The sequence below is a fragment of the Rhizophagus irregularis genome, chromosome 6 (genome assembly GCF_026210795.1).
Source record: "Rhizophagus irregularis chromosome 6, complete sequence".
Classification (NCBI taxonomy): Eukaryota; Fungi; Glomeromycota; class Glomeromycetes; order Glomerales; family Glomeraceae; genus Rhizophagus; species Rhizophagus irregularis.
The window spans coordinates 2,404,868-2,476,956 of record NC_089434.1 but is presented as its reverse complement, the minus strand read 5'-3'; the positions used below and the strand labels follow the sequence as shown (position 1 = coordinate 2,476,956).

The following is a 72,089-nucleotide window of genomic DNA, read 5'->3' as shown; positions in this document are numbered from 1 at the left end:
TGATAAAATTCTTCTGTAATAGACAACATAGATTCCATGCCAGCTTTTGACGAGAAGACGAGAGTAGAGTCATCCATAAAAACTAAATTGTTGACACGAAGATCAGGGGAAAAACCTTGTGAAGCAATTAAAGAGGGTGCTGAAAGAACATAAGGGTCCATCATTTCATTCTTCAATACAGTAAGTAAAGGATCAATATAAATAACCCATAAAAGAGGAGAAATAACTTCGCCTTGGTCAATACCAATGCGAACCCTATAGGCAGGAGTAGATCCATAAGCAGTGAAAACGCTATTAGTGCGTTTCATAAAAAGTGAAAGAATAAACTTGACAGCAGAAGCTGGAAGGCGTATATGTTCGAGAGCGAAATGTAACATTGTTAGGTTGACAGTAAGGTTGCTTGCTGAAACCTAGAGGTTTAGGCAAAATGGCGTTTTGCCGAAAAGTGAAATTCTGCCGAAACTATATTAAAGTTATATTAAAAAACTGGCGAAACTTTGGAAAAAGGCGAAACTGCCAAAACTTATTATAAATGCCGAAACTGCCAAAACTCTGCCAAAACTATAATAAATCTATAGTAAAATTTTGATGAAACTAATCATAGGATTTTGAAGAGGTTTAGACAAGCAATCTTAGTTGACAGAGTCGAAAGTTTTGGATATGTCTTAAGAAAGTATCCAAAGTAGATTTTTGTTGACATCGGCATTATGGATAATGAATTCCAGAGTAATAATAGGGTCGCGGCATGAACCACCAGGGAGACCAGCGAAGTTACCACCTTTTAAGACATTGTACGATGCCAAAATAGTAGAAAGACGATTATAAAAAAGTTTGACGAGAGATTTTCTAATCACTTCAAGTAAGGTGATAGGACGAGTATTTTTTAATTGAAATTTCCATTCGTGAGGTTTGGGGATGGGAAAGACCATTGCTTGTCACCATAAGTCGGGAATATCAGCTTTGAAAAGGCAGGATTTGATTAAAATTAAAAGTAAATCCGAAGTACGAGGTCCAAAATGTTTGAGTATTTCATAAGTAATCATGGAAGGACCAGGGGCTTTGCCATTAGGAGTAGAAGATACGGTAGATAACCATTCATCAAGGGTAAGGGATTCATTAAAGAATCATAGATGGAGGAGAATACATCAGCCATGGGTTGATAGGCCGAAGACCATTTATCGGGTAATACATCGAGAGAGGTAAGAGGAGTGGATTTAATTGGCACAAAGTTTTGGAAATGGTTAACAACAGCATCATCTATGTCTTTAGGATTAGTAAGTAGCTGAGGACGAGTAGGATGGTCAAGAAAGACACGATTCAAAGTAATTCGATGACGAGTGCGAGAGAGTGCTGAATCAATAAAAGAAGAAAGGTCAGTTTCGAAATTATTATTTCTATCATCCAAACGAGCACAGATAGAGGAGTCTTGAAATTCTTTTTCTTGAAATAAATGATATCCCCGTAAGGATTTTAAAATATTGGATAATACATCAAGGAGTGATTTGAAATCATCTTGTCGACATGATAAAAGAGACAAAGGTAAAGTGGGAATGAAAGCAAACACTTTCTTGTATAATTGAAGAATATTTTGAAGTCTAATTAAATGAATAGACCACTTATGTTCATGAGCAGCAGAATAAGTCAAAGGATATTTACATAATAGACGTATTGAATGCATTAGGCGATTTAAAAACCGATAATGTTGAGTTAATGTTTCCAGTTCCTTAGGAATTTTAGGAGTATAATTGTTGCCAACTGTAGAAGAAGGTAGAGTTGTATTGGCAGCTTTGAGGATTCGTGATTGAAGATATTTGCACATTTGATTGATATGCCAGGACGAGAAGGTTGAAGGTAAGACGTCACATAGAACATCAGCATTGTCAGTGAATTCTGTCCATTGAGAATCGGTAACAGAATCAAATTTGAAGATGCGGCAAGTCTGGCGCTTAAGTTGTCGAGCGTGAGCCAATTTGGTGGAGGTGAAAAGTAAAGACATATCATAATATGTGATGACAGGGTTATGATCAGATGTGCAAATGTCTTGAGCATCAAAGATGTATGCAGTCAAAGCGAATCCTTTGAGAAGAGGGCAGGACCATACATAATTAACACGCGTAATTTGATCATTACGATGAAAGGTGCCTAGGGAACTGGAAGAATTAATAGGAGTATAGTCTTCATATCCATGAGAAAGGAGATGATAAAATAATCGGTGAATTTGTTGAGAAGCAATTTGGGGTTGATTAAAATAGATAGGATAATATTTATCTAAATGCATATTAAAATCACCACAAACAGCATGGTAAAAACCAGCTTGTTTAGTAAGAAGAAGTTGTTGAATGAGCAAATCAATAGTGTCAGAGCGCAAAACACTTTCAGCAGGAGGGGGATATAAATAACAAATACAGTCGCCACTGGATATAACGAACCAGCTGTTCCAAGAGATTTGGTTCAGTATATAACGAATTCGATATATAATATTTATGTTATATACCGAACTGTTCGGTATATAAATTTATCCAATAGTTTTAGCTGCACATGACCATTATATTTAAATTAAAGTTAATAAAATGCGCGATGTACTACAATATTATTTTATTAACGACTATAAGTATTAACCAGCTATTTAAACATTATTATTATATTGGAAGTAATGAAGATCAAGCTGTTTAAGATTATTTACAACTAAAAGTTTTACTTTTTTATGTAATTTTCTTAAAACCTTTAACTCTTCATTTACATCACCAAATTCTGGTCTCTGTTCATACAAAAATTTTATAGTTTTATTCATAGCCTTTTCTGCATCTGTTGGACTCACTTTTTCCGATATAGGTGTAAATTCGGTCTCATCCATCATATCTTCCTCTTCCTTATCTGCATTTCGTATAGTATCAACTATTTCAAAATCTGTAAGCCCACCTTTCGGCATCTCATCCTCAACATGAAGGTATTCATACGTATTAAGATCATTATTTGGAAGCTGGGAAATTAACGCTTCAAGTTCATCAATATCCATATCAAAACTAAGAAAAATAGAAGTTAATGTTAATTTTAAAAAAATTATATTATATAATTTTGCATACCTATCATCAGAAAATGCTGAATCATTATCAGGAAATTCTCCAGTTTTGTTAATACTTGGTGGAAGAATACCTGTTTTCTTCTAACAGTTTGAAATTGTTTGAGAAAATACTGTTGACCATGCTTCAGCCGCATTCTGTAAAGCATCATAAATGGTATAATCTGCAAGTTCTTCCACAATACCGTCCTGCACATCATCATATGTATCAATCCTATTCTGAATGAAAAGTCATTTGTAATGACACTTAAATGAATGAATGATCTCCGCATCACAAGGCTGAAGTTTAGTGGTAGTATTTGGTGGAAGAAATTTCACATCTATACTATCCAACTTTTCTCGAGTTTCATCTAAAATAAGATGTACTGGTGCATTATCAATTAAAAAATTATTTTTCGTCTTTTTTGTCTCATTATTTCATTGAGTTTAAGAAGAACTTCATTAAAAATGCTAACTTGCATCCATGCTTTTTTATTCCAAAAGTAATAAACTGGAAGGTTTTTATAATTAATGTTTTTCATAACACGAGAAGTTTTGTATTTGTGAATAAATGTTAGCGTCATTTTCTCACTGCTGGTTGCATTTGTTGCACAAAATATTGTAACACGGGATTTCTCTTTTTTATGCCCTGATAGAGAATTACGTGCCAAAACTCTAGAAGGTTCCATCTTCCAGAATAGGCCAGTTTCATCACCATTCCAAATATCTTCAGGGTTGTAAGGTGCAAGGAGCTGTTGTAAAGCAAAACGATTTCTTTCTATTGATTCAGCTGAAGGAGCACTTTCAGCTTCACCTTGCTTTTTAAATTGACGCAAACCATGCCATTTTTTAAAGCCACCTAACTAACCCTCTGAATGATAAAAATCTTCTATTGAAAACTGTTCAGCAAAATAGCTTGCCTTTACCTTTAAGATATTACCATCAATATCTTGTTTAGTATTAAGTGCGTTGTCAACCCATAAACCAAGTGCACCTTCCAGTTGTGGCCATTTTGGTCTGCGAAATTTTTTAGTATTCTCTTTGCTTTCTGTAATTGTAAGCCAACGGTCACTTTCTCTTAAAATGTTGGTAATTGTAGACTTCCCAACATTATATTTTTGCGCAAGTTCTACATTTTGGAGTGTTGGGTCTTTCTCTTTCATTTCACAGATTTCGCGCTTTTGTTTAGCAGAAAGACTAACTCTTTTTTTTTGGTCAGCATTATTGGAACTTTTGAAGAAATTTATCCGATTCAGACTAACGGAAATTGGAAAAAGTATTTACACGTAATGGTGACATGATTATCTTTTATATTAGCCATATAAGTCACGTGACAGTTCAGTATACTAAATATGCAGCTAATATATTTGGGCTAGCTATAATGAGTTCGGATGTGGTATATAGCAATTTATTATGTGATTTCGTTATATCCAATGTAATTTACTATAAAAAAATTGGTTCTGTAAAACTTAGTTCACTATAACAAGTTTTCGGTACAAACAGGTTTGTTATAACCAGTGGCGACTGTATACGTAATTTCACGTTGCCTTTAAAATATAAATCAACAGAGAGCAAACGCGAAGAATGGGATTTAAAATCTTGTACATGACAAGCAAGTGAATTATCAATAAAAAGAGAGACACCACCAGAAGAAAGAATTTGTTTAGAAGTATCCAAGTCTGAAGAAAAAACAGTATAATTAGAAATACGCTTGGATAAAAACTTCATTTGTTTGGGATGAAGATGAATATCAACAATACTACCAAAAGAAATATGTCTAAGGGAAAAGAAAGTGGAAAGTTGTTCTATTTTAGTTTGACCATGCATTTTAAGGCCATTAACATTAAAGGAGGAAATATTAAAAGAGTTAGGGATAGGAGAATTGTTACTGGAAGAAGAAAATAAAGATTCATGTAAAAAAAATTCAGTAACAAGATTCGGGTTGGAAGGGTTTCATACAAAGGTATCATAATTAAAGTCCGACATTAAAGCACAATGATAAAACAGTCAGAAAAATAAATCGAAAAGAAGAAAATTAAATAGAAGAAGCTGAATCAGCTTGTTCTAAGAAAGCACCACCAATGGAGCTAATGAATTGTTTGATATGGCCAGTAAGCTGGTCCAATTTACTTTCTATAACGACTCTACTATTTTTGAGATCGTTGATTTCATCTTGCGTGGAGGAGGTGGGAGTGAAAAGAGGAGCATTAGGGGAAAGAGAAGAGGAGTGCGGCGCAGTAGAAGCAATGGTAATTGAAGGTAGTTGAGACCGCGTTAAAATACTTTTAGGAGGTGAGGAGGATTTAGCTGAAGGCTGGATATTAAGTGGGACATGGGATATAGGAACATCCTCTTGCATTAGATCCAAATCTGGGTTGTCATTTGTAGGGAACGGGTCAAAACCAAGGTGAGATTCAATTCGAGTCATCCTTTGGTCAGCAAGTTCCAGGGCGGAGATGCGCTTATGGAAGTTAGCAACTTCACATTGTAATTCACGTAAAAGGTTCAAAATGTTATTAGCATCATCAGGAGATAATGCAGAATTAGGAGTTTATCGAGGTAATGGACGTGCTGTAGAATGGGAAGAAGAGGAGAATGAGACTGAGCGTTCTTTACTATTATGTCGAGCACGTTGGGAGTTATTGGGATTGGAATTAGCCTGACTATTAACATTATTTTTATTATTGTTCTGTGAAATGTTATTGCCACGTCTCGAAATAGAGGTTGATTGATCTCTGGATTTTGAGCGAGATCTGAAGTGAGAGCGCGTATTGGCATTAGAGCTAGAGTGACAAGGTTGGTTAATATTGAAGCGTTCCTTGAGTTTGATCACCAGATCACGAGTACAAGTGCGACCTCTGGATTGTTTGAGTGGGCAAAAATTGGGAGCGCAGTCTAACTTACCACATCTGTGGCAAAGTTTATTAGTATTGTCGGGGGAGGACCATGAAAGCACCTTGCCTTGAAAGCTGACAGTTTGTTCTATAGCAGCATCCATGGTTTCTTGGGAATTGAAGGTGATATAAACCCATCTTTTGGGTTTATAAGAGTTAAGGGAGAGCGGCACATTGACAGCTTTAGCGCCAAGATTTCGGGTAAGAGGAGCAAGGTTAATATCCTTAACATTAGGGGAAGTTAAGTGAGAGTGGCAACGTATTGATAACGCGCAGCTTTTTGCTCTATGATATAATGACATGGGGTAATGCGGAGGCAGATGAAAAAACAGTATACAGCCCATTGATCAGTAAACCGAGCAATTGAATCAGCATTGTTATATACAATGCGGGTTTGTTGAACTTTAGCATTGGGTTTAGAAAAGAGGCGGCAGGAGGTAATGTTTTCAAATTTCTTGAAGTAGGCCATCAAGTTGTTTTTTTTGATAAAGAACGGAATATCGGCCTTATAAAAAATATGTATATGGTTTTTACACTGTATATACGTATTTTTGATACAGTTTGCATTTTTACATACGGTATATTAGTATAATGTATACTGTTCGCAAAATGTGCTTAGTAAAAAATACAATAAAGTATACGGTAAACATACTGTGTGATACGGTATATTAAATTCATACATCTATAACGTATATCATTTCTACTGTATATCAGTATTTTGTATACGGTTTACAAAAATATTGTAAATAAAGGATACGGTATACATATTATTCTACAGTATATTAAAATTCATACGTTTATAACGTATTTTCTACAAATATACACAGGTCAAATAAATAAAAATCAGATTTTTGTCCTTTTTAATATGGCTGTCTGATTTTTTGGCAATTTTAATATAATATTTTCGATTTTAATAAATATTTCTGATTTTAATATAATATTTCTGATTTTTAACATGAAATTGCCAATTTTTGGTTATTTGTAATAGGATTTTTCAATTTTAATATATAACATGCGATTATATATTACGATTTAATATTTATTTATTAACTTAGATTTTTTTTTTTATTTCAGTTATAATTATTTTTTTGCCTCAAAAACTTTACTAAATTACTTTTTAAATACTTTATAAAATAGAATTAAAATATTTTTTTTCTTAAATATAAATACATTTAAATTAAATAACTCATAATTTAAAATATAAACAAATATTATATTTTTTTTTACATATATTTCAAAGTATGGTTTGAGCATTTTGGCTGAAGTAAATCTTATTCTTTTAATTAAAAGTAGTTTAGTAAGTTTAAAACTGTTAAGATCATAAAAGTACAGTTAATATTTTTGGAATTATTTACATTTTTTATATTATACAGTAGTATTAAGTTACAAATTTTTTTACCTTCAGAGCGTATTTTGAGATCTTTAGCCAAAGTAAATCAACTTCTTATATTAATTGTAAGTTGTTCGGCAGGTTAAAATCTACTTGGATATTAATTTTCACGAAGGTACAGTTAATACTTAATGAGTTATTTACAATTTTCACAACAGTACTCATTTACAAATTTTATTTTTTTCATTTTGTCACTTCAGAGCGTATTTTGAGCACTTTATCCAAAGTAAACCAACTTCTTATATTAATTGAAAGTTGTTTAGCATATCAAAATCTACTTGAATATTAATTTTCACGAAGGTACAGTTAATACTTGATGAGTTATTCACGATTTTCACAATAGTACTCATTTACGAATTTTATTTTTTTCCGTTTTGTCAATTCAGAGCGTATTTTGAGCACTTTAGTCAAAGTAAATCGACTTCTTTTATTAATTGAAAGTTGTTCAGCAGGTCAAAAGCTACTTGGATATTAATTTTTACGAAGGTACAGTTAATACTTGATTAGTTATTCACGATTTTCACAACGGTACTTATTTACGAATTTTATTTTTTCTATTTTGTTACTTCAGAGCGTATTTTGAGCACTTTAGCCAAAGTAAATCGACTTCTTTTATTAATTAAAAATTGTTCAGCAGCTTAGAATCTACTTGAATATTTATTTTAATGAAGGCACAGTTAATATTTGTGGAGTTATTAATTTTTTATAATTGTGCGTATTACATTGAATTACAAGTAAATTTATATTCTAATTATTTAAGATTAGTTTTTTATTTAATATTGCTTAATAAAATATTTTTTAAATTTTAATTCAATATTACAATATAATTTTTTATAAAAATATATATTTCATAATGTATATACAATTTTTTTGTATAGTGAAAAAACTGAAAAATGTGGTTAAGAATTGGTAATACGGCTGTAAAAAGTCACAAATCGGACAAATATAGCTAAAATCAGCCAATTTTTATTTATTTGACGTGTGATAGGGTAAGTTTTTCTACACTTTAAAGCATCAAACAATACTAGTATCTGCTAATATGTACTACCCAAAAACTCACTGATATAAAATCACAATTATTAAAAAATTCACAAGAATTTTTGTTAATACTGTTTAATTTTTAAGTTCAAAGTCCGATTGATAATACTAAATTTAAAACTCAATTATAAATCATTTTTATAAATTATAATTTAAAAATTAAGCAGTATTAAGGAAAATTCTCATGAATTTTTCTTAATACTACTTAATTCTAATTTAACTAATTTAGTATTAAGGTTTTAATTTAAAAATTAAGCAGTATCAAGAAAAATTCTTGCGAATTTTCCTTAATACTGCTTAATTCTAATTTAACTAATTTAGTATTAAGGCTTTAATTTAAAAATTAAGCAGTATCAAGGAAAATTCTTGCGAATTTTTCTTAATACTGCTTATATCTACCAATTCGTGAAATTAGCCAAACATAAAGATTTGCACATTTTAACAAGAATTATGTTTCACAAGCTTAAATTGTATGTGTTACATAATCAGATGATCTAAATCTATCAAAAAATAAAAAAAAAATTTTTTAACATTTATTCAAAAATAACAATGGCAACTACTTTTTTTTTCAATCACTTTTCAATTACTTTTCAATCAGATTTTTGTTAGGTGACTTAGAAAAGTTTATAGACATATATAGCAGGTTTTTTTTAATCAGTAAGTAAGAAAACAAATATTAATAATTAATAAAAATCTTTTTTCATTTATTTTTAACCTTATTTCCTTCTTTTTTTTAGTAAAAATATATACAAAATAAAAATGTGAGTTATGATTTAGAGTTTTTGAGATGTTTTTTTTTGTTTTTTACTATACTAATTTTATTCTACTTGTTAATTACTTTTTAAAATTGATTTTATTAATTTATTCAATTTAAAACAGAAATGGCAAATAAAAACTTGTTAAGTAAAGTAAAAAGAGCCTAATAATACCTGTAAAGATCATCTTTTGGTAAGAATTATAATTTTAAAAATTTTTGTGTCAGAGTTTTATTCAATTAACAAAATCGTTAATATCTCGGCGTACATATATGCTAAACACATATATTTATATTCATATGAAAGCCCAGAATCTACTCTACCTGAACGAAAAAAGATTATTCAAATCGAATTACTAGATGTGAAGATATTAACGATCAAAGTCAAAGGTTAAAAATAAATATATTGAACGTAATTATTCAGCAACTTGTGATCCAATTCATGTGATATTTGGTTTATTGATAGCTCTTGATTACCTCTTTCTAATGAATATAAATTCATTCATCTAGCACACATACACGTTAAGTTATTCAACATTTTGTCATGACAATTATATTTAAATTTTTTAATTTTAATGATATTATTAAAAAAAATCAAAAAATAATCAATTTTATTTATATCAGCGGTGTGAATTTATCATTTTCATGTAACTTGTATTTGCATTTTCTTAATCAAGTTAGTTTTTTGAATATAAAAACTTAATTCCATAAATCAGCCCATATATTAATTCTAATTTAACTAATTTAGTAGTATTAAGGCTTTAATTTAAAAATTAAGCAGTATTAAGAAAAATTCTTGTGAATTTTTCTTAATACTGCTTAATTCTAATTTAACTAATTTAATATTAAGGCTTTAATTTAAAAATTAAGCAGTATCAAAGAAAATTCTCACAAATTTTTCTTAATTCTAATTTAGCTAATTTAGTATTAAGGCTTTAATTTAAAAATTAAGCAGTATTAAGAAAAATTTTTACAAATTTTCTTATTAAAAAAAAGAACTTTTAAATTACTAATTAAACTTTAAAAACAATCTGTATGATTTAAATTTTAAAAAAAATACTTCTGCTTTTTAATTTTCACATTTCTATATTTAACCAATTAAAATTCAGCTGATTGCTGATTACATGCATTAATAACACGTTATTGTTTATTTTTTGTTTATTTTTTCAAAAATATTCTTTTCTCTTCTTTTTTTTTAGAAAAAAAAGACAATAAAAATGAATACCAAAATTATTTTAACATATAATAATAAAAATTAAATAAAAAACTTATTTTGATAATATATAATATATATATTTGTACCAAACTACTAATTATACAAAAAGTGATATGCACATATATCAATTAACAATTACTGACTTTCACTAATATCTCTCTGGAATTGTAATGGTGAATTTTAACAATATTAATTAAACAACTATATGTACACCGTTTTATGTTTTTATTTTTATATTAATATTATATGTTAACATATATTAATTATATTTTTTTTTTTACTTTTATGTATTTTATTTAAATTTTTTAATATATTACTAACATTACTACTATCGTTTTATTACTTTTATGTATTTTATTTAAATTTTTTAATATATTACTAACATTACTACTATCGTTTTATTACTTTTTTATATCTAACTAATATATTAATAATATTACCAACTTTTTATTATTTCTTTTTTATATTTAAAATAATGATAATATTACTAATTAAATTTCTTTTTTTTACTAACCTTTTATTATTCCTTTTTTATATTTAAAATAATGATAATATTACTAATTAAATTTCTTTTTTTTTGTTTATATTTTGCTAATATTATTTTTTTTACAAATAGTATATTATTTTATACTAGTTTTTTATTTATATTATTTATAAAAAATATTTGTATATTTAATATTATTTAATAAAAATTTTATTGATTATAAATGCATTTTAAATTCTGTTTGCAAATATAAAATATACGATTTAATTAAATAATATATACTATTTATCAGTACAAAATATGCAGTTTAAACTGGAAAAAAGTACTGTTTATCAGTATAAAATATACAGTTTATCCTGGAAAAGTATACTGTTCGCAATATAAATATAAAACAATATACTGTTTATTGGTATAAAACATACAGTTTTTCTACTGTTTACAAGTATAAAACATACGGGTAAAACTGGAAAAATATACTGTATGAAAACCGTATGTATATATGATACGATGTGCAGAATACCGAATATATACAGTATGTGAAAATACTGTAATTATACGGTAATAATACTATAAATATACTGTTCGCAAAATACGAAAATACAGTATACTAACTGTATATATATTTTTTATAGGGTGGTAACTTAGATAGCTTGGAGATCTTCATTAGATCGGAGTTGGCGAGGGTCATATGCATGGAATACCAAATCAGGGAACTCAAGATGGGTAGAACCAGCACATAAGTCACATGCTTCGGCAGTATGAAAATGAATAACGAGGCGTTGGCTTCGCCAGAACCAATTATACGTGCTTTGCCAGTGTATGAATCATAAGTTTCTAAAAAAAGATTGTTTACAGCTTCAATGAAAGCCTTATTAGTAGGGAATTTTTTAAGGGATTCAGGGGCAGCATTTGGCGCAGCTGCAGCCTGAAAATATTCTCTGATCATGGCGGGAATCACCACTGGATCTGGGTTATGATCACCAGAAGGAGCACCATTGATATCCAAATCGGGCGACGAGTTAGGGGGTTGTTGCTTGTCTTTGTTTGAAGGTGCATGCATAAACGCATCTACATTTCCAGAAGACGTGACGTGACTGGACGCAGTTGGCACAGCAGAATTTTTCAGGGAAAAGGTCAAAGTATTTTCGCCAGAGATATTTTGTTGAGGAGGAAAGGAAGGACCATCTACTCCAACGTCAGCCATCTGGTCATCAGCAACATAATCTTCTTCCATAGAGTTTTCAGTAAACGTACGAGTACGCTTTTGCTGGATAGTTATTTCACCATCGGAGCTTGAGTTATCAGAGTTATTATTATTTTTCTTTCGTGATGGGTAGTTTTCCTACTGTTAGAGTTATGACTACTACAGCCTCTCTTGGCATAGTTACCAGACATTTTAGAGGACTTTGAGTTGGGAATATAAAATTTTATTAGTATTTTGTATTATTTTTTAAAAATAATAAAAAATATTTTTCATCAGAATTTTCGTTTTTGAAAAATTCAGGAGAGAGTTACTACTGGTCAAAAACTAGGCAAACGTGGCATAGTAGCCTTTATCTTTATTAAATTTATTCAAACTTTACAATTTACAAAAAAATAAAAATAAAAATATAAAAATAAAACTAACTAAAAACAAAACTATATAGTCTCCTAAGAAAAAATAAAGTGAAAAATTAATCTAAAAAAGAAAAATCGCATTACACTAAATTTCTCCAGATCTTCCTCCTTGATATATTCCAACCAAAGTAGAAGCAACTATGCTAACAAAATAACGAATAGCACGCCCACTATAAAAATTGACACTCTATCCTGCAAAAGCTGTTATTAAGTAGCATCGTTAGATGACCCATAAAACCTGAAAAGTGATTGAACCAAGGCAAACCAAATTTCATCGAGTTTTTCAACCAATTGGTTTCAGAGTTACGTGAATCATGTAGGGTCATAGATGGTAAAGAGGAGTAAAATGTGTACGTTAGCAATGGCAAATTAGATGGCTTTGAAGTAGTTTTCAACTTATAAGTAATATTCATCACGTTTTCCTATCTACTTTTCTCATAAGAACGCGGATTCCAAATTCGTCTTCTGAATTTCTGAACAAAATTGTTATAGATAGCAGCGACAACCTTTATCGCAGAATTCCTTGGAATAGACAAATTGACAAATAAGTCAATGAAGAGTTTAGGCAAACAGCCACAGACAAGGGCGTAGGAGGACCAATTTGTAGAAGAAAAGGACCAGCATGAAAGAGAAATAAGTTTAGTAATAAACGGAGTTGGATCGATATCAGCCAATTTACCGGCTTCTTGGATTTTAGAAATCAAATGGTTTTGATAAGATTGAAAAATTTGTTGCATATGTAAACGTCATTTTTTGCACATAAAAAAATGCATCAAGTCTTCCATGCGGTCAATACAGGAACAGCAAGTTAATTCATTCATGTATAAGTCTGGACAAGTTCTCTTAAGCTTTTCCAGCGTAGGTAAATCATCCAAGAAAAGTTTAAATTTAAAGGTATGGTGCCGTGAAGCATGATCAAAGGTAAAAAATGCATCATGAGAGGGTCGAATTTCAAAGTAAACCAAGTAAGATCCCAGTCAACAACATAATCTATATTAGATAATAATAAAGAAGTAAAGTAAAACGTGTCAACTGTAAAAAGTCACGCATTAATTGCGTTTGATAATATTGTTTGAGAAGGTGTCTAGGATTGGACTTGCAGACAACATCATTATCATAAGTTAAAACAAAATCATGAGCAGATGCAAGATCCAGTCCAGAAATCAAAATACTGGACGATGCAGTATGAGCAGTATTGGCCAAGGAGTCAGCAAAATCGTTTAAATAATTGCCAGAGTGAGCTTTAACTTTAGCGGGAAGCACAGTCAAATTCTTGAAAAGGATGGTATGTTCGATAATAGCCCAGAGTTCAAAGTTTGTAGTTTTGTAATAAAGTCAGCTATTCGAATAAATAGAGGTAGAACAACCTCGAAGGCCATCAATAGCAGTTTGCGAGTCAGTATAAATAGTAACTTCTGAGTTGCAAGGAGAAATGGTTAAAACTGCGTAAATAGTGGCAGCTTCAGCACGGGAAGAGGAAGGATTATCCTGAATAATACCATGCGCATGAGTAGCAATGGAGTTAGGAAAGCCAGCATCCGGTACAATTTGTATCCAAGACCAGCCCATAGAGACGTCAGGAGTTCCTAAGTTAATAAGAGACCCGTCAGTGAAAAAGATATAGCGTGAATCTATAGAAGGAATTAAAGGAGAGTTGGCAAAAACAGCGGCAGCTGAGAATTCAATAGTGGTGGAAGTAACAGGAGCTTCTATGGCATCTATAGAAGAAAAATCAGGAGCAATATCCCATCTATTATAATGTAAACAAACACCATCTTCTATATTGGCCCAAGTATAAAGTGAGACCACTTCAGAGGTATTGCATCTAATCTGCTCATTAGTAGTAGGCAAAATCAACGAATGTTGTAGAGAGACATTCTGTATAGTACAAAGAGTTAAGTCATCATTCTGTTTTTTGGAAGGAAGTAAAGGAGTATGAGCAGCACAGCCAGGACAGGGAGTGAGCTTGATGATATCGCCAGGCGAAGAATCACAATCAGAAGAAATCCAATGTACAATGGAGCAAGTATCACTTTTAGCCTGGACCAAAAGTTGTTTACCAAATAGGAGAGATCCCAAGCCATCCAATGTAACAATCCAGTTCATGGTGGTAGGAAGAGAGGAAAAGCAAGATTCCAATTCGTAACTTGAAAAATTGGTCGTAGATGAAGGAATAATATATTCATCGATCAACCGATTATTAGAATCAGGAATGGTAGAAGATAGTTGTATATCTTTATACGAATAGGGAATATAACCAGGGCCGTGTCGTCCAACCAAATTATCATAATAGGCCTTCCAAGAAATTAGATGCGTGCCTTGTGGAGTAACAAGTTGTAACAAATAAAACAATTGTCATTTACGCAGGATAGGCAAATAAGCTTTAAAGGCTTTCGGCGTTATGCATTCAAATAAAGGAACGCGTCCATCCAGCAGGGGTAAATTCAGAAGCTTCGAAAGTTAAGTATGAAGCAAATGAAAAGGGGTAGAGTTCAGGAGAGCAATAGTGCATGCGATATAATCCTTCTTAAAAGAAAAAAAAGAAAACCATATAGACCAGTCCTTAATTAAAAGGGGAGAAATAGGAATCAAAAAATTATATTGAAGTAAACGCAATCTATAAATAAAAAGAGATTGAATGAAAAAAGAAGAAGAATTAGCCATTAAAAATAAATTGGTAATATGACATTGTCGTTGATGAGCAAACAAATTAATCAAGCCCAACGCTTGAGATAAAAATAAAATAGGATTGGGCAAAGATCGGGAAAAATTAGCTTTGTGTTTCACCACAGAACGAATACTTCTCGTTATTAGGTAACAGTCCAGTTCAGACAAATGAGTCACTTGCATCTGATATTCAAGTTTTGGAATGAGGACAGCATTGTGTAAATACACAACTTGTTTGGCAGAAAGTTTCACAGGTCAGATGGTTACAGCAAAAGAATTGCATTCACGTTTAAGTTGTTTCTTGACAAAATCACGGGAGCTTTTAATGTTGAACCAAATACCTAAAAAATGAAAAGAAGTTGTCATAGAAATTGAAGTAATAGTGATAAAAGGAACACTATTTAAAGAGGATAATTCTAAATTAAAAGTAATAGGGGAAAGAGTAGAACTCGAAGTTAAAGGTAAAGAATTAGTAATTAACACATATTTGTTGTGATTGGCAGAGGTATTATTAATCTGATAAAATTCTTTTGTAATAGAAAGCATAGATTTCATGCCAGCTTATGATGAGGAGACAAGAGTAGAGTCATCCATAAATACTAAATTGTTGACACATAGATTAGGGGAAGAATTTTGAGAAGCAATCAAAAAAGGTATAGAAAGAACATAAGGGTCCATTATTTCATTCTTTAAGACAGTAAGTAAGGGATCGATATAAATAACTCATAAAAGAGGAGAGATATCTTCGCCTTGGTCAATACCAATGTGAACCCTATAGGCAGGAGTAGATCCATGAGCAGTGAAAATGCTACTAGTGCATTTCATAAAAAGTGAAAGAATAAACTTGACAGCAGGAGCTGAAAGGCATATACGTTCGAGAGCAAAAAGTAACATAGTTAGGTCAACCGAGTCGAAAGCTTTGGATATGTCTTGAAAAAGAATCCAAAGTGGATTTTTGTTGACATCAGCATCATGAATAATTGATTCTAGAGTTAGGCCGCTCAAATCCAAACCTTTGTTTAACATAACCCCTTCTCCCATTGGACAAATAAAGGACAGTTGAACAACACATATTTTATCAATTTGATTGGTTAAAATTAATCACGTGATTTACAATCAGATCATTAAAATTGACCATTAGATCAGCCGTATTTTACCAATAGATCGGCCGTGACTTTTTATTAACATATAAATATACTTTTTCAATTTTGTACCCAATATCTTTGTTGCACAATGGGTTTCTTTGTTGTGTGTGTACTAAACATGGGGCACGAAACCAAAACTCCCCGAAACCCTTTAGGTTTAGGTATATACCGAAACTTAGTTTCGGAACATGCATTTATTTTCCAAAACCCGAAACCCGAAACTATCCCGAAACTATCCCGAAACTTATATACCGAAATATAACCGAAACTTTATGTTATTTTACTAAATTTTATTAATATTTATAACTAAAATTATATTATATATGAATACTATACTAATTTAAACGTTATTACATATTTACATGAAATTATATTAATTATGAATTAAAATTTTGAACCAATAAATCTGGATCAAAATCGTCTTCCTTATCTAACTCTTGAATAAAATCATCAATCCCATCTAATTCTAATTGCTTATCGGTTAAATTATCTCTAAACATTAAATCCAGATCTAGCACTTGTAAAATTTCCAAATTCTGAGATGGAACTTGTTCACGATCATCATCAACAGGTGGACTTGACACCAACTTTATACTTTCCTCTTCGTTATAATCATCAACATATTCATCATCATCACAAAGATTAGCATCATTTAAAATTGCGCAAAGTTCATCAGCAGTTCGATCTTTACTATAATTAGGTAATTCAGATCTACTATTGGCAATATAATAAGAATGTATTTTTGCTATAGCTTCTAAATTATCAGTTAATAATCGCGTTCTCCTTTTTCCAACCACCCATCCACAAATCGACCAAACCCTCTCACAACTAGCTGCATGTGGAATAATTGAGAATAATTTGATTGCGAGCAGTTGTAAATAAGGCGGAACAGGTGTATACATCTTCTACCAGCTAAGTGGTGTATTTACCTGTGAATTATAGGGTGTATTATATGGTACTGATTGTAAGTAGAATTCACCAATTTGCGCCAAAAGAATTTCTGCTGATTGTTTTTTGGTGTGATTAAATTTTTTGAGGTAAGCAGCAATGTTAGAAATCTTTAACATTTGTTGCCAAATACGTGCAGCTGCACTTTGAATTCTTTGATATTGGCATGCTTTCACACCAGAACCTATTTATTAATTATGAAAATTGTTAATTTTCTATCTATATTATCATTATTAAAATAATAAATATTAATTTTTTTACCTCTATAACCTGGGTGAATATAATATGATAAGAGATATTCATCAAAATCATACATTTTAAAACGTTCATTAAAAGATTTTATTGCATGCTGACGAAAGTTAACATTTTCATTTTCAGAAATTTTGTTAATTGATTGACCAAGACACGCCAAAGAAAAATAGCAATCTGCTAGCGTTGAATTACTGCTTTCAAGACTAAGAATAGCATCTCTAATAGGCTTCATAACATTTGATAAATCATAGACATCATTAAAAAACCTACGTTTCCGATTAATAATAGTTTTGACTGCCTCACTTGTAATAATAGTAGAGTTTTCATTAATAACCTATAAGAATATTTAATAAAAAAAAAATTAAAATTAATAACAATGTAATTTGTTTATTATAAAATAAAAAATCAAATAGTAAAAGTTGTGCAACTTCTTTGAGACACAATTCCAGTCATGAAATTGAATTTAACATTTCATAAACAGTTGTCCATCTTGTATCCAAATATGTTTTTAATCCTCCCCCATCAATTTGTTTTTCTAAAATTTTTAATTCTAATAGTTCTTTAGGCCTATGTGACTTTTTAAAATATGTCACAATAACTGAACACCATTGAATAATTTTTTTTGCAAATGTGTGTTTAATCAAATCTTTTGTAATAAGATTCAATGAATGCGCTATGCATCGAATGTTAAGAATATGTGGAAATTTTCCAGAAATTAAATTTCGTGCAGAATGAACATTTGATCCAGCATCTGTTACAATACCCGCAAATTTTTGGATGCCAATTTCTTCAATAATTAACTGTATTTGTTGAGCAAGAAACTCAGCAGTATGACTTTCACCCGAAAAATCTCTAATTTTCCAAAGAATATCCCGTCCATTGCCAAGATGAATAATAAAATTCCAGAGAGATTTCCCTGATGGGCTCGTCCAGCCATCCAAGGCTTAATTAAAGTTCAAAAAAAAAATTCTAATATTAAAATTTTTAAGTTTTGTATAACTTTTGCATAAATATACTTGCCTAGTGTTAAATTACTCTCTTCTTCAAGCAACCTATATAGCTTTACATTAACGCGTAGGATTTCCTGTGTTAACGTAGTATCAGCAAGTGTCTTCCTAGCTGGTAGACTATAATTTGATCTAAGTTGCTTAAATAATTCAATGATAAATGGATGCTCAACTAGATGCCACGGTAAACCACAACATACAAATGCCTTAATAAGTGCTGTATCAATATCTTCTTTTCGTTCCTTACTTAAATCTGAACTTTCATAAAAATCTTCCAAAATAGTTTGATCATTATTTTGGCGTTTAACATTAGCACCAGAAGAGATTTCACGTTCATGTGCTTCTACCATATATATGACAGCCTCACGAATTGAATGGTCTACTTTTAAACAATTACTAATTATATGTTTTTCCATAGCTGTTGTCTTTCCAGGTCGGAAAGTCTGCCTACAAGCCAAACATATTGCAATATAATGCCCTTTATCTATCTCCTCTCCTTGTTCAAAAAATCTCCATATAGGCTTTTTTGGGCGTCCGCCATATATTGCAGTCTTATTTTTTTTTGAATTTGAAGGTGTACAATCCGTCATTTTTTTAAGACTTGATTCTTATAAAAAAAAGATTATCAAATATGATCAATCTCTTTTTTTAGCTACAATGACGAATTGATGATCCAATTGATCCAATCAATTTATAAAAAAGAGTTTCGGGAATTGGGATTAGTTTCGGGAATCGGAATTAGTTTCAGAGTATCGGGATTAGTTTCGGGATAACCGAAACTAGTTTTGGGTTTCGGGTTTCATTTCGAGTTTTGGAAATAGTTTAGGGTTTCGGATGAGGTTTCGATTCGTATATTCCGAAACCCGAAACTTTCGGAAATCCTCATAGAGGTTTCGGGCCCCATGTTTAGTGTGTACTTAAAGAAGCAAAAACAATCATTTCAGATAAGATTGTAAAGGTGTTGCTTACAGACTGTTGCCAGTTTTACAACGTATTTAACATAGCAACAAATAACCAGTTTGAAAATTTAGGAGGTATTCAAGTATTTTTAAGAAAGCCTCCAGAAAAGTGGGTTTATGTAGAAGAAGGACTGCAGGGTGATGTATCTATGTTATTTGAACTTAATTTTACACATATTAAATTCATTTTGGAAGCAACTGAAACTACAGTTCAAGAAAGACCAAATGCAATTGATTTAATTATGAATATTTCACAACGTATTTGTCTTCCAGAACAGAAAAAAGAAGATACTCGCAAGGATTTACTTTATAATAACATCATTAAATTATTTCGAAGTAAAATGGTTGGATGGAGAAATGGAACACAAAATACAGGACCCCGGATATCTCCAAAACAGGTCATAAGTCACACTTTCGGCAGATTGGCCCATTTTTATTTTTGAAATCAAAAATCGTTTTTTGTAAATATCTCGGCATCCAGTGGTCCAATTTTGATGAACTTTTTTTTAAATTGTAGAGCTAAATGAGGGCTACAAAATAAAAAAATGTTCATTAAAATTGAATTACTGGATGCTGAGATATTTACAAAAAACGATTTTTTGAGCATGAAAAAGGGGTGTTTTTGGCCAAAAGTCCATTATGACCTTTATATTAGATATCCGGGGTCCTCAAAATACTTTTGGAAAGAGTTTTGTTGAACGTCTAACAGCAGCATTGTGGTACATAGATCCACATCGTATAAAATTTACAGAACGATCACTTTTACTTGGAGAATTATTCAATAAATTAGATCAATATCAAAAAGAACAAAATTATAATCTTTATTATTTTACTGGAAAGCATGCTAAATATAATCTTGAGCATGACAAGCTTGAAAAATTAGCTTCTTCATTAGAATTATCAGTAGCTCAACCATGGGCAGCTAACGAAAGTTAGGAGAATATTATTGAAGAAGTCTTTATTTTTACATCTTCAATGCGAAAATATGCAAACAACTTAGAACAAATTAACAAATCTATGAAACAAATACACTTGAGTGATATAGCAGCACGTCAGCCAGCTAATGATCTAAAGGTATACACAGTAGATTCCTGTCAAAAAATTTATGCACAATACCAATAACTTCAAGATCACCTATCCAATATGGCTAATTATACCGAAATTAATTTGGATAGTTTTTTACCTGAAGATGCAATGCAACGGTACCGTTATATTAAAGATCTTCAGATACAGTTTCCTGTTACTTTATATTGGTATTATCATGGCAATTATCTTGGTACCCTTAATTATATTTGGAAAGTTCCAATTAATCCTGAAAACCAATCAGAAACTGCACAAGCACGTGTGCTAGCAACTATTCAAGAAAAATTGCCACAATATTTCACTCGACAAATGCGAAAAAATGTGTTAGGAAAGGTTAATTTTATTTGAATTTTACTTGAAAAAATATTTTGAATTAAATGTACTAATAGTCATATATAATTCTAATAGTATTCATTAGTTAAGAATATTACACCTGCTATTTTACGCATTTCATATTATGATTTAAGTGGCAATGCTGCTGTAACATCAAATGATATTTGTAAAGAGCTGGAAGAACGGCTTCAACTCATGTTAACAATGGAAGATCCATCAATTATATGTGATTTATGTCAAAATAATGGATTTAAAGGAACAAAATTTGATACCTTCTGGGATGAGATAGGAGCTTATTTTAATGAAGTAAATTATTTTCTTAATTACTTTATTTTATGTGTAAAGTATTGATATTTAATTAATTAATTTTCATATTTTAAGAATTCACCAGCAGTTAATGATCGGCGACATGGAAATGTTTTATATATGCCACTTGCTATTTCAATACGTGATCTTCGTGAAATAATCACTAAACGGTTAAATGAAAAACTTATACCTGAAACTGTTTTAATTCCAAGTGAAGAATGGATACATTTGCAGTTTTAACCAACAAATCCAATAACAGAAAGTGCCAAACAATATACTGGATGTTTTAATATCAAATTTATGGTTCAAGCAAGACAGCTTCGTAAAGACCATCCAGATACACATTACTGTGCAGCTCTTTTTCGATATTTATGAGAATTTGCAATTTTGTATCAACAGTATGTCTCATTTATATGTGCAGATGATAAACATAAAGTTTCTGTTGGACAAGGTATCAATACTTCTACTGGTGTTCGCAATAGAAAAACTATAGTTTTTCAAGAAACTCCTTTAATTGCATGTGATCATGATTTCACAAAGTTATCACTTACCCCTTCTGTAATATTCTTTTGCAATATTTCCCAATCTATTGAAGATTCATTTTATAGTGGAAAAGTATTTGTTTCATTTAAAGATACAGTATTCCAACCTAGTAGTGCTATCAGGCATACTACTGAGTTTTATAACGCAATTTTTACTCATCATCTTAACAATATTCCTCCTATTCTATGCCTTTACACTGATGGTAGTCCAGACCATCGAACAATATTTGGTTCAGTTCAAATTTCTTTTATTTGTCTTTTTTTACATGGAAATTTTGATATGCTTATTGTTATGTGTACAGCGCCACATCATAGCTGGACCAATCCCGCAGAAAGGATCATGTCTATATTGAATTTAGGATTACAGGGTGTGGCGTTAGTTAGAGATACTATGAGTCCAGAATCAGAAACTGCATTTGCTAAATTGGATACATTAGATGAAATTCGTGCTGCTGCTAAAACAAATGAAACTTTGCAGAGTGATTTATGTAAATGTATAACACATGTACAACAGATATTGGAAGGTCGTACAGAAAGATTAGTTTTACATGATGAATCATTTCAGTGCTATGATCCAGCAGATAAAACTATGATTGATGAATTTTTTAATGTAAGTAATTTTAGAAAATTACATATCTTAACGTTAATACTGAAAATTCATTAATATTTATTCTAATATAACACAATGTTTTTAAATAATTTTATTGATTGATCGAACTTTAAAGATTTCAGAAACAATAAGTGATATTTTATCAAAAAAAACACAATTACAACAATTCATGAAAACACATAGCAGGCAGCGTCAATATGTTTTTCAGGCGAGTTAGTTTCATTTTTTAAGCATCAATTTAATACATTTATAATAGAATAAATTCTCATTATTTTATAAACAGATAAAAAAATGTGGTCAATTGTCATGTACTATTTGTCAATCTGTTTGGCTTTCAGATGACATTTTTGACTCACTTGATTGGCTTCCAAATCCTATTCCTTCTACAAGTGCGTCATAAGATTTTTTTATTTTATTATATATAGAATCTTTGACAAACAAAATTTCATTAATTGTAGTGGATAAAGATCATTATGCTAATTTTCAAACAGCATATCGGTCAGGAACAACAGAACAATATCGTTCAACACTTATGACAACAATGGCAAATAGTGAACGTGTACCATCATCCATTTTTACAAATACACAAGTTCGTGAGTTTATTCAATGTTTTCAATATGGAAAGATACGATGTCTTTACAGTGAGCGTGCATTATCAGCAGAAGATAAGATAGCATGCCAAATTTCCATAGATGATTGGGATTACAGTTGTGGATCACCATTTGTACCAGAGGATAATATTCTATACAACAAAATTTTTGTACGAGAAAAAATTAGTTGTGAAATGCCAATGGAATTGGCATATTATTCATGCCGAAAAAGTACTAATAATGGCGATATTTGCTATTAGTGTGGACATGATAATGAATTGGTAGAACCTCCAGAAAGTCTTAAGTTGAAATACAAATCCTTGTTTCCATGCTGTACATTGTGCCGAAGTGCAGGGAAGGATATTTTTGCACGTGGTGAAATTAAAACTCATACAAGAGCTGCAAAGAAACGTAAAATTGGTAACTGAATAAAATTTTGGTAATAATTGTTGAATTGTTCAATATAAGGTTTATTTTAGAGGTAACAATTAAGTAAAGATAAGATTTTATTAATTATTTCAATAATTTAATTTTATACAAGTAAGATATTTTAATTTTTATTTCTATTTTTATCATGAAGACAGAAACCGGAATTACAAGCAAATGTTAGAAGAACAAATTACAAAAATGAAACTAAACTAAGCGTTGTGAGTTAGTCCAACCTCACCAAAGAGGAATCGTTCCGCCTATTATTCACCCTTGAACCCTTGGCGTAACTGAGCTACCCACTAACATGATAGAAAATAGGATTAAAAGAAGTTGTAAAAAATCTATACGATAATATAAATGAGAAAATAAAGAAAAATATAACTCTATAAAAAGTTTGTCTATCTAAACTATTCATAATGTTCCAACCACCTGCATTGGAGATAATTTGATGTGATTAAGATGATCCATCGTGGTATATAATTGTACAGTTTGATGCGGAGTCTATCGTCATATTTGTGTGAATTATTGTAAATCTTTATAGGGTTTACGGGTATGTTGGTCGCACTACTTGGAGTGGCATTTTTAGGTGTCCTTGTGCGTGATTTTTTCTTTTTTCTTACACTGGTAAAAAAATGATTTATCCTACACATATCTTACACATATTGGGTACTCAAAATGTAGAAAATCATACACAAATAATACACATATCATACACATATCAGGTACTAATATATATATCATACATATATCAGGTACCTGATAGGTATACTATATATATAAGTACCCAATATGTGTATGATATGTGTATTATTTGTGTATGATTTTCTACATTTTGAGTACTTGATATATGTAAGATATGTGTAGAATATGTGTAGGATAGACTATTTTTTTACCAGTGTTAGGTGCTTTTTCCGAAGTGAATTTTTTTTAGCAGTAGTGATACTTCGCTAGTTCCCACTGTTTCATAGCTTCCGTATGTTTGAGCCATATCATGGTGTATAATGTTGATTGAAGTTTTAGCATCGTCTCCATCACTAATTGCGTATGATCTTGTAACTATTCGTGTATTTCTGTATCAGATCTACTAATTCTTGGGGAACGAAATTGTGCATGAGTAAGTAAATCGGGTGTTTGTCGTTCGTAATTGGCGTGAAAAGATATGATGCGTTGAGGTTTTGGGATACAAAATATGTCATCCTCCTCGAGTCAGTGTGTAAAGTAATCTGACGTTTAAAGTGTCTTTGAATTCTTTCACGATGTTGTTAAGGGATGGTAAAATGGGTTAACAGAAACCTAAGTGAGAGTTAGTATCGTTTCATTCTGACAGAACGGACATTTGATGGGAGTCTGTATGTTGAAATATAACGATGGATAGTGTGAAGTAAGTATTTCTCCACACGGTAAAATGTGATTGAGGCATTTTAGTTTGAAAGCGTCTTTTTTTGATTTATTAGTGCTGCAAACGTTGTTATAATTGATCCAGGACTGAGTGAGTGGCCAATTAATTTCTGAGATATTATGATGAGCAAACATATCTTGTAATGGTGAGTTGTGTGTAAAGGAGTCGAAAGTTCTTGCTTCCGTGATCGATTTAGTGAACTTTTGGGTATCTCGATCAATGATGCCAATAGAATCCCATAAGGGCAACAGAATCACATTTTCAATAAATTTAGGGTTGATGAGTAATGGTAGAACTGACGTCGAAGTCTTTTTTTGCTTCGGCGTCTGCTAGATCATTATAAAAATTATTGGAGTGAGCTTTACTTTGTTGAAATGGACTTCTAAATGGTTTTTATTGATTAGTTGTTTAATACAATGCCACGCGAGATGGTTAGGAAGTTTCAGAATTTTCTGGTCTGACGTTAAAGCGTTGTTAACTCGTTGAAATGTGTTGATACAATTTTGAGAATCTGTGTGGATATGGATTGTACTGTTAGATAGACAAGTAAAGCTGTTAGTATTGCAAAGCATTCTGCTTTTGTAGATGAAGGCGTGAGAATTAACGTATTGATGGTGCGCAGCTTTTTGATTCACGGTGTAGAAGCATAGAGTGATTCGGAGGCAGGTGAAGAAACAATATACAGCCCATTGATCGGAAAATTGAGCAATTGAATCAGTATTGTCATATACAATGCGAGCCTGCTGCACTTTAGCATTAGGCCTGGAAAAAAGCCAGCAAGAGGTAATGTTTCCAAATTTCTTGAAATAGGCTATAAGGTTGTCCTTTTTAATGAAGAATGGAATATCGGTAACTTGGATAGCTCAGAGATCTTTATTAGATTGGAGTTGACGAGGGTCATGTGCATGGAAAATTAGGTCAGGGAATTCAGAATGGGTGGAACTAATGCATAAATCGCGTGTTTCAGCAGTATGGAAATGGATAACGAGACGTTCGACATCACCAGAACTAGTCATACGCACTTTGCCAGTGTATGACTCATAAGTTTCTAAAAAGAGATTATTGATAGCCTCAATGAGAGCCTTATTAGTAGGGAATTTTTAAGGGATTCAGGGGCAGCAATTGGCACAGCCGCAGCCTGAAAATTATCTCTAGTCATGGTGAGGGTCACCACTGGATCTGGGGTATGATCGCCAGATGGAGCACCATTGATAGTATCCAAATAAGGTGACGCGTTAGGGATTTGTTGCTTGTCTATGTTTGAAGGTGTATGCATGGACACGTCTACATTTTCAGAAGACGCGACGTGACTGGGCGCAGTTGGCGCAGCAGAATTTTTCGGGAAGAAGGGAAAGGTATTTTCGCCAGAGATATTTTGTTGAGGAGAAGAGGAAAGACCATCTACTCCAACGTCAGCCGTCTGGTCATCAGCAACGTAATCTTCTTCTATAGAGTTATCGGTAAGCGTATGAGTACGTTTTTGCTGGATAGTGTTTTCACTATTAGAGCTTGAGTTATCGGAGTTATTATTATTTTTTCGTTCTTGACAGGAAGCTTTCCTACTGTTAGGGTTATGACTTCCACAGCCTCTCTTGGCATAGTTATCAGACATATTAGAGGACTTTGAGTTGGGAATATAAAATTTATTAGTAGTTTGTATTATTTTTTAAAAATAATAAAAAATATTTTTCGTCGGAATTTTCTTTTTTTGAAAAATTCAGGAGAGAGTTACTGGTCAAAAACTACTGGTCAAAAACTAGGCAAACGTGGCATAGTAGCCTTTATCTTTATTAAATTTATTCGAACTTTACAATTTACAATTTATAAAAAGAAAAATATAAAAATAAAACTAACTAAAAACAAAGCTATATAGTCTCCTAAGAAAAAATAAAGTAAAAAATTAATCTAAGAAAAAAAAATCACATTACACTAAATTTCCCCAGATCTTCCCCCTTGATATATTCCAACTAAAGTAGAAGCAACTATGCTAACAAAATAACGAATAGCGCACCCACTATAAAAATCAACACTCCATTCTGCAAAAGCTGTTATTAAGTAGCACTGTTAGACGACCCATAAAACCCGAAAAGTGATTAAACCAAGGCAAACCATATTTCATCGAGTTCTTTAACCAATCAGTTCCGGAGTCACGTGAATCGTGTAGAGTCGGAGGAGGTAAAGATGAGTAAGGTATGTACATTGACAATGGCAAGTTAGATGGCTTCGGAGTAGTTTTCAACTTATAGGTAATATTCATCGCGTTTTCCCATCTACTTTGTTCGTAAAAACGCGGATTCCAAATTCGTCTTCTGAATTTTTGGACAAAATTATTATGAATAGCAGCGATAACCTTTATCGCAGATGGCCTTGGAATGGATAAATCGACAAATAAGTCAATAAAGAATTTGGGTAAACAACCATGAACCAGGGCATAGGAGGACCAATTTGTAGAAGAAAAGGACCAGCATGAAAGAAAAGTGAGTTTAGTAATAAATGGAGTGGGATCAATGTTAGCCAATTTACCGGCTTCCAGAATTTTGGAAATCAAATGATTTTGATAAGATTGAAGAATTTGTTGCATAGGTAAACGACGTCTTTTGCACATAAAAAGGTGCATCAGGTCCTCCATGCGGTCGATACAAGAATGACAAGTTAATTCGTCCATGTATAAGTCTGGTCGAGTCCGTTTAAGCTTTTCCAATGTAGGTAAATCATCCAAGAAGAGTTTAAATTTGAAGGTATGATGTCGTGAAGCATGTTCATACGTGAAAGATGCGTTATGAGAAGGTTTGAATTTCAAAGCAAACCAAGTAAGGTCCCAATCAATAACATAATCTACATTAGATGATAATAAAGAAGTAAAGTGAAACCGCGTTAAGTTTAACAAATCCCGCATAAACTGCGTTTGATAATATTGTTTGAGAAGGTGTCATGGATTAGATTCGCAGACAACATCATTGTCATAAATTAAGACAAAATCATGAGCAAAGGCCAGGTCCATTCCAGAAATCCAAATACTAGATGACGCAGTATGAGCAGTATTGGCCAAGGAGTCAGCAAAGTCGTTTAAATAATTGCCAGAATGAGCTTTAACTTTGATGGGAAGGACAGTCAAATTTTTGGAGAGGATGGTTCGCTCAATAATAGCCCAAAGCTCAAAATTTGTAGTTTTATAGTACAGACAACTATTTGAGTAGACAAAGGAAGAGCAACTTCGAAGGCCATCAATGGCAGTTTGCGAGTCAGTGTAGATAGTAACTTCTGAGTCGTGAGGAGAGATAGTTAAAACTGCGTAAATAGCAGCAGCTTCAGCTCGAGAGGAAGAAGGGTTATTTCGAATAAGGCCGTAAGCATAAGTGGCAATGGAGTTAGGAAAGCCTGCATCTGAAACAATTTGCATCCAAGACCAGCCCATAGAAACATCAGGAATACCTAAACTAACTAGAGATCTATCAGTGAAAAAGATATAACATGAAATGACCAACAGAGAGTTTGCAAAAACAGCGGCGGCCGAGGATTCAATAGTAACAGGAGGAACAGAAGCTACAACGGTATCTGCAGAAAGGGGATCAGAATCAAAATCCAATCTACTATAATAAAGACGGACAACGTCTTCAATATCAGCCCAAGTAAGAGGAGAAGTCACTTCAGAAGTGTTACGTCTAATCCGCTCATTATTAGTAGGCAAAATAAGTGAGTGCTGTAGAGAGACCGTAGGTGTACAAAGGGTTAAGTCAGCATTCCGTTTTTTGGAAGGAGGTAAAGGAGAATGAGCAGCACAGCCAGGGCAAGGAGAAAGTCTAATGAGATCACCAGGCGAAGAGTTACAATCAGGAGAAATCCAGTGGACAATAGAACAAGTACCACGACTTGCTTGGACCAAAAGTTGTTTGCCAAAGAAGGGAGAACCAAATTCGTCCAACGTGACAATCCAATTTTTAGTAGTAGGAGGAGAGGTTAACAAGGTTTTAATTCATAAAATAAAGAGTCATTCGTATGCATAGTAATAAATTTATCCAGCAAACGATTATTGGAATTAGGAACAGTGGTAGATTGTTGGATATCCATGTACCAATAAGGGATACGGCCAGGGCCACGTCGTCCAACCAAACTGTCATAGTAAGCCTTCCAGGAAATTAAATGAGTTCCTTAGGGGTAACAAGCTGAAATAAATAAAACAGTTTTCGTTTTCGCAGAATGGAGAAATAAGCTTTAAAGGCTTTAGGCGTCATGCATTCAAATAATAGAACGCATCCATCTAACAGAGATAAGTTCGGAAGCTTCGAAAGTTGAGTATGAAGCAAACGAAAAAGAGTAGAAGATAAGAGAGCAATAGTGCATGCGATATAATCTTTCTTAAAGGAAAATAAAGAGACCATATAGACTAGTCCTTAATTAAAAGAGGAGAAATAGGGATCAAAAAATTATATTGAATTAAACACAATCTATAAATAAAAAGAGATTGAATAAAAGAAAAAGAAGAATTAGCCATTAAAAATAAATTAGTAATATGACATTGATGTTGATGAGCAAACAAATTAATCAAGCCCAAAGCTTGAGATAAAAATAGAATAGGATTGGGTAAAGAACGAGAAAAATTTGCTTTGTGCTTTACAACAGATCGTATACTTCTCGTTATTAGGTGGCAGTCAGATTCGGACAAGTGGGTAACTTGCATCTGGTATTCAAGTTTTGGTATAAGAACAGCATTATGTAAATACACGACTTGTTTGGGAGAGAGCTTCGCGGATCAAATAGTCGCAGCAAAGGAGCAGCATTCGCGTTTGAGTTGCTTTTTGACAAAATCATGGGAGCTCTTAATGTTAAACCAGACACCTAAAAAATGAAAAGAAGTTGTCATGGAAATTGGGGTAATGGTAATGAAAGGCACACTATTTAAAGAGGATAAATCCAAATTAAAAGTAATAGGAATAAAGCGGAATTCGAAGTCAAAAGCAACGAATTAGTAATTAACACATATTTGTTATGATTGGCAGAAGTGTTATTGATTTGGTAAAATTCTTCAGTGATGGATAACATAAGTTCCATGCCAGCTTTCAACGAGGAAATAAGAGTAGAGTCATCCATGAATACTAAATTATTAATCTTCAAATCAGAAGAAGGATTTGGAGAATCAATTAAAGACGGTGAGGAAAGAACGTAAGGGTCCTTCATTTCATTCTTCAACACAGTAAGTAAGGGATCAATATAAATGACCCATAAAAGAGGAGAGATAACTTCGCCTTGGTCAATACCAATGCGAACCCTATAAGCAGGCGTAGATCCATGAGCAGTGAAAACGTGATTAGTGCGTTTTGTGAAAAGAGAAAGGATAAATTTAACAGCGGAGGCTGGAAGACGTATACGTTCTAGAGCAAAACGTAACATAGTCAGATCGACTGAGTCGAAAGCTTTAGAGATATCTTGGGAAAGAATCCAAAGTGGGTTTTTGTTGATATCAGCATCATGGATAATAGATTCCAGAGTAATAATAGGGTCACGGCAAGAACCACCTGGAAGACCAGCGAAGTTACCACCTCTTAGAACATCATGTGAAGCCATAATAGTAGATAGGCGATTATAAAAAAGTTTGACAAGAGATTTCCTAATCACTTCAAGCAAGGTAATAGGATGAGTATTTTTTAATTGACATTTCCATTCGTGAGATTTGGGAATGGGAAAAACCATTGCTTGTCGCCATAAGTCGGGAATATCAGCTTTGGAGAGGCATGCTTGAATTAATATGAGGAGCAGAGCCGAGGTACAGGTTCCAAGATGTTTAAGCATTTCATAGGTAATCATGGAAGGACCAGAGGCTTTACCGTTAGGAGTGGAAGAGACGGTGGATAACCATTCGTCGAGGGTAGGGGGATTCATTAAAAAATTATAGATGGAGAAGGACACATCATCCATAGGTTGGTAGGCAGAAGACCATCTATCAGGTAATGTATCGATGGATACAGGAGGAGTGGACTTTATAGGTACAAAGTTTTGGAAATGGTTAACAATAGCATCATCTACATCCTTAGGATCAGTTAATAACCGGGGTTGAGTAGGGTGGTCGATAAAGACACGGTCCAAAGTGATATGGCGACGGGTGCGAGAGAGCGCTGAATCGATAAAGGAAGAAAGGTCAGTCTCAAAGTTGTTATTCCTATCGTCCAAGTGAGCACAGATGGAGGAGTCTTGGAATTCTTTTTCTTGAAGTAAGTGAAAATCCCGTAAGGATTTTGAAATATTAGATAAATCATCAAGAAGTGACTTGAAATTGTCTTGTCGACATGATGAAAAAGAAAAGGGCAGAGTAGGAATGAAAGTAAAAACTTTCTTGTATAATTGAAGAATGTTTTGAAGTCTATACAAATGTATAGACCACTTATGTTCAAGAACAACAGAATAAGTTAAAGGATATTTGCGCAATAGACGTATCGAATGCATTAGGCGATTTAAAAACTGATAATGTTGAGTTAAAATTTCCAGATCTTTAGGGACCTTAGGAGTATAATTGTTGCTAACAGTAGAAGAGGTAAAGTAGCGTTGGCAGCTTTAAGGATTCGTGATTGAAGATATTCGCACATTTGATTGATATGCCAGGAGAAAAAAGTTGAAGGTGAGACGTCACATAAAACATCAGCTTTGGCAGTGAATTCCGTCCATTAAATATCAGTTACAGAATCAAATTTGAAGACGTGGCGGGTCTGGCGCTTAAGTTGTCGAGTGCGAGCCAATTTGGTAGAGGCAAAAAGTAAAGACATGTCATAATATGTGATGACAGGGTTATGATCAGATGTGCAAATGTCTTGAGCATCAAAAATGTAAGCAGTAAGGGCAAATCCTTTGAGAAAAGGGCAGGACTATACATAATCAACGCGAGTAATTTGGTCATTGCGATGAAAGGTACCTAAAGAGTTGGAAAGATTAATAGGAGTATAGTTTTTATATCTGTGAGAAAGGAGATGAGAAAATAATCGGTGAATATGTTTTGAAGCAACTTGGGGTTGATTAAAATATATAGGATAATATTTGTCTAAATGCATATTAAAATCGCCGCAGATAGCATGGTTAAAACCAGCTTGTTTAGTAAGGGTAATTTGTTGAATAAGCAAATCAATAGTGTCAGAGCGCAAAACACTTTCAGCAGGGGGAATATAGATAACAAATATGCGCAATTTAACGTTGCCTTTAAAATATAAATCAACAGAAAGCAAACGTGAAGAATGGGATTTAAAATCTTGTACATGTGAAGCAAAGGAGTTTTCTATAAAAAGAGAAACACCACCAGAAGATAAAATTTGTTTGGAAATATCCAAATTAGAGGAGAACACAGTATAATTAGAGATTCGTTTGGATAAAAACTTCATTTGTTTAGGGTGGAGATGAGTATCAACAATACCACCAAAAGAAATATTTTTTAAGGAGAAGAAAGTAGAAATTTGTTCTAATTTAGTTTGACTGTACATTTTAAGACCATTAACATTAAAAGAAGAAATGTTGAATGAATTGGGAATAAAAGAAGTGCTACTGGAGGAAGAAAATAACGATTCGTGTGAAGAAAATCCAGTAACATCATCAGGGTTGGGAGGGTTCCGTACAAAGGTATCCAAATTAAAATTATTGTCCGACATTAAAACACAATGATATAAACAGTCAGGGAGTTAAATTGAAGAAGAAAATTAAACAGAAGAAGCTGAATCAGCTTGATCTAAGGGAGCACCACCAATGGAGCTAATGAATTGTTTGATATGACCAGTAAGTTGGTCCAATTTACTTTCAATAACGACTCTATTATTTTTGAGATCGTTAATTTCTTCTTGCGTGGAGGAAACAGGGGTAAAAGGAGGAGCATTTGGGGAAAGATGAGAAGAAGGAAGCGATGTGTTAGGAACAATAGTGGTAGGAGGCGAAGGTCACGTTAAAATACTTCTGGAGGGCGAAGTAGATTTGGCGGAAGACTGAATGTTAAGCGGAACATGGGATACAGGGGTATCTTCTTGCATGAGATCCAAATCGGGCTCATTAGGTGTAGGAAGCGGATCAAGGCCAAGGTGTGATTCGATGCGAGTCATCCGTTGGTCAGCAAGTTCAAGAGCGGAAATGCGTTTATGGAAGTTAGCAACTTCACATTGCAGTTCGCGTAAAAGGTTTAAAATATTATTAGCATCATCAGGAGATAATGCAGAATTAGGAATTTGTCGGGGCAAGGGACGTGCTGTAGAACGAGAGGAGGAAGAGAAGGAGACCGAGCGTTCTTTGCTATTATGCCGGGCACGTTGGGAAGTATTGGGATTGGGTTTGTTATGATTATTAGCATTATTATTATGGTTATAAGAATTGTTATTATCACGTCTGGAAGTAGAAGCAGATCGGTCTTTGGATTTTGAGCGTGATCAGGAGCGAGAACGTGTATTAGCAGCATTAGAATTGGAGCGGCGAGGAGGTTGATTGACATTAAACCACTCTTTGAGTTTTGCCACAGGGTCACGAGTACGGCTACGTCCTCTAGTTTGTTTGAGTGGACAAAAATTTGGGTCGCAACCTAATTTGCCACATCTGTGACAAAGTTTGTTAGTATTATCTGGGGAGGACTAGGAAAGCACCTTGCCTTGGAAGCTGACAGTTTGTTCCATAGCAGCATCCAAGGTCTCTTGGGAATTGAAAGTGACGTAGGCCCATCTTTTGGGTTTGTAAGAATTTAAGGAGAGTGGCACATTGACAGCTTTGGCGCCAAGGTTACGCGTAAGAGGAGCCAAGTTGATATCCTTAACATTGGGGGGAAGTTGAGTGAGAGTGGCAACGTATTGATGACGCGCAGCCTTTTGATCTACAGTATAGAAACATGGAGTGATTCTGAAACAGGTGGAGAAGCAGTATACAGCCCATTGGTCGGTAAAGTGAGCAATCGAATTGGCGTGATCATAAACGATACAAGCTTGCTGGACTTTGGCATTAGGCCTGGAAAAGAGGCGGCAAGAGGTGATGTTTCCAAATTTTTTGAAATAAGCCATTAGGTTATCCTTTTTAATGAAGAAAAGGATATCGGTAACTTGGATGGCCCTGAGATCTTCATTAGATCGGAGTTGGCGAGGATCGTATGCGTGAAAGGTCAAGTCAGGGGAAGCTCGAATGAGTGGAACCAACGCACAAATCGCGTGCTTCAGCGGTATGGAAGTGAATAACGAGGCGTTTGGCTTCGCCAGAACCAGTCATACGCGCTTTTTCAGTGTATGACTCGTATGTTTCTAAAAAAAGGTTGTTAACAGCCTCAATAAGAGCTTTATTGGTAGGGAAGTTTTTAAGAGATTCAGGGGCAGCATTCAGCGCAGCCGCAGCCTGAAAATCATCTTTGGTTATGGCGAGGGTCACCACTGGATCGGAAGTATGATCGCCATCTGGAGCACCATTGGAATCCATATCAGGCGACACGTTAGGGAGTTGTTGCAAGTCTCCTTTGCGGCATGCGCGCTGGACGCGTCCACATTTCCAGAAGACGCGACGTGACTGGGCGCAGTTGGCGCAGCAGATTTTTTTGGGGAGGAGGTCAAAGTATTTTCGTCAGAGATATTTTGTTGAGGAGAAAAGGAAGGTCCATCTACTCCAACGTCAGCCATCTGGTTATCGGCAATGTAGTCTTCATCCATAGAATTTTCGGTAATCGTACGATTACGTTTCTGCTGGACAGTGTTTTCACCATCGGAGCTTGAATTATCGGAGTTATTATTATTTTTTCGTTCTTGATGGGAAGCTTTCCTACTATTAGGGTTATGACTTTCACGGCCTCTCTTGGCATAGTTACCAGACATAGTAGAGGGCTTTGAGTTGAAAATATATAAAATATAAAATTTTATTAGTAGCTTGTATTATTTTTTAAAAATAATAAAAAATTATTTTCATCGGAAATTTTCATTTTTGAAAAATTCAGGAGAGAGTTACTACTACTAATCAAAAACTAGGTAAACATAGCTTGAGCTTGAATTTTATTAATTAATGCCGAAGTGACTTTAGAGAAACACAGAGTGATCTAAAAAGCACCGCAACAAGTGCAGAACTAATAGAAAAACAAAGAACAAATAATCTTCCAAAATTACATATAAGAAAAGCTAAGATTAAAAACCTCACCCTCTCTATATAAATAACTACGGCTACTCCCCCCAAATATATCTCAAAATGGGTAAAGTCAACTATGCTATACGTAACCCATCCAGCGTCGTACCCACTCCTAGAATCGGTAAAGAACCTCCGAGCTACCATTAGCACTATCAGAAACGCATAAAATTCAATTTCCCCTATTTGATTACATACTATGGATAACAAACCTATTTCACATAGACCTCCGGGAACTCTTTAGTGTCATGCAGTCCAGCCGATGGGGAACTTTTTAGTGTCGTGCAATCCCCGAAGGGACACCCACCTCATTTCGAACAATTTCAAACGGAGGACACCCACCTCATTGCGAACGATCCATCGACCTAAGATCTACCTAGATAAGTCAATCCAATGATAGTCCATCATGTGACCACCTTGATCGGCATACTACAAAAACTGCGGTACCCAACCTGTCACCCCCCTTATCACCCGGATGATCATCGATTTTGAAAATTAGTAACACCAAGCCACCATGACGATCAAATTTTCCAGTATCCCTCCATCCCCCAAAGAAAATAAGGTTACACTGAAAAAAGCGACCAAGAAAAACAAAAAGCAAAAAATAAAGACATAAACCTCAGGAAAACTCGAAGTGCAATGAGAAAAACCTGAAAGAAAAACACCAAACATACACCTCAACTCCATCTCCTTATTTTAGAAGACTAACTCCTCAGTTAACAACATCAACTAGCAAGAAATACGTTGGTCGAGGTTTCTCCTTCCAAAAATACCGGTCCGGCCTGCGAACCACTTGGCCAGTTAGACTTTAAAGGCGTAGGAACCAAGACGCACTACTTTTCAACCTTTCAGAAAGCCCAGGGGAACGTTCGTATGGAACTGCCATCTTACAGTATTATTGGTAACTCCAAGACTCATGATAACGGTCATAACTCAATATAAGCCGTAAGGAGTTCGGGCGAAACTAAAGACCTCGGTAATAACTTCATATAACGTCGAAAAGTCCTTTTACTATCACTCAAGGCAAAAAATCCTCATATTTTTCATCCATAACTTCATGGGAAAAAATGGGCAGAACCCAACGGGGGAGAAAGTACGATGATCATCACTACTGGTCAAAAACTAATATATCGGATAGCAGATATGTATCAGATATGTACCTGATATGTGTAGTATTAATGCTGAAAATCAGGTACCTGATATGTGTAAGATATGTGTAAATATATATATCGTCTACATATCATTTACATATCATATACATATTGGTACCCGATATATATATGATATATATATTTACATATATCTTACACATATCGGGTACCCAATTTTCAGCATTAATACTACACATATTAGGTATATATTTGATACATATCTGCTACCCAATATATTAGTTTTTAACCAGTGCATTAAAATCTAAACTAAGCGTAATAAAGTGAAATAATGTTATAATGAAATTGTGTTTATCTATGAGTAGCAGACGTGGGTAACAGTGGTAAAAAAGAGTAAACATCAAAGGTATCAGAATCAAGCGCTAAATTTCAGGATACATCATCATCATTATTTATTAAAGTTTTCAATAAATCCACCAGATTTATTTCTTCTGATAATAGTGTTCTGCACAAATTGATTTATAACATGATGTAATCTTAATTACTCATAAATAATAAAAATGTATTTTGCGAATAACTTTGATCTAATGGTCTAATTTTGACAATCTTTTATTTTGATCAGGGCAATGAAACCTATTGATAAAAAAAAAGATCATCAAATTTGGATCACTAGATCCTGAGATAATAATTTTTAGAAGGTCGAATTAAGTCTGAATCAAGTTTGAATTGAATTAAATCAAATTTCAGAAAAGAAATTTGATTCGTGCAGAACACTATTTGATGATGAGAGCAGTAAAGAGCAGATATTAAAGATATCAGAATCGAGCATTAAACTTCAAAATACATTATTATCATTATTTATTAAAACTTTCAGGAACAAACCTACTGGATTTGTTTTTTCTGATAATGAGAGTAGTAAAAAAAATCATCAACCAAGTAAAAAGAAATCCAAGATACCTGAGAAGTCTAAGAAATCATCTTCCATTAAAGTTTCTAACAAATCTAATACTGAAATTGTTTTTTCTGATAATAAGAATAATGAAGGATTATATATTTAATTACTACAACTACAATGCAGTTGTGACTACTACGAGTACATGATATCACGTACTCTCATGTAGTCATAGATATTACGTAGTAATAGACTCATGTAAGCACAATACTGCAAAGCGACTACATTATACAGTACAAACAGTAAATTTTACAATTACATAAATTTATTTTTATCTACAAAAATGTCCCGAAAAATCACGTGTCTGTTTTTTGTCACATGCGCCACACTCTTTCTTGTTTCCATTTTTCATAAGTAACTGAGGGACTTGGAATTTTTTTGAGGTGTGAAATTTAATTTGTCACACATTATTTGTCACATATTTTAATTTCTTAATCTCTTAATGCTGGCCGTTTCATGACATTTTTATAGGGTACGCTGGGTAGTCTATGATTACGTAACTACGTAAGTACATGATAGGTAATGTAGTCGATTATATTTTTGTGCTCACGTAATCATGTAGTCATGTAAAAAAATTATGATTACGTAGTTAGGTAGTATGTAATGGTAAAGTAGTTACATGTACTTGTAATCAGAAGTACGTTATAGTTGTAGTAAAAAGCTAATAACCAATAATGAAGGCTACTAATCAAAAGATACTGCCTGAAACTATTTTTCAGTTTTCAACATTTGAAACTAAAACTAAAACTAAAACCAAATTCTATTCAGAACTTTAAAACTATTCCAAAACTTCCAAAACTAAAGTTCTGAACAGGTTGATCAAATTCATCAATATAACCTGAATGACCTATTAAACCTAAAACTATGATTTTATATAATAAGTGAGTTATGGTATTATAATTCATTTTTTATATTGATTTTATATAATAAAAATGAATTGCAATATTGGGATTCACTTTTTTATATTGAAAAATCAGATCAAATAGATAATCTGATATAATCTAACCTAACTTGATTGAAAAAAAAAAAAAATTCAGATCGGAGTTCGGCACCGGTGGCTGGCACGTTCTTAAAACAGGTTTAACAAAAAACAGGTTTTAAAAACAGGTTTTTAAAAATCATCAGAATAGGTGAAAAAAAACAGGTTTAACAAAAAACAGGTTTTAAAAACAGGTTTTTAAAAATCATCAGAATAGGTGAAAAAAAACAGGTTTAACAAAAAACAGGTTTTAAAAACAGGTTCTTAAAAATCATCAGAACAGGTGAAAAAAAAAACAGGTTCAAAAAAAAAACAGGTTTCAAAAAAAAAAAAAAAAACAGGTTTCAAAAAAAAAAAAAAAAAAAAACAGGTTTCAAAAAAAAAAAAAAAAAAACAGGTTTCAAAAAAAAAAAAAAAACAGGTTTCAAAAAAAAAAAAAAAAAAACAGGTTTCAAAAAAAAAAAAAAAAAAAAACAGGTTTCAAAAAAAAAAAAAAAAAACAGGTTTCAAAAAAAAAAAAAAAAAAAATCAGGTTTCAAAAAAAAAAAAAAAAAAAATCAGGTTTCAAAAAAAAAAAAAAAAAAAATCGAGGTTTCAAAAAAAAAAAAAAAAAAATCAGGTTTAAAAAAAAAAAAAAAAAAAATCAGGTTTCAAAAAAAAAAAAAAAAAAATCAGGTTTCAAAAAAAAAAACAGGTTCTTAAAATCATCAGAATAGGTGGAAAAAAAAAACAGGTTTAACAAAAAACAGGTTTTAAAAACAGGTTCTTAAAATCATCAAAACAGGTGAAAAAAACAGGTTCGAAAACAGGTTTAACAAAAAACAGGTTTTAAAAACAGGTTCTTAAAATCATCAGAACAGGTGAAAAAAACAGGTTCGAAAACAGGTTTAAAAAAACAGGTTTCAAAAACAGGTTCTTAAAATCATCAGAACAGGTGAAAAAAACAGGTTCGAAAACAAGTTTCAAAAACAGGTTCTTAAAATCATCAGAACAGGTGAAAAAAAAACAAGTTTAACAAAAAACAGGTTTTAAAAACAGGTTCTTAAAATCATCAGAACAGTTGAAAAAAACAGGTTCGAAAACAGGTTTAACAAAAAACAGGTTTCAAACCAGGTTCAAAATCAATCAGGTTTGATAGGTAAAAAAAAAAAAAACAAAACAGGTAAAAAAAAAAAAAGAAAAAATTTATTCATCACACGTACGATGACATCGCTACCTCCATTTTATTTATCATGTGATAAATACAATTAAAATATAGCACGATTATTGTGTTACAATAAATATAAACAATTTTATAGCTTCGTTGATAGTTTTTTTTCTAACACTCTTTTTAAATAAAAAAAAACAACCTGTTTTTTGCTTAAAAATGTATTAAAGTTGCTTCTTAACATTTAATAATACTTTTATGTACTAGTAAAGTAGCTTAAAAACTTTAATTGTTCAATTATCATAAAGAAATTGGGTTACACAGCTCAAGCAGAAATTTGTGAAACATGGAAAATGATAACACTCCACAGGTTAGTTAATTGCGCACATATTTTTTTTGTGAAATACTATTAAAATACTATTGAAAGTGCTTAAAAAAAATTAATTTAGGGTAAACGGTATATGGTATAAAGGTTTAATAATGTTAATTTTTTAGCAATTAACGTCAATAGCATTATTTATTAGTTAGATAGCGTTAAATATACATTATTTATTAGTTAAATGACGTTAAATAACGTTAGATATATATTAATTAACGTCACAAAGCATTATATTTAAGGTTGCTTGCCAAAACTAGGAGGTTTCGGCGGGATGGCGTATGCGAAACTGCCGAAACTAGTTTTGCAAAATTGGTCTAAAATGTTGAAATGCCGTAATCGCCGAAACCTGCCAAAACTGTCTAAGCGTCAGAATCGTTTCGCGTAAGATATCATATGATATACATATAGTTTTCGGCAATATTACGAATTATGATTAATTTCAGCATGGATTTTTTTTGACGCAATGCCGTATTCAGCCGTATTGAATTTTTATAGACGTAAGGCGAGACAAAGTTAAAAATTCAGTTTTCATATCCCGCCCGCGTCGATAAAGTGACACTCTGAACTTTAAATTTTTTTTATGATAACCAATCAAATTTAACTCACGTGAATGTACTGAAAATTAAAACTTTTTTAAAACTGTTTTTAAATTTAAGCTTAAAATATTAAATGTTTTATCAAAATGTTTAATTGCCAATCCGTCTAAAATCGTCACTGCGTTACTAATAAAATTTGGGGATATTAACGATAATAAAAAAACCCGTTTTTTACATCTCACGCGCGGGATAAACTTTCACCCATTTCACCCATTTTACAAATAAAAGTGCCCTTCAATTTTTTACTAGTTCTATAAAGAAAATATTTAAAAAAAAGTCTTTAAAAAAAGCTTAGAAAGCCAAAAAATATATGTTTGTAATGTAAATAACATAATATAGTGAAATAAAATATTAAAATTTCTTACATTTTAAGGTGTAAATCTGACGCGCGTACATAGTAAACTCATTATTTTGCATATGAACGTATAATTTTTTTTTGCAAATTCTTTTTTTTCAAGTATTTTTTCAGTATATAATATGACCTTTATTTATAGTTAATATATCGTCTATGAAAATATCTTTTTCTGAAGATTGTGTTCTAGTACAAAATCAGCAAATTTAACCCCAAATTTTATTATCAACGCAGTGCCGTTTTTAGACGAATCGGCAATTAATATACATGCTGCACTGCTAAACGCGAAATTAAAAAAAAATAAAAAATTGTCTAAATCAAATCTTTGTACGCTTTCCCTTATCTTTACCACCCTGTTTCCACTTTAGACGTTTTTTTGAAATGGCAGTATTATCACTGCAACTACTGCAATGTGGGAATTTGTCTTCTGCTGTTTCGTTAATATCCAAGCTTCCACACTCAATGCAAACGTCCGGATAAATTCCAGCTGAATAATATGGTTTTTCAACCTGTGACGTACAAGACCAAGAATCATTAACAAAAACTCTTGAAAAAAGTTCACGAATAGAATCCTCCATATTGTTATCAGATTCATTCTCATCATCTGAGTTTTCAGGTTCGTCTTCATTACAATCATCCCCCTCATCCAAATTTTCTATTTCATCATGTTGCTTTGATGGTACGGGTGTGATTATTGCCAAATCGCATGTATTATGAAATGACATGCCGCAGGTATAGAAGATTGTGTCTAAGAAACTTTGTAGCCTTGTCCTATCCTTTTTGGACAATTTCCTGGCGCTGAATAATAGACGTGGTTTCTCACACTCAGCACAATTTACAACAACACCAACATTTTTTAAGGACCCCGGATATCTCCAAAACAGGTCATAAGTCACACTTTCGGCAGATTGGCCCATTTTTCAGGTCTTTCAAAAAATCGTTTTTTGTAAATATCTCGGCATCCAGTGGTCCAATTTTGATGAACGTTTTTTTAAATTGTAGAGCTAAATGAGGGCTACAAAATAAAAAAAAGTTCATTAAAATTGAATTACTGGATGCTGAGATATTTACAAAAAACGATTTTTTGAGTTTCAGCAAAAAGGGTGTTTTTGGCCAAAAGTCCATTATGACCTTTATATTAGATATCCGGGGTCCTATTTTTTACACGTACAGCAGAAGGGCAGAATGGCATACTGTGTTTCACTTTTGTGGTTGTCATATTTTCTTTTTTTTTTGCTTTAGCATCCTTAAATGAAGGTCTATGATCTTCCCCATTTGTTGTGTACATATAGCTTTTCAAATGATATGTAATGCAGGTCTTCACCAGGTACTGGATCTGGAAGATGATGCAATTGTTCAAAATCTTCTGTTGAACAACGAATAGGACGGCAAATAGTACAAGTTGATTCACCACATTTCTTAATTGAAAAAAAGTAATGCCTTGACTTACAACAGTGCTCTAAGAATTCTTGCATATATTCCTATAACAAAGTTACATTAATGAAAGTTTTTTTACACGAAAATTAATCAATTTATTTACCTTTCGTTTTATATGTTCTGCAGTACAATCTTCATGAGTAACACTATCATCTACAATCTGAATTATTTCCCAAAATCTTTCTATTTCCGTTTCTGATGCTGCTGGAAATGTTTTAAAAGGCTCACCTTTAAGAGCTTGACGACTAAACACATCACGAATCAAATGAATTGGAACTTGAAGGCTTGTAATTAGATCTTCCTTCAGGTTAGGATTCTCCTCTGCAATTTTGCGAATTTCATTCATTGTACCACACTTACTCATTAGATTTTCAGACTGATCATTCATTTCAGCTCGCATCAAACCAACTCTTTGAAGTCCTAGATTCAGGATTGACATGATGCGCTTAACAGGATTTTTCCATGAATGTTGTGGTGGAGTTCGGACTGCAACAAGATAATCAAGATCTAATGCAAGAAAAAGACAAATATACGAGAGTTTGACTCGAGTATATGTACAATGATGGTCTGGACCACCATCCGTATAGAGACATAACACAGGTTTGTTATAAAGATTTTCATCAAGTAGTATATTAAACAATTCTGTTGCATGTCGGAGAGGTGAGGAAGGTTGAAAAATTGGATCCTTTAATCCAATGCGTACTTTTCCCGCATAGAAATCACCATTGATCGATTCTGGAATGTCACATATCATCACTACACTTGGTATAATTCCCGTTTTTGTAAAATCATGGTCGGCTACTGTAAATGTGGTGTCTTTACTAACAACTACTTTCTTTCCCCTCTCTATTGCAGCAACAGGAAATCCAGATTCACCAACTTTGCAACGATGCTTATCATCTAGAAAAATCATATTTGTGATCTCACGGAATTTCACTGCAAATTCCTTCTCATATCGAAATAATGCTGATGCATAATGGGCATCTTGATGATTAGCTCGTAGTTGTCGTGTCTGAACCATAAATTTCAGAGGTAAACGACCAGTAAATTGCAGTCTACTAAGCCATGTTGGATTCTTTGGCCAAAATTGTAATCGTAACCATTGTGCACTAGGAATCAATGTTTCAGGTGAACACTCATGTTTAATTTGGTGCAAAAGGTCATTCACTGAGATTGCAGTTGCAAGATGTACGACTGTGTCATGCCTGCGTTCATCTACAGCAGTTACAGTGTCTGCTGCTTTTCCTGCAAGAAACTGAGCTGTAATTTTCCAAAAATCATTATATTTGCCAGGCTGCCCATCGTTATGTTCACGTAAATCTATGGTAATCTTCGGGTCTCCAAGTTCCAAAGCGAATCTAACACATTCATCAACTTTTGCTTCAATTGCATTCTCAGCCGCAGAAATTTCACCTGTTAGCATTCGGTAAATTGTTCGGAGTGCTGATGGCTTGGCCTTTGGGAGGAGAAGATCACATGTACGTAGATAGTTTATCCGCATTGCTCTTGTGTGATAACGAGGTGCATCAGCCTGCAATTCCATTACAATCCGTGTATTTTCTTGAATTATCAAGTCTTCATTAACATGTTCGTCAACTTTCCAGATTGAAATTGCATTAAAAGCATTATTTCCAGAACTAAATCGATATTCTCCAATTTTGAAAGAAAATGCATGAGGTAAACCTTGAATGTAACGCATTCTTTGCCTACAATATGGATTTTACATTAGAATTTTAAACTAAAAACAAGATTTAATATTTTTTTCTCATGCATACACAGGATCATTTGGCAAGTATTCTTCAATATCAACTGGTTTCCATGGTGGTAAATTGCTAAGCAACTGTTCAAGACGGTAATATTTGGTCTTATCGATAGGTATAACCCAAATGTTACACTTGTAGACTTTGATCATTGTTGCTTGATCGATGGATCGTATGGGGATTCTGATGCATGATTCACAGCAGTAACATTACGATGAAATTGAAGATATCCAGTATAATTCGAAATGGTAACAATGAAATTGTCAAATGCACCACGGAGCCAGTCAAAATTCGCCATTAGCATCCATGACGATGTAGCGCATGGAGCAAGAGATTGGCAATGTAAGTTTAATTCATTTGCATCAAAGAGTTTTCAGGAATGCTTATGTGATTCAGGATTTGCACGGTCAAAAAACTCAAGGAAAATATTAGGTATATGAAAACTACGTTCTTCAAGTTTCTTGTGACTACGCATATCAATATACCAAATTGCTTCAGTTAAGCTAACAATAAATTCCTTTCCTTGTGTGTTAGCATATGATTGAGTAGACCATCCTCCACCATTATTGTGAATCCAATCAACAAGATCATTACGCAGTGTTTGCTTACGATTTCCTGATTGTGGGAATGTTAATAAATACAATTTAGATTTGCGTGCATTTTGCATCAAGATTGCAAAGCCGTTTGGTGATGCTGGAGTGGCTGTTGTAATATCAGTTTTGAGTCGGTAATGTATATATATTCCTACACCCTTCGTAAGTTCTATGATATTACAGTTAAGACTGGCTTGGGTTGCAGAAGCAGTTAGTGCCTCACTTAACTCAATACGTTCTATTTCTTCAGAACTTGTCACAGCAATATTGCATTCAGGAGATATTTCTTTATTAACAAGCTTCATAAAAAAATCTTTTAATGACATTTCATAGGGAAGAGGATGGATATACCAGCCATGAAGCACTCGTGACCCTTTAGTAAACATGGGGCCCGAAACCTCTGAGAGGATTTCCGAAAGTTTCGGGTTTTGGAATATATGAATCAAAACCTCACCCGAAACCCTAAACAAGTTCTGAAACCCTAAATAAATCCTGAAACCCGAAACTAATTTCAGTTATCTCGAAACTAATCCCGATATCCAGAAACTCGTTGATTGGATAATCACGTGGCAATTTAAATAATTAATAGATCGATATTCAATATATCGTGTTTGATAACCATCTTTACTTTTTACATTCAAGCCTTTGGCTGTTTCACATTAATTCACCTGATATAGTTTTTCTTTTAATTTTATTAATTTTCATTCTTCTTTTAATATAGATATCACTTCCCTAGTATAGTTTCTACTCCTTACTATGTTATGGACTAGCAGGCCATGCCTTCTCGTCTTGGGAATAACTGAAAAGGTGGGCGGCTTCCTCAAGTGGGAGTTTCATACAATTATATATTTTGATTAGTATTCATATTTTATTATGTAATGTCTTAAATCTCTTGTATGACAGTCTATCTATAACATAAAAATAAAAAATAAAAATAAAAATGTTTGGACTTAATTGAGAAGTCTTTTTAATAAAATGTCAGATAGTAATTCAATATTGTTATAATTTTAGTTATTTTAATAAAAATTAATTAAGTAAATTAATAGGTTTCGGTTATATTTCGGTATATAAAAGTTTCGGGAATTTCGGGTCAGTTTCGGGTTTTGAGTTTTGGGAAAAAACACCCATCCCGAAACTAAGTTTCGGTATATACCGAAACCTAAAGGGTTTCGGGAGGTTTCAGTTTCGGGCCCCATGTTTACCCTTTAGAGATGCGAATATTTGCAAATGGCATATTCAAGAAAAAAATGAATTCATACAAGGTTGAAGAAAATATATCTTAACGCGTTTTTTAAAATTTTCCATTTATGCAATTTTCTATAAGGGGCGCAGTCAAAAAAGGAAACCAGAACGATTGTTTAATTTCTAATATCATAATACATGCAAGATGCATATTTGCTTTATAAATTCGTTTGAGTATTTTTTTTTCGCCAAAGATCTTTATGACTTATATATTTAAAAAATGATTCCCACGCTTAATTCGTATTGTATTTATTAAATTGTTCGTGAAAATCGAACTAAAAACTTGAATTAACTTGATATGTAAATCAATACATAATAAATACGTAATACAATTTACAATAATTATTGGTTTAAAATTTTTTGTTCTATAAAATTAAAATCCGCGCGCCCGCATCAAATTGAGGCAAATTTTGATATGAGAACCGAATTTTTAACTTTATATCGCCTAATATATATATAAAATAACTTTTATATATCAAAACTATAATTAAATTATAGAAATAATGATAAATGTCAACTATATCAGTATTTTAACAGGTATCAGCATTTTAGCAAATATCAGTATTTTAGCAGATTTTAGTATTTTAATGTTTCAGCAGTTTCAGCATTAAATAAGTAGTTTTGACTTTTGGCATTAAGCTAAATGAGTTTTAGCAGGTAATTTTAATTTAAAGATATATTAGAAATTAGCTGATTTCTTTTAATTAGTAAGTTCCTACCCCATTTAAGGTTGCTTGCCAAAACCTCTCCAAAATCCTGCGATAAATTTCGGCAAGATTGTTTCGGCAGGATTTTTAATATGATTTAATATAGTTTTGGCATTTTCCGTATAAGTTTCGGCAGTTATTAAGAAGGTTTCGGCAAGCAACCTTAACCCCATTTAATTGAAATCTGATTAATTAAAAAAATTTTTATTATTAAGGGACAAATTGCCACTCAACTGGAGAATTTTAATAATGCTGATTTACACAAATTATTGTTAAAAATGGTTAATACTCCTTTTTTACTGGATTGTCATATCATCATGTGATATTGGGGTGTGCGATATCGGCCTAATCACAAACATAGTAAAACCACTATATTGTAGGCCCTTATTGAGGAATTTTTTTGTCAATCATTTTGACGATCATTAAATTGAAAAAAGTTTACTAAGTTTTGAATTATTTTAAATGATTTGCAACATTTAAATAGTATCAATAGGCTATAGTACATTATTTTGAGTATCTTTAAGAAAGTTTCAGCTAAAAATTCACTCTGCATTATGCATTCTTTAAGTGATAGTGTTTTACTCTTTGAGACATGAAACATACTCTGTTGGCACTGTAGTAAGTAAATGCTAGCCTCCAAAAACAACTTTTTTGGAAATTTTAAATGTCGTATTTTAATGAAATAAAGCCGGTTTTTGAATAATAAAATAAAAAAAAATAAAGTTTACATTGCTGTGAAATATTATAACGTGATTTTTACAACTAAATTTATATGTACTCAAAAAATCTGGCTCTATTAGTATGTGTACGCTTGATTTTAATATCATAAACAGTTGCTAAAAATGGAGAGTTAAACATGCATATAAAGTTATGGGCAATTTAGTTTTACTAGTAATTTATTATATATTAATAAAAATCTATAGTAATGATCACTATAGTAATGCATTATATTTGTAAATTAACCGATAACCTGATTTTAAATAGAAAATTTTAAATCCAAAATTCTTTTTTTAAATTTTTTAAATGATTTAAATCCAAGATTCTAAAATATTAATAAATTATAAAATGATCGACAGATGATCGACAAGAAAAATCCTTAATAAGGATGTTTACTATAATAATTGCACTATATTTGTGATTAGACTAATATCGCACACCCTAATGTGATATGATATACAAATTTTAAAGACGGTAATTAATAGTGACAATCCTAGCTAAGCCACTTGCAAAGTTTGAAATCGCTAGAGTTTTGCGTCTTTGACTTTTCTATATAGGAACGCAAGATTCTGACGGTAAATTTCCTATTAACTCAAATATTGGATGAAAAATTTTTGAACATTTTTCATTGTAACTAAGCTATATTTGGTTTTTATTTAGTTTTTAAATTTTTATTTGGCTTTATTTGAATCTTTTTAATATTCACATTCTTTGTTTTTTTTTTTTTTTTAAATGTTGAATCATGTATCATTTTATTAGAATATATTTGGATTACATAATAATCACAAATATTCTATGAATGATACTTCTAGTTCCAGGCCAGTCTAATCAAACATTAGATATTATATTACCAATAAAATTAAAATTAAGAATAAAAGTAACCAAAAAGCATAGCAAAATAATATATCATAATTTAAAAGTATAAACAAAAATAAAACATTAAAAGAAAAACAAAAACAAAATTAAAAATAAAATTAAAATTAACAATAATTAATAAATTATATGTCTAAAATTATAAATAAAAATAAATATAAATGAGAAAAGAATAAAAATATTATTTTTGTATCTATCAATCCAATAATTTTTTGCTCATGTATAACGTAATCTTATCAACTTTCTTTTCTATCAGAATCCAATCCTCACATATGTATTTCCTTACAAAGGTATCCATAGATTTCTTTGCCAAAAAGACTGATTTTTGTAATCAATCTACTTTTTCTATTTGTAAATCTTTAACTTTATTTGTAAGTTGATTTGAATTGTCCTTTACTTTGAATTCTGAAAGTTGATTTAAAGTAATTTTATCTGTTCGAGAAATACCTTCTCTTTTTTTATTCACATTTTTTGTTAAACTTGTACAGATCCTACTAAAACTACATATGTATACCTATAGTGCAAGTTTATGAAATATTTTTTTTGGACATAAAAGTTATTGTATACTGTTTTTTTTTCACTTATTGGAAAAAAATTTATAGTAAAGAACAAGAAATTCCAAAAAATTTTTTTTTATTAATTACAAAGCCCATAAAATTAATTATAGAATGTTGATCATTTTTTTGGTTGAATGATGATCTGTCTCTTAAATATATATAATAATTAGTATTATATAATTATCTTAACAAATGCTCCTAAAATTCAGATTAAATCAGGATGTTAGTAATCTGATCTTAATCTAATTTGATTTGATCTGAATCTGAAAAATATTATTTTATAATCTAGTGATTGAATTTTAATAATTTTTTTTTTGTTTTGTAGATTATATTAAGTTGATCAAAATAAAAAAAGTTTATCAAAATTGGATTGCTAGATCACAAGATATTTACAAAAAATGGTTTTTTTTACAATTAATTTAAGTTGCATTGTATTACTAATCTAATCAAATTAATCTGTTAGAAGCATTAATTTTAACTTTTAGTGATTCAATTTAAATAAACTTTTTTTAATTTTATAATAAAGCTAAATTTGTAAAATTAAATAAGAGCTATAAATTAAAACAAAAAATTTATTAAAATTGGATTATTAGAAGTCAATATAATTGTATCATAATAATTATAAATAAAAATAATTAAATTACTTATATTTAAATTTATATATATAAATATTATGTGATATATGATAGACTTGATTTAAAGTTTAACTCTTTATATCCTTTTTCAAATTAGCTGATTTCTAGCATACCCTTTATTGGCTAACATACTACTCTTTTTAAAAGTATTATTATAAGCATTTTGTTTAGTAATTACTAGTATAAATGACATAAGTTAAAAATTATCAAAACCTGATTCAGGGATGATCTCAGCATAGAAAATCTATTTATTCTTACCTTTTAAAGTAAATAGCTAGGCTTGTACATTAAGAATTTACTTTATGTTACAGATGATATAACCAGTGATGACTCTTTAAAAATTTCCATTTGTGTTAGTTAAGTTTTTTGAATGATTAAACTGTTATTAGTTGGATTTATTTTTGCGTTTTAAACATGTGATTTTTTTTTCACATACATTTCAAATAGTTTCATTGAAACTGGTAGTTCAAAGATCTTTATAGGTAATAAAGAACTATATAAAATGTAAAATTTTTGCACTATTTACTATTTCTAATTGTTAAAATTCATTCAAATATAAGGTATTTAGTTTTTTAAGATGACTGTATGTTTTTGGATTAAACTTTAACAAGGCTTGAGATATGCCAGTTTTACTAGTAAAGCAGTATATTTTCAGAGTCTTTTTGAGTATATTAGTAAAGTCATTTTTATTATAATTATCAACGAGTCTTTCAAATTCTTCTGTAATGATAGGAATATATATATTGTTAGTAAAGGAACTCATTTTTCATAAATATTTAATAAAATATTGGTTCTAAAATTTCATAAAAAAATGGTCTAATACGATTGGCATAAAGAGTTTAATTTCTATCTTTTTTTTTAAAAAATAAACAATTATTTGAAAATTTTATATAATTAATAGGACCCCGGATATCTCCAAAACAGGTCATAAGTCACACTTTCGGCAGATTGGCCCATTTTTCAGGGGGCTCAAAAAATCGTTTTTTGTAAATATCTCGGCATCCAGTGGTCCAATTTTGATGAACCTTTTTTTAAATTGTAGAGCTAAATGAGGGCTACAAAATAAAAAAAAGTTCATTAAAATTGAATTACTGGATGCTGAGTTATTTACAAAAAACGATTTTTTGAGTTTCAGCAAAAAGGGGTGTTTTTGGCCAAAAGTCCATTATGACCTTTATATTAGATATCCGGGGTCCTTAATTAATAAATAAATTTCATATATAATTTATATATAAATTATAAGTTTAAAAAATAAATTTTTTGTTTTAAAAATATTATTAAAATTTTTTAATTTTTAAAAATAAAAAATATGGTTATATAAATATAAAAGATGATTTTTTTTTTTCAATTGCTTTATAATTTTAAAAATAAAAAAAGACTTTTGAAATTGTTATAAATTAAATAATAGTTAATTATTGGCAATCTTTAAAGAAATTTTTGCAGAAATCTTAATTATATATTTTAGTACTTTTTTTATAAGTTTTAAATAATTGAAAAAATTTTCAAGATTTACTTCTAGTAATTATTAAACTAACTATTAATTCTGGATTTGAAATTTAATTTAATTGAAAATATAGAAATAATATACAGGAAATTAAACAGTAATAATTAAAAAAATTATTAATAATAAAATTGTAATTCAAAAAAACGGGTACACTTAAATGGTTCACTTTATTAATTAAAAAAAAACATTTTAAATTTGCCCCTGTAGTATACCCCCAAGATTCAAAATTTCAAATAGTTGTATGATTTGCATTTTTAATCTATTTTTAGTAAACTATTTTTAGTAAAAATGCGGGATACCTGTCGTTTCTGACGGAATGAACCAATTTTTTAAACAAACAATTTAACTTTTTTCACAACTCATCATCGTAACAGTATATGCCAAATAAATTATTTGATTTCAACAGTATCAAGCGTATATTTCATTGCACAAACCAAATATACGTTCACAATGTCTTTTCTATGGAGACTTACTAACACTGGTATAAAACATAACTTTATACACAAGCATCGTTTATTTGTGCTGTCAATAGTTTTATGTTCTTTACAGCCTTTAGTTGTTGTTTCAGAAAGTAGTTCTGAGATACGACTTGAAAATTCTTCAAGCTCAACAGTCGTTACGCTTGTGATTCTTGGTTCCGTATGTGCTCTTATTATATTTATTGTTTTGGGTATTCGAAGACGATTGATTGCTGTAGATAAAAATAGGATACCTGATGTATATGATCCCGAAATCGCTCGGGCGGAGGCTAGTTTGGTTGAGACTTTAGATGAAGCAGCTCGACAAAATTATGAACGTGCTCGGAGTGAGTTATAGTGATAATTTTTTCGCTTATGTATTATTTTTTTTTTAATTATTCGATTTAAATTTTGTACAGTGTTTCAAGAAGCATATCCACCTGATAGTATTCCTACAGAAATCACACTTTCCCAATTTCTTTCGATTCAGGAAAAAGGTGTTTCAGCATGGGAATTTGAGCCAGACCTTCAGCATACTAACTGTTTCGTAGAATGTCGTACCGAAATCGCATTTTACGATGCTGAATGTTGTGTTCAGACTAACCTCCCGTTACCAAAACAACAAGAAGTATATTACTGGGAAGCTAAAATGTATGATAAGCCACCAAATACGACTGTTGCTGTGGGGTTGGCAACTAAGCCTTATCCTTTATTTCGCTTACCAGGTATGAAAAAAAAAGTATTTAGTTACTGGGTGGAGTGATTGAAATTAAATTGAACATTTTAATATTACACTGAAACTTTTGATACAGTTTCATTAATAACAATCTTTTTTTTCATTTTTATAGGATGGAATCGTCAATCAGTTGCTTATTTCTCGGACAATGGGTTTAAATACTATAATTCGCCCTTTAATGGTAAAACATATGGACCTCAATTTCAACAGGGTGATGTTGTTGGTGTTGGTTACCGACCAAGAACTGGCACTGTTTTCTTTACGCGTAATGGAAAAAAATTGGATGATGCATTTACGGGAATGAAAATGAACCTTTTCCCAACAGTTGGAGCAAATGGGCCTTGTTGTGTTCACGTTAATTTTGGTCAACTTGGATTCGTTTTTATTGAAGCAAACGTAAAAAAATGGGGGCTTGCACCATCAATGGGAACATTAGCTCCTCCACCAGCGTACGGGTCTGAACGAGGTTCTCTTTTATTAGAATCGAGTTCCAGGGGACATCTATCAGAGGATGTTCCTCGTCAATATACGCATGTAAATAGTGGAATTATAACAGGAGTTCCCCCTGAGGCAGCTTTGGACATTTCTTTGGTGGATATAACAGTTCCACCACCTTCATATTCTTCAACGGATCAATATTATGGACGTCCATCTTTTATGTCTGATAGTTCCGAAACACATCTTTTAGCTGGGGATCAAACTGATTCTAGGAGGAGTAGTTATGAAGGTACTTCTAGAGATCAACGAAGAAACGGCTAATTTTAAGTTAATTCATTAATTGTAAATTAAGGTTGGTTATGAAGTTGATATTTATTTTAACAAACCAATATTTTGATAATACTATGTTTAGTTTTGTTATCTTTTTTTATTTCATCAATTTTTTTTGTTTGACATTTACGAAGTCGATCACAAACATACATAGGCATATATATATCTCACATTCTCATTCTCGGGCGGCTTTGTGTTGTGAGAAAGAAACTTTATGGGTTACCTATCGTATACTGTAAATGTATATATAAACCGAATTCATTTATTCTTCGAGTTATTATGTATTTTGTTTCAAATCATCCAATCTAGAACTATTGAGCATATAAAGTAAATTTAATGTAGGTTAGATGGATAAAAATTATCGTACTTGTGGAATTTAGAATCAACACTATTAAATTATGAAACAAGGAAGTGGTAACCGGAGTTCTCTATTGTACAATATTTTCGACTTTTTGAAATTTTAAATTATGACAGAATTTATCTGTACAATTGAGTTGTTCATATTAAATTTACTCATTAGCATTAGCATAATTACGTAAAAATAAAATATTTTCTCTATTCCTTAAATTTGCCAATAATTTACATGGTGAAATGATCTTTACCGATATATAAAAATGCTTTTGCTTTCATTTATTTCTATACTATTGGCCCATTTTACATATCAAGCGATTATACCATAATTAAGAAAAATTACTAGAATTGTTAAATTTGGGCTCACAAAGCTTTTTGGCTGTTGCTTCACACTTCTTCACAAGATCATCATTATTTTTGATCCAATTTTCCAGATTCTCTTTGGCTTGTATGATGTATTCTTCACGTGTTGATCTTTTAATTTCAGTATCGTCACATGTTGAAAGCATGTAAATTCCGTACTTTGGATCATATGCTCGATACTGCAAGTTCAAAAATATTAAAATGTTGTTGGGCTATCATAATAAAAGCATTAGTGATGTTTATCAATAATATAATATTGAATGCTAAATGCTAAAAGTTAGGTGAATAATAATAATACCTTAAATAAATCTCTAGATGATGTATTTTTTATCTCGATTTGAGCCAACTGTCCACTGTTATCAGTTACTAACAAAGTTTGAACTTTTATTGGTTTTCCAAATCTTTGACCGGATATAAAAGGTTCCCCAACGACTAATTATTATAAGAAAATTCGTCAAATTATAATAATTATGATCAAAAATATATGATATGTTTACCTAAAATGTATGTGACTAGATCCACCTCATTATTTAATTCCATTTTTTGGAGTTCATCTAAACATGTCACAGTTCTTGATAAATAGAAAGATAATGAATCGCTAGTATCATCTATCTTAGCTTCTTTCCAGATAGTTGAATGTCCCATTGATGACAAGCGTATAGGTGCTAAAGAGGATGTGGGATAGTTTCTGGCTGTTATATTATAAACCTTAAAATGAAATATATATATTAGAATTTCTCCTTTACAGTATAATATTAATCAAATTTGCTTATACTTTATATCTTCGCCCTTCTTTGATTGTATTAAACAATAATTCGTTTGGTTGCCAAACGTTGATTATGGCTTCGCGTCCACTAATAGGAGTCTCATTAAGGTGATAGTCACAGACACGTACTTTAAAAAATGGAATTATTTTACGAGTATAATTTAATTCCTAAGATTAAAAATAAATAAAGCAGAGTAAACAATAATAACCTCACTTATATTCAATGATTTGACAAATCTCATACCTCCAAACGGTCATAAACCCATTTGTTCATTCGATCTATTTTTTCTTGTTCCTTTTTCTGTATGTAATTTTGAAGTAATTCAGTCTGCTCCAAAGATAAATCCTGCCAAAATTTGGAAGGTTCGAGACAGTCTTGCATCATGATATAAAGTTGTTCTCCGGAAGTAACTTCTAACAGAAATTAGACTGTTAATTTATTTGTTTTCTAAAGATAAATCAATAGAAATATCATTTACCTTGTATTGCTTGCTTTCTTTGCTTTCTGAGAACAGAATTTGATTTATTTTTTTGTTTATGTTGCGTTTTATACTCGTTGATCAATGATTGGATTTTATTATTTAACCAATTCTTAAATAACATATTATTCGTACAAAAATAAATAAATAAAAAATAATTAATTAATTAATTAAGTGAAAATTTACTTACTTCATGCTCATTTTTTGCATATTCTTCCTCTTGCTCATTGCGATTTATTACTGTACCATCCTTCATGGTCTCTCGAAAAATCATTGAATATTTTCGCAATACTATAATATCTACTGCAAAAACATGTCCTCCATCAGGACAAAGACTACGCAATGTGGCATAAGGGCAAAATCGTCTAAAACCCAATTTCGCATCCCAATGCGCAAGTTTTGTGGAATTTGCGGAAAGTTTTAAGCGAGTAGAATTAGGAACTTCAAGAGCTGGTACTCTCACAGAATAGCCAGCGATCTATTTATTAAAATTCAGATTAACATTAAATACTTACTTGCCATTTTTATATCTTTCAAAAATAATTATGAAATACCTTTGCTCCGCAAATTTCTAATTTGTAACCAATTCGTATTTTAGACCTAGAGATTGCTCGTTGAAGTGGTTGATCAACATCAGCCAGAATTTTATACCACATGTCAGTTAATTCAAGGCTATATATTGTTTTGCGTACGTTTTCTTTAATACCAATTTCCTCTATTAAAAAAAAAAAAATCAATAAACCGATATTATCGATCAAAATATTTTAGATCAATGCTATTGAAGACAATACCATAAGTAACTTCCTCTTCTATTATATCAGATACACAAAGAACCATTGGCATACTTGCTATTCCATCCCCTTCAATGATTAATTTAAGTGCAGAACGATGTGAATTATTAATCTCTCTCTCATATCTAAAATAAATGAACATATCCATTACTAAATACTCATAGTTAAGGTGCAAATAAATTTACTTACCTGTATCGTAATTGATCAAGTACCTTCCTAGGATTCCACCAACCGTAAAATTCATGTGGAAAAGATCGAATCATACACGCAATTTTCCAAACAATCCATCGGTAATGATTACAAACCCATTGTTCATCTATGAGATTAGAATTTGCACCGGATTCGATTAAACATGATAAAGCTTCAATTGGGCCCCATATTGATGAGCAATCTATATTTTCTGATCCTCCAGACCAAGTAAATCGATACGACATAGCATTTTTGGGAGTCATATTAATAATATCTTTGGATCTTTATTTAAAAATAAATGAATATATTCGCCGGAAAAATTCAGATTTCTAATACAAAAATATACAGCACTTACATTCCGAGTTCTTGCAGATGCGACGGAGAAAAATTAAGAGGATAATTTGAAACAGTGTCTTTAAGTCCAACTCTTCTTATAGGAGCTATGTATATTAAAAAAATTAATATATGAACGTAATGTTTTTTACAAATTAACCATTGGTATTTGATGATTTACATGCTAAATCAAACAATTTATTGGTAGAATTATATTTAGACATTTTGGAAAAAGACGGACTATTCGGACATGAGGAATTCTGAGAGACCTGAGGATGTAATTTTTTTCTCTTCATAGGGAGTAAAGTATGCGAATGAGCAACAATATTTTTCGAGAACGTTTTTGCGTTTTTGTTTTTTAAGCATGATTGTGAATTAGAATTAACAACGGTAAGTTGTGAATCACTAGGACCTAAAGATATAACAAGATTAGTTTATTATCATTTTGTTTAAATTACACGTAAGTAGACCACTTATAGTTACCAGCTATATTGATCTGTGATTTTTCTTGTATAGTGAAATTTTGACTTAAATCGTCGTTTAATATTCTTCGAACTCTTTTCATAGATTCATCAGAGATGGTTGCAATGTTTTGCCCACCTGCAGTAGTAAAGCAAGAATTATTTATTATATCATCATTGCGATTAGATATTTCACGCGACGACTTGCGTGCTTTATTTAATGATTCATCAGATATATAAGAAAGATTGCGATTATTCGCAATGGAAAATTCAGGACTAACTAATTCATATGTCATTATTTGAGATGTATTATCGCTCAATGTCTGTCTTGCTCTAGTCAGAGAGTCTTCTGTAACTGCAGCAAGACTCCGACCACTAGCAGTGGAAAACCCAGAACTCTTCGGTACATGATCCGATAATTGTCTTGTTTTAATCGAAGAATCGTAAAGACCCGGATGATCCTGAAGTGAATTATCATTATGTGATAATACAGAAATAGTATTCTGTACATCATTATTCATTATAATTCCTGCCTTCGTTAAAGCATTCATAGAATATAAAGGTGCTTTATGACCATTGTCCGTCATAAATACGGGAGATTTATCATTACCAACTGAAATACATTTAAAATTGGACTCGTTAATGCTCGTAGAAACAGGTACGGGAATTTTGATTATGCTATTGTCTCCGAATTGATCAGACTTCGTAGTTTTACTTTTTGAATTCTGACTATAACTTATTGGTAAATTGCTAATATTGCTTTCCTCTAGGATTCTGGACTTCGTAAGTAATTTTGTTGATGTCAATGCTGCTTTATTATTGCTATCAGGGTAATTTGAAAGGTCACTTTTGCTAGTAGAAAAAGTAAAGGTAATTGGAGTATTTATATTATTTTCTACACTATATGAACGAAACGAGCTATCATTCGCATTGTTTATAATATATTTGGCCTTTTCCGGGGAATTCAATGAAACTTGAGCTGAATTTCTCTCGATAATGGTCGTTTTTAGATCACTTTGTAAGGCATCAGCATGTTCACACGCGGTCATAAGTCCTGCAATTATCCAAAAAATTAATATAGCTCAAATGAAAAAATAAAAAATGTAATTCACCTTTTGTTTTTCGAAGCGTATGCTTTTTCATTTCTTTTACGAAAATGAGTGACTTTCTGACGACTCGTAGACAAATAGACTAAATAGACGCGACAAAAAAATTTATCTATCATCATCATATGACCCATATGACCATTATCCACATGATCAACTTTATTATTTGTCAACTTTTAGAATATAATTTTTTTAACTGTTAAAAAAAATATAAATAAATGTATATCTTGCCTCTCCGTATAATCCGTATAATGAATGTACTGTATATTCTGTAACAAAAATTTGTAAAAAAGAAATTCTTAATATACAAACTCTTTTTTAAATATTCAAATCAAAGTTAAAGTCAAAATTAACCAAAGTTATATTATATTACATCATTTACATGATTTTTAAATAGTTGTAAAATAAGAAAACCCCTACAAACCCATCAGGGAACGTCACGTGCGATCCTACTTTAATAACTACCCCAACGGCACCCAGAAAATTCTTCGAACTCGGCCGGCGTTAAGCACTGACACGTGATCGAAGTATTTAGGATGTGATGAATAAAACGTGACAAATAGAATTTCATCTACTTGAAAAAATAAGTCCCTCAGATAAATATAAACAGTGAAACTCGGACAGGATGTGACGATATGATAAATAAAACAGATCACGTGATCGAAGAATTTTTCTGGGTACTGTTGGGTTATATACTTTAATGCACTAACACGTGATCATATTAAAATTGTTATAATTGACTCCTGATGTGTCTGTATAAAAATAAAGTAATAAAATTTGAAGTTGTAAAAAAACATGATCCTTTTCAAAACTTACTATTCTGCCTAAAGGTTCTAACCGATATTTATAAAATAAAGAAAAAATTAAAAAAATCAATTGAAGTTTTGAAAAGAATTTTTTTTTTTTGAAATTTATGATTTCAAAGATCACAACCGATATTTACAAAATAAAAAAAAATAAAGTTTCAAAAGTAAATATTACTTTCAAAACTTATTATTCCCAAAAATTCCTACAAAATAAAAGAAAAAAATTTTTTAAAAAAAAGTAAAAAAAATTAAAGTTTCAAAAAAATGAAATTTTTGAAATTTACTAATTTAAAGTAAAGGGTCTCACCAATACCTAAAAAAATAATAAAAAATAGGATTAATTTTACATTTACCTCTGGTGAATTTCACCTTGATCTGCAAATTATTAAAATTTTAATTTTACCCCGTAAAAGTTCACAGGTGATTTTCATGCTACACACTTTTTACACGTTAAAATATTTTTGTTTTGAAAATAAATTTTTTTTATTTTTTTTGCTTGCTTTTTGCTAACTTCGTCTTCTTTAGATAACAATAATTTCAAATAGTTTCAAGGAATTTAAGGTAAGGTTTGCTTTCTTACTGTTTTATTGTTATTGTTTTTTTATTACTAAATAGTAGTTACAATACTAATCAGTTTTTTATTCTTTTTATTCTTTATATCATTCCTTTTGCTTTCTCTTTGTTTTATCATCACTTTCTTATCACTTTCACTTTGTTTCTTTTATACTTTTATTATTACTTTTGCTCCTTCATTATCCTTTCATCCCTTTTACATTATTTCATCATTATTTTCGCTTCCTCATCATCTATTTCATCTCTTTACATTTTTTCATCATCATTTTCACTTCCTCATCATCTATTTTATTTGTTTATGTTTGTTCATTATCATTTTTACTCCCTTATCATCTATTTCATCTCTTTACATTTTTTCATCATCATTTTCACTTCTTCATCATCTATTTTATCTGTTTATGTTTTTTTATCATTATTTTCACTCCCTCATTATCTATTTTGTTTGTTTATGCTTTTTCATCATCATTTTTACTCCCTCATCATCTATTTTATTTGTTTACATTTTTTCATCATCATTTTCACTTCCTCATCATATATTTCATCCCTTTATGTTATTTCATCATCATTTTCACTCTTTCATCATCTTTTCGTTCCTTTATATTTTTTCATCATCATTTTTACTCTCTCATTATCCATCGGGAAATTTTTTGGGGAGCAGATCTGCGCAGATTTTCAGAAATTATATCTGCGCAGATTTTATACCCTGGCGCAAAACATTAGAGGAAAAATCCAATAAAAAACTGCGCAAATTTTATAAATAACAAAGTTCTGCGCAGATTTTTAAATAAAAACCTTCGAAATACCTCAGCAATTTTTTTCAGTAAAAATCTGCGTCACAATAATACAAATTAATTTATTGCATTAATTACTAATTTATTTATATAATCAAAATTACTTTTTTATTATATATTAACAAGTTTACAAATACAATTGAAATCTATTACTAGATACTTGCTATTCATCATCTCTTTACTGCACATTTACATGTTGTTAATAGTTTGGATATTGTTCCAGTTGGTTCGATTCCAACGAACAACGGATACCTACAAACGAAAAAAAATTTCGAAGCAAGCAGCTTTGAAATATCTAACCCAGCAGTCTGGGACCTAAACATAGAAGAAAAAATGATCATTAATATAACGATTGTTAAAGAAGTAAAAAAAAAAGAAACTTCAAAGTATTTACTTTTGAAGTTCTTTAAATGGGAACCCAGGACCTAAAATAAAAGAAATACGAACGTTACTAACGTTCGTCAAATAAATTAATAAAAAATAATTTTGGAAGGTTTTACCTTTGATATGGGAGTCCGGAACTTGTCTTTCGGCTTCCTTTACCTAAAAAAAAAGATGTACGAACGTTAGTTAACGTTCGTCAATAAATTAATTAATAAAAAATAATTTTTGAAGGTTTTACCTTCGATATGAAAGTCCGGCAGCATCCTGGATCTACAAAAATAAAAACAAACGTCAATAAACATTTGTTAAAATAAAACAAAAAAAATTATTTTTTCGAAGTTTTACCTTCGAAATTTCATCCAGAAGGCATCTGGACAGCCGTAAAAAGGGAAAATTGAAACGTTAGTAAACGTTTCGTTCAAATAAAAAAACAAAAAAAGTAAAAGAATTTCAAAGTTTACCTTCAAAATTCATTCCAGAAGACTCAACTTCCAAAGTAATAGTTTTTTAACAAAAATTTGCATATCGTCACGAAGACGGAGAAAGATGGAAGAGTGGATTCTTTTTGAATGTTGTAATCGGAAAGGTTCACAGGAAGCCGTCAAACTACAAAAAAAAAGAAAACTGAAAAATTAGTAACGTTTCGTCACAAATAATAAAAAAAGTAAAAGAATTTCGAAGTATACCTTCGAAATTCTTTTCAGAAGGGTTACAGGAAGCCGCCAACCTACGAAAGAATAATATCGAAACGTTAGTTTACGTTTCGTTCAAATAAAAAATGAAAATACAATAATTTCGAAGTTTCACCTTCGAAATCCCATCCAATCCAGGTGGCTACCGGATAACCTACAAAAGAAAAAGAAATCGAAACGTTAGTAACGTTTCGTTTAAATAAAATAAAAAAAAAATAGTTTCGTAACGAAAAGTTCGTTACGAAACTAACCATGTTGAAAATTCCGTCCAGGCTGAAACCAGAGAGCCGAAAATCTAAAAAAAAAAAATAAAGAATGTTAAAAACGTTCTTTTACAACAATAAGATAAAAAAAATAAAAGAATTTCGAAGAAATACCTTCGAAATTCCGTCCAGGAGAATTCAGGAGAGCCAGAAACCTAAAAAAAGAAAATTGAAATGTTAATAACGCTTCCTTAAAATAAACAAAAAAAAATTAAATAAAAAATAAAAATAAAATCAAAGTTTACCTTCGAAATTAAAGTCCTTCAGCGTACAAAGAAAGAGAAAAACGAACGTTAGTGAACGTTCGTTAAAAAAAAAAGAGACTCCTTTTTTTTCGAAGTTATTTACCTTCGAAATTAAATCCGAGACATGTACTTTCGGCGTCTTGGACCTACAAAAATGAAAACGAACGTTAGTTAACGTTTGTAAAAAAAACTAATAAAAATAAACACTTTCGAAGAATATAAAGGATAATATACCTTCGAAATGGAGCCCACAAAGCGTCCGGAATGCCGTAGTCCTACAAAAAGAAAAATGAAACGTTAGTAAACTTTTCGCTAAAATAAAAGAAAAAAAGTAAAATGAAATTTTGAAGCCTTACCTTCAAAATAGGAGACCGGAACCTGCCTTTCGGTTTCGTACGGTGCAGTAATACTGAAGTAAAAAATGAACGTTAGAATTAGTAACGTTCATTAAATAAAATAATAAAAAAAAAATCGAAGATTTTACCTTTGATATGGAAGTTCTTTCGGCTTCCTTTACCTAAAAAAAAAGAATAATGAACGTTAGTGAACGTTCGTTTAAATAAAAAGAAAAAAAAATTCGAAGGTTTGTTTTACCTTTGATATAGGAACCCGAAACTCAGTTTCGGCTTCTTTTATCTAAAAAAAATAAGACGAAACGTTAGTTAACGTTCGTCAATAAAGTTAACAAAAAAAAATTTTTTTTTTTCGAAGGTTTTACCTTCAAAGTAAAGTCCGGAGCTGGTTTTGGCGTCCAGGACCTATAAAATATAAAAACGAACATTAATTAACGTTCGTTAAATAATAATAAAAAAAAAATTGAAGGTAAAGGTTTTACCTTCGAAATTAACGTCCGGAGCCGTACTTTGGCGTCCAGGACCTATAAAATGTAAAAACGAACGTAAATTAACGTTCGTAGGTATAAATAAAATAAAAAAAATTTGGAGGTAAATTTTACCTTTGAAATAAATGTCCGAAGCCGTACTTTGGCGTTCAGGACCTAAAAAAAATAAAAAACGAACGTTAGCGACGTTTGTTAAACAAAAATATAAAAAAAAATTTTGAAGGTAAAGGTTTTACCTTCAAAATAAATGTCTGGAACCGTTCTTCAGTGTCCAGGATCTATAATCGAACGTTAGCAACGTTCGTTAGATAACTTAATTAAAAAAAAATGTCCGGAGCCGTACTTTAGCTTGGGAGCAAAAATATGAAAAACGAACATTAGTGGCGTTTGTTAAATAAAAAATTATTTTTTTAAAATAAATTAAGATTCGGAGGTAAGCATACCTCCGAATTCCAAAAATCATCAATAGGTTCCATCCGGAACCTATATAATATAATAAAAATTATTTTTTTTTTAAAAAATAAATTAAAGATTCAGAAGTTAGTATACCTCCGAATTTCAAAATCATCGATAGGTTCCATCCAGAACCTATATAATATAAATAAAAAATTATTATTTTTTTTTTAAATAAATTAAGATTCAGGAGAGTAAGCATACCTCCGAATTCCAATATCTTCGATAGGTTCCATCTGGAACCTATATAATAAAAAATTAAAAAAATTTTTTTAAAAAAAATTAATTAAGATTCAGAGTAAGCATACCTCCGAATTCCAATATCTTTGATGTTCCATCTGGAACCTATATAATATAAAAAAAATTATTTTTTTTAAAAAAAAATTAATTAAGATTCAGAGGTAAGCATACCTCCGAATTCCAATATCTTTGATAGGTTCCATCCGGAACTTATATAATATAAAAAAAATTATTTTTTTTTAAAAAAATAAATTAAGATTCGGAGGTAAGCATACCTCTGAATTCCAATATCTTTGATAGGTTCTATCCAGAACCTATATAATATAAAAAAAATTATTTTTTTTAAAAAAAAATTAATTAAGATTCGAGGTAAGCATACCTCTGAATTCCAATATCTGATAGGTTCTATCCGAACCTATATAATATAAAAAAAAATTTTTTTTAAAAAAATAAATTAAATTTCGGAGGTAAGCATACCTCCGAATTCCAACTAAAATCATCGATAGATTCCATCTGGAACCTATATAATATAAAAAATTTTTTTTTTCTCTAAAATAATTAAAGTTTCAGAGGTGATATACCTCCAAATTAAATTGACAATAGACTCTATTATGTTCTTGACTTACAAACTGAACGTTAACTGACGTTCATTAAAAAAAAATTTTTTTTTTCAAAGAAAAAAAGGAATACGACTCCTTTTTTTGGTTCTAATTTTCCTGCATGTTGCAGATTATGTGCCAAATGTTGGACAAATTTGCCTTAAAGACTCCGAACCTTGCAAATAAATTTTTTTTTTTAAAAAAAAAATTTCTCTGATAAGTTTCGAAGCTTAAAAAATAATAGAAATATTTTTTCTTTAAAATTTTTAACAGATTATTTCCTAAAAAGTGTTGTAGAAAAATTATTTCACAAAGTTTTTTTCTTTAGTAATAAGTGTTGTAGAAAAAATTATTTTTTTAAAGTCTTGTAAAGTTTTTTTTTTTTAAAGAGTATTGTAGAAAAAATCATTTAGGTATTAAATCAAGTTAGAGTTAATTAAAGTTTAAATATTAAATCAATGATGAGATTGCAGATCGAACTGATATTTTAATGAAAAAAAAGCAAAAATCTGCAAAATTGCAGACTTTCGCATAAATTTCACATAAAAAAAAGCAGAAATCTGCAAAATCGCAGATTACCGCAGAAATTAATACATAAAAAATCGGAAACTTGCAAAATTGCAGATTATTGCATAACTTTGTAAAAAATAAAAAGCAGAAATCTGCAAAATCACAGACTTCCGCATAAATTCACAAAAAAAATGCGGAGATCTGCTAATTTTACAGATCTCCGCAGTTCTGCATCTTAAAAAATTTCCTGATAAAAGAGAATGGATTATATTGAATTATTTTCTGATATCGGTAGAATCCCCCAAAGATTGCAATTGGAAATGAAGGTTTTTCAAATTTAACTGCTGATCAATGGAAAACCTTTATTATGATTTATTCCACGCCTATACTATGGGATATGTTAGATAATAATAATAGAAAAATCTTAGGACATTTTGTTCAAGCATGTAACTGAATCTTTTAGTAGCAAGATTTATTACAGAAGATGATCTGAGAAAAGCGCAAGAGAGATTGAAGGACATGGCTCACCTTATAGAAAGAACATATGGGCCAGAATTTATAACAAGCAACATATACCTTGCACTTCATATTTCTGACTGTTGCTGTGAGCTTATGACTATGGTTCCATATATAGTTTTTGGCTTTTTTCATATGAGAGACTTAATGGATATATTGGTAAGATGTTTGTTGTTATATTAATATTTTTTAAAAATAAAGAATACAAATAAATCTATTATTATTATCAGGATCATACCCTAATTCCCCTTTCCCTTCTTCTTCACTTTCATTTTCCCCTTTACCTTTCGTTCTTCCCTTCCCCTTCCCCTTCCCTTTCGTTTTCCCTTTACTTTTCGTTCTCTCCTTCCCCTTCCCCTTCCCTTCCCTTTCGTTTTTCCCTTTCCCTTTCTTCCTTCCTCTTTCCCTTCCCTTCCCCTTCCCCTTTCCCTCACTGGAATCGTCATTTTTAATCTTTTATTTTAGTTTATTATTTTTATTATATTTTTTATTATAATAATAAACAATATTCTTATATCAAATTTTCTTTATTTTTTAATATAATATTGTTAATTGGTTTTTGATTTTTGGGCTTATAAAAAACAACTGATAAACATAAAAACTATGCAGGCAAACAAAAATGATAATCTTTAATCTTCATTATTATGCCATCTAGAATCTATATAATTAAAACGTTTAGTCTGTATAAATAAATTATAATTGCGAGCCATCGCCCATATTTATTATAAGCTTATTAATCAATTAATACCCGATGCAAAGCAGTGGCTAAATTTATTCATATTGGATATTAGATGTATATCACGTATGATTATTCAATCAGATTATTTTGAAATATAAATTTACCAATGTAATTTTATTTATGTCACGTCGATGTTGTTTAAGATAATAAAAAAATTAATTCTGTAATATTTAAAAATATTAAAAATGATATAAAATTATATATATAAATAAAAAAAATTCTCAATAATCATTGATAAGTTCATCCAATAAATAATTACATCAATAATATTATAAATCAACTTAATTCTCCAATAATCATCATTGTTATTGATATATATTAACCAATTAGGGATCATTATGATTACATGCATGTGATATCTAAAAATAGATAAAATCATGTGATTGTTTTTTTTGTTTATTTTCAATTCTTTTCTTATTAAAACTTACAAAGTAATAAAAAAAATGTACCCACCAACTCATTCAAAAGAAAAGAATAAAAGAAAGAAAATAATATGCCCACCTATCCACATATAAAAAAGAGAAAAGCCGATTTAAAATAAATAGTAGAGCTGTTAAGCAAGGTATGAAAATAGGATATACGCGTATTTTTCATATTTTTCTTTACAATATGTTGTGATTTGAGTCTTTCTTTGTGGTATAAGTGTAAATATATTTTTCAACGGCCATATATCTATTGCTTGTTAAATATATTTGCAATTTCTTTTGTAATATTTGCTTTAGCCTGAAGGAAAATGTTATGAAATAGGGCTAGATATTTTATGACATTTTCTGCCTTCCAATTACTTTGTCCGGGGGTAGCCTGACAATTTGTCGTGTTGTCCGTCAATTGTAGCAACCAGCATTTTTTTACAATATTATGATTTTAAGAAACAAAACTTTTTCAAAAATTTAATAAAGAAAGAACTAACTTAAAAATATTATTTTATTATTCTTTACAAAACGCTGGCAGTAGAGTTATTTTTTCTCTTACTTATCAAATTCCAACATGTCCAAAGACTAATCATGTAATACGCTATGATCTGGAATACCCGAGGTTTTTGACTACCTAGGGATGAAGTTGTAGGGTACTCCTGCCCGATAGGCTAGCCTCCTCTGACTTAGAGTCTCATTAATCGGGAGAAAAGGTAGTTTCTAAGTACTTTCCACATCAAGGGCAGACATTTTTTGATACTGTGCATCAAGGTAGTAATCCTATATCTGCGAATTCAAGAAAAAAAAATCTAAATCAAAAGAATTTGGAATCAACACATATCAAGGTAATTTAAGCATTCTTTTTAAAAAAATTTAATCAAAGATTAATTTGGTTTATATACCCTATAAAAAAAAAATTCTTTAAAATGTACTTAAAATATACTTATGTATTTTTTTAAAATATACTTAAAATATACTTATATATTTTAAAATATACCTAAAATATACTTAACATTTTAAAATATACTTAAAATATACTTAAAATTGCAATTTTAAGTATATTATAAGTACATTTAAAAATTTTAAGTACATTTTAAGTATATTTTAAAGAAATTTTTTTTCATAGGGATACAGTAAACCAAGGAAAAAGAAGATATAATGTATTTTCAGAAGAATATGATAGTAACGCATATCAAGGTAACTTAAATATTTATTTTTTATTTTATTAAAAAAAATATAATAACAAGATCTATTTTCTCTTTAAATAGCAAACTTCAAAAAAAGAGGTGGAATAAAATTGGAATAAATATAAAGGTATATTTTTTACTAATTTTTATTTATATTATTAATATTTTTTTTAACACTCTTTTTTTTTTCTAATCTAACGTTTGTTTCTACTAATACTACTAAACATACTAACATTTTCTATCCATTTTATTTTTCTTTAACATTTTCTAATACCATTCCTTTTCTTTAACAATTTCATTTAACATTATTTATACTAATATCTTTATTACTAAAATACTTTATTATTTCTATTTATTTCTTTTAAATATTAAACAAATAAAAATATGCAGCAAATAAGTGAATACATTATTTGGTACACATAATTCTAATTTTTTATATAGCTAGAATAATTTTTATGATTTTTTGTAATTTTATTTATTTGTAATTAATTAACAATTAAATAAATAAATTAATATTATAATTGAATTTAAATTATAAATTTATTAGTATTCATATTATTGCATTAAATAAATATTATTTTTGATATGCATTCAATAATAAAATCAGTAAATTATAGCTATTAGCCTATTAAACCTATTAGGTATACTTCGGACATGTATATCGGCACTATCTGATAAATGTATGATATCTATCTGATATTTTACTATAGACAAACATAGCTTGAGCTTGAATTTTATTAATTAATGCCGAAGTGACTTTAAAGAATACAGAGTGATCTAGAAAGTACCGCAACAAGTGCAGAACTAATAAAAAACAAAGAACAAATAATCTTCCGAAATTACAAATAAAAAGAAAAGCTAAGATTATAAACCCCACCCTCTCTATATAAATAACTACAACTACTCCCCCCAAATCTATTTCAAAATAGGTAAAGTCGACTATGCTATACGTAACCCATCCAGCACTAAGGTTGCCTGCCGAAACCTATTTGGCCTAATGCCGAAAGGAGAAACTCTACATATAGTGCTGTAACTGTGAAACTGCGAAACTGCGAAACTGCCGAAACTTGTGAAACTGCCAAAATTTGTGAAACCTTTATAACAAGTTTATCCGTAGTTTTGGCATAATAAATAATAATATTTTATATGAATTTCGGCATAATTACAGCATTCCAAATATTTTATTTTTAATTTCAGTCTCTAATAAATTTACATGTAAATAAACAACGTTGTAATATTCTAATAATAATATTATTATTGAAAAAATTCTAACAAATGCAACAGTTGTGATTTTTTTTCTGGGAATTCTACATAAAAAAAAATAAATTAATTAAATTTATCAAAAAAAAAAAAATAACGAAACACTTCTCCCGGTACTTTACCTTGATTACAAAAGTCCGGTTATATTTTTTCATCTGACAATCCTACAAAAAGAAAAAAAAATCAATTAAATTATTAAAAAAAATGATGAAAACACCTTTTCCGACCCCCCTCACCTTAATTTTAAGAGTCTGGTCATGTTTTTCATAAATTATGAAAAATTAACGAAAAACTTTCACCAGTCCTCCTTTACCTTAATTTATAAATCCGTTGAGATCCCCCAATTCCCTCTGTCATCAATTTACAGAGTTGCCACATCGAACGGGCTTTCTCATGGTCGAACGAACGAATAATCGAACAAACGAACAAATAAACGAACAAACAAATAATCAACAGCATAATTAATAACAACATAATCAACGAACAACCTGCAACAACATATAGCAACATTTTTGGTTCACAACATAAATAGCGTTAGTAATATAAAACATCAAGCAACATCAGTAAATTTTTTGGAATATGGATCCTTAAAGATTCCATAAATTGCTTTAGAATCCTTAAGGATCTGTAATTTTATGGATTCTTTAAAAATCCATACTGATTTGTAAAATACCCTTAAGGAATCTATAAGTTTACAGATCCTTAAAGATTCTTTAAAGATTCCATATAAAAAATCCTTATATATTCCTTATATCTAAATCTTTAAAAAATTTTATTTTTATTTTAAAATTAAAAAATTACGTGTATCACGTGTTATAATCTTAATGTTTAATGATCGATCATCTGATATCTTGATATGGAATTTTTTTTTTACAAAACTTTCGTCTTTATTCCCTCTCTCACCTTTTTCCTTTCTCGTTCTATTTCTTTACCCTATTCTTTCCCCTCTCTCTACAAAATCCATAATGAAACATTAAATAATGTTCCACTATTTTTTTAGTCAGCAGTCAGATTTTGGTAAGGTTTTTTTTTATATATTTAATTATTTCTTTTAATGAGCAGGTTCTAATTCATTTTTTTGTTTTTTTTTTCTAGACGGTTCTTTTGGATTACTTTGAAAGTGATATTCTGGTAAGTTTTAAACTTTTTTTTCCTTTCTTTTAATGAATGGTTTCTAACAGTTGTTTCTTTTTTTTAGACGATTCTTTCAGATTTTCTTGCTGCAAGTTTTTTTTTACAATTTTTTTTATTTTAACGAAACATTAACTAATGTTTCATTTTCATTTTTCTTTTTTTAGACGGTCGGGTCTTTTCTTTTTAGGTTCTTTCAGATTTCCTTTGCATGTGGCATTTCGGTAAGCTTACACTTTAATTTTTTATTTATTTTAATGATATGTTGCCTTAACTAATGTTTCATTTTATTTCCTTTTTTTAGACATCCTTTTTTTCAGGTACTTGAACATGGATTTCGGCAAGTAAAAAAATATTATTCATTTTTTCATATTAATGAATATTATTAACTATTCTATTTTTTCTTTTTTGGGTTTGGATATTCGAATAGGACTTTTACAAGTAAACAAAAAAAATTTCATTTTTTTTTATATTAACGAACATTACTAACTGTTCGTTTTTCTTTTTTAGGTGATTTTGAGACTTTTTTGGACGTGAAATACTGGCAAGTAAGAAAAAAAAATTATTTTTTTTCTTTTTATTTATTTTAACGAACATCACCAACTGTTCGTTTTCTTTTTTTAGGTGGGTTTGAGCTTCTTCACGGAATACCGGTATGTAAAAAAAATTATTTTTTTCTTTTTGTTTATTTTAACGAACATTACTAATTGTTTGTTTTTTCTCTTTTTTAGGAATTTTTTGATGTGGGATACCAGTAAGTTTCATAAAAAATTTTTTTCAATTTTTTTTTTATTTTGACGAATACTAAATGTTCATTTTTTTTCTTTTTTAGGTGTTTTTTTCAACTTGGATACCGGTAAGTAACAAAAAAAGAAGTTATTTCAGATTTTTTTATATTAACGAGCATTACTAACTGCTCATTTTCATTTTTTTTAGGCGTTTCTTTTTTAAATATCTCTGGACGTAAAATACTTACAGAATAATGGCAAAGGAAAAAAGATATCGAAGATGACATCTTTCAGATTAATTTCAGTATTAGACACGCACTATAAGTTGTTTCAACAAGTGTATTGAAAACAAAAAAATTCAATTTTTTCTTTTCTTTAGATGGAATGGGTCATTAACGCGTTAGAAACTGGTGGGGAATTATTTAAATTTTTATTTTACTGTAGCAAAATATCTACTAATGTTTGATTTTTTTCTTTTTAGATGGCCATTTCTTTTGATTTCTTTAGACGTGTGGGAACTTGGTAAGTGAAGGCTTCTTTAAATTATTTATTTTAATAAAACATTTATTAACGTTTCAATCTTTTTCTTTTTTTTCGACGAGTAGGTTTCAATAGGGGAATACTATCGCTTGCTATAGATCAGCTATTAGTGAATCCACGAACAGATTGATACTTTTTCAATTGGAAATCACCCAGATATTGTAAAAGCCATGCAAGCAATTAGGATCGATAACCCTCCTGCTTCAAAATCAAATGACGCTATTGACATTATACCATGATCTGGGGTATCGATTAGAGAGAAAATAATTTAATAATAGGTAAGTTTCATTGCGAAACTTCAATTGCTTCCTTTTTAATAAAAGCGTTAAATAATGTTTAATTTTTTTCAGGTTGTCTGGATATCAACTGAAGAATTAAGGAAAAGCAATAAGTTTCATTGTGAAACTTACATAATTATTTTTTTTTAACTTTATTTATTAGTTGTTTTTGTATTTTATATTTAAATTATTGTTTTATTTTTATTAACTGGAGAAATACATAATATATACAATAATATTAAAGATAAATAAATACACATTAAATATATAAATTAATAAATAGATTTTAATAAAAATCAATAAATAATCTATTAATAAAAATTAAATAAATATCCCTAAGGATTCTTTCCTATCCTTAGGGATTCTTTAAACTTTTTTAATTCCAAGGATCCGTTGAGGTGGGGAAGGATCCACGCGAATCTTTACTATTTACAGAAAATAAGGATTTCACGTGGATCCTGACTCCTAAAACATTACTGATGAATATAAAATAAAAGTTAACTTCTCTAAATTTTCCCCAAATTATATCCACTTTTTACTTTTACTTTCAAACTTCAATAGCTCTCGCTACGAATTATTACTTTCCAAAAGTGTATATTTAATTCATCTTAAATTTCCATTTTATTCAATTAAAATTAATTAAGCGAACATTAATTAAAGTTTAGGGCGAACCTATTACCTTTAATTAATATTAAACTTTACTAACAAATAATTAAATAAAACTTATATTTTTATTGAGTTCTGTGGATGAGAACTGTGGAATTACTTTGAATTCCGCTCTCTATTTATACAAATCTTATGCTACTTTCTATTCTATCTATATACTATCTTTTATGTTCTTTTTACATATTATCTTTGAACTATCTTTCTAATATGCTATCTATATTTTAAATACGCTATCTTTTAATATGCTATTTTTTATGTTCCATCTTTACACTATCTTTTTATATTATTATTTATGGAAGTAAAATTTAAGATATATTGTAAATTTTGTAATCAGAAGTTTATCTTCAAAACAATAAAATTTAAGAATGAATTTTTTAGAAATCTTTAAAATAAAAGAAATATTAAATGAAGATTTTTCAAGAAAGAAAGATAAATGTCCGCAAGAAATAATAAAACATAAGAATGAATGTATGTACTTTCGTTATGCGTGTTCCTTTAGTCCGCTATCCCTCCATTTTATATGATCTACCTTTTGTGGCTTATAATTATTCTTTCTAATTGTTCTTATTGTTAAAGATTGCTAAGCCGCAATTGATCGACTCTAATTATTCTATTGGTTCTTTGTTAATCATCCGATAAATATTACATCATGTAGATCATTGCTCTTCTTAAATGTTTATCCTTTTCGGCTAATTATTTATCCATCTACGCCAATTCATAATTAATTTGTTCGTTCTTAATATTTGGCAATTACATTTGGTGATTGAATTTTATCATCTTCTCGTGCTTGATATTCGACCGTTTACACTGTACATATTTTTCGTCCGGCAATACTACAAAAAGAAAAATAAAATAGAAATTTATTAAATAAAAAAACAACGAAAAACCTTTCTCAGCCCCTTCTTTACCTAAATCCCAAAGTCCGGTCATGTTTTTCATCCGAAAACACTACAAAAAAGAAAAAAATAAATAAGTTAAATTTATTAAATAAAAAAACAACGAAAAACCTTTCCTCAGCCCCCTCTTTTACCTAAATTCCAAAGTCCAGTCATGTTTTTCGTCCAGCAACACT

General features: G+C 30.7%; 12 protein-coding genes across 12 annotated transcripts; 4 read left to right on the top strand and 8 right to left on the bottom strand.

Moving 5' to 3' along the window:
- Positions 1-2,626: 2,626 nt before the first annotated feature.
- On the bottom strand, positions 2,627-4,221 carry OCT59_026272 (uncharacterized protein; the record flags this gene model as incomplete). The annotated part of the gene is made up of 3 exons (XM_025311762.2): positions 2,627-3,023; positions 3,084-3,163; positions 3,985-4,221. 3 exons carry the CDS (start codon positions 4,219-4,221, stop codon positions 2,627-2,629), a joined length of 714 nt encoding a protein of 237 aa, XP_025168569.2.
- Positions 4,222-16,640: 12,419 nt separating this feature from the next.
- On the bottom strand, positions 16,641-17,527 carry OCT59_026271 (uncharacterized protein; the record flags this gene model as incomplete). The annotated part of the gene is made up of 3 exons (XM_066143067.1): positions 16,641-16,977; positions 17,173-17,395; positions 17,473-17,527. The coding sequence occupies 3 exons, from the start codon at positions 17,525-17,527 to the stop codon at positions 16,641-16,643; spliced, it is 615 nt and encodes a 204-aa protein (XP_065992623.1).
- Positions 17,528-18,578: 1,051 nt separating this feature from the next.
- On the bottom strand, positions 18,579-19,060 carry OCT59_026270 (uncharacterized protein; the record flags this gene model as incomplete). The annotated part of the gene is made up of 2 exons (XM_066143066.1): positions 18,579-18,590; positions 18,671-19,060. 2 exons carry the CDS (start codon positions 19,058-19,060, stop codon positions 18,579-18,581), a joined length of 402 nt encoding a protein of 133 aa, XP_065992622.1.
- A 518-nt stretch (positions 19,061-19,578) lies between these two features.
- Positions 19,579-20,365, top strand: OCT59_026269 (uncharacterized protein; the record flags this gene model as incomplete). The annotated part of the gene is made up of 2 exons (XM_066143065.1): positions 19,579-19,765; positions 20,085-20,365. The coding sequence occupies 2 exons, from the start codon at positions 19,579-19,581 to the stop codon at positions 20,363-20,365; spliced, it is 468 nt and encodes a 155-aa protein (XP_065992621.1).
- A 2,135-nt stretch (positions 20,366-22,500) lies between these two features.
- Positions 22,501-23,321, top strand: OCT59_026268 (uncharacterized protein; the record flags this gene model as incomplete). The annotated part of the gene is made up of 4 exons (XM_066143064.1): positions 22,501-22,515; positions 22,587-22,692; positions 22,762-23,063; positions 23,154-23,321. 4 exons carry the CDS (start codon positions 22,501-22,503, stop codon positions 23,319-23,321), a joined length of 591 nt encoding a protein of 196 aa, XP_065992620.1.
- A 17,332-nt stretch (positions 23,322-40,653) lies between these two features.
- On the bottom strand, positions 40,654-41,061 carry OCT59_026267 (uncharacterized protein; the record flags this gene model as incomplete). Its single annotated transcript, XM_025328011.2, has 1 exon — positions 40,654-41,061. One exon carries the CDS (start codon positions 41,059-41,061, stop codon positions 40,654-40,656), a length of 408 nt encoding a protein of 135 aa, XP_025168568.2.
- Positions 41,062-41,595: 534 nt separating this feature from the next.
- On the bottom strand, positions 41,596-43,685 carry OCT59_026266 (uncharacterized protein; the record flags this gene model as incomplete). The annotated part of the gene is made up of 4 exons (XM_066143062.1): positions 41,596-41,817; positions 41,877-42,018; positions 43,030-43,479; positions 43,549-43,685. 4 exons carry the CDS (start codon positions 43,683-43,685, stop codon positions 41,596-41,598), a joined length of 951 nt encoding a protein of 316 aa, XP_065992619.1.
- Positions 43,686-43,906: 221 nt separating this feature from the next.
- Positions 43,907-44,512, bottom strand: OCT59_026265 (uncharacterized protein; the record flags this gene model as incomplete). The annotated part of the gene is made up of 1 exon (XM_066143061.1): positions 43,907-44,512. The coding sequence occupies one exon, from the start codon at positions 44,510-44,512 to the stop codon at positions 43,907-43,909; it is 606 nt and encodes a 201-aa protein (XP_065992618.1).
- Positions 44,513-50,692: 6,180 nt separating this feature from the next.
- OCT59_026264 (uncharacterized protein) lies at positions 50,693-52,901 on the top strand. Its single transcript, XM_025309572.2, has 3 exons — positions 50,693-51,166; positions 51,239-51,544; positions 51,668-52,901. Exons 1-3 carry the CDS (start codon positions 50,812-50,814, stop codon positions 52,312-52,314), a joined length of 1,308 nt encoding a protein of 435 aa, XP_025168567.1. The 5' UTR covers positions 50,693-50,811; the 3' UTR covers positions 52,315-52,901.
- Positions 52,902-53,003: 102 nt separating this feature from the next.
- On the bottom strand, positions 53,004-57,590 carry OCT59_026263 (uncharacterized protein; the record flags this gene model as incomplete). Its single annotated transcript, XM_066143060.1, has 16 exons — positions 53,004-53,249; positions 53,336-53,469; positions 53,535-53,745; positions 53,813-53,971; positions 54,048-54,217; positions 54,283-54,394; positions 54,473-54,760; positions 54,837-54,997; positions 55,074-55,198; positions 55,263-55,544; positions 55,618-55,702; positions 55,777-56,007; positions 56,079-57,110; positions 57,169-57,247; positions 57,394-57,431; positions 57,587-57,590. 16 exons carry the CDS (start codon positions 57,588-57,590, stop codon positions 53,004-53,006), a joined length of 3,357 nt encoding a protein of 1,118 aa, XP_065992617.1.
- Positions 57,591-59,502: 1,912 nt separating this feature from the next.
- On the bottom strand, positions 59,503-62,963 carry OCT59_026262 (uncharacterized protein; the record flags this gene model as incomplete). The annotated part of the gene is made up of 22 exons (XM_066143059.1): positions 59,503-59,647; positions 59,727-59,757; positions 59,833-59,875; positions 59,955-59,986; positions 60,524-60,562; positions 60,660-60,703; positions 60,786-60,826; positions 61,020-61,062; positions 61,151-61,191; positions 61,401-61,433; positions 61,511-61,552; positions 61,779-61,793; positions 61,872-61,913; positions 61,994-62,035; positions 62,201-62,240; positions 62,307-62,345; positions 62,415-62,446; positions 62,519-62,555; positions 62,622-62,659; positions 62,726-62,764; positions 62,830-62,865; positions 62,928-62,963. 22 exons carry the CDS (start codon positions 62,961-62,963, stop codon positions 59,503-59,505), a joined length of 930 nt encoding a protein of 309 aa, XP_065992616.1.
- Positions 62,964-68,654: 5,691 nt separating this feature from the next.
- Positions 68,655-69,788, top strand: OCT59_026261 (uncharacterized protein; the record flags this gene model as incomplete). The annotated part of the gene is made up of 9 exons (XM_066143058.1): positions 68,655-68,696; positions 68,770-68,805; positions 68,973-69,029; positions 69,110-69,125; positions 69,316-69,353; positions 69,430-69,458; positions 69,537-69,559; positions 69,638-69,661; positions 69,742-69,788. The coding sequence occupies 9 exons, from the start codon at positions 68,655-68,657 to the stop codon at positions 69,786-69,788; spliced, it is 312 nt and encodes a 103-aa protein (XP_065992615.1).
- Between the last annotated feature and the right edge of the window lie 2,301 nt (positions 69,789-72,089).

Bases quoted from the DNA above. Each gene is read 5' to 3' on its own strand.
- OCT59_026264 (XM_025309572.2), top strand. From the start codon at position 50,812: ATGTCTTTTCTATGGAGACTTACTAACACTGGTATAAAACATAACTTT. The intron at 51,167-51,238 runs GTGAGTTATAGT...AATTTTGTACAG, and splicing joins AAATTATGAACGTGCTCGGA to TGTTTCAAGAAGCATATCCA. The intron at 51,545-51,667 runs GTATGAAAAAAA...TCATTTTTATAG, and splicing joins TCCTTTATTTCGCTTACCAG to GATGGAATCGTCAATCAGTT.